This window comes from Ipomoea nil, unplaced genomic scaffold (genome assembly GCF_001879475.1).
Source record: "Ipomoea nil cultivar Tokyo-kokei standard unplaced genomic scaffold, Asagao_1.1 scaffold1770, whole genome shotgun sequence".
In the NCBI taxonomy this organism is placed as follows: domain Eukaryota; kingdom Viridiplantae; phylum Streptophyta; class Magnoliopsida; order Solanales; family Convolvulaceae; genus Ipomoea; species Ipomoea nil.
In genome coordinates, this window is record NW_017618198.1 from 1,408,046 (window position 1) to 1,474,052 (window position 66,007).

Consider the following 66,007-nt stretch of genomic DNA (forward strand, 5'->3'; position numbering starts at 1 on the left):
ATGGGAGAAGTAGATCAGAGACATTAAACATTATATTATAGTATAATAATCATAACACTTTACAATAATAAGCTTGAGCATTACGAAATGGATCGACTATTATCATTATAATAAGATTGAAGAAGAAAGAGGAGGTCAAAGAAGTTTCTAATGCACTTTTATTTGCTTGTCTAATTGGCTTTCTACATTTTCCCTTTGACAAGAAGCAATAACTAACCCACGATGCACTGCACCATCATTCCTTCTCCATCAAATTCATTTCTTTCATGTCTGAATACCAATCACTCTTTTAAAAATTAATAATTGTATATAATAATGGCTTATTTTCCGTTCAAATTGAGTATATATATGATATTGAATCTGAGATCTATCTAATGTTATAATAGTTATTTAACTATTTTTCTTTGCAGAGACATATTTCTTTGCAAGTAGTGCGTACTCGTACTCGAATTCATTTATTTATATCGTGATCATCATAATATGTATAGGTATCACATCAGGTGCGAATTGCCACTTAGATGTGAACATGTGAACGTGAAAGACTACAAAATGCGTCCACGATATGTAAAAGTGCACTAAGGACATGTGTGAACTCTAAAAGTACGTATATATCCCACAAAACTATAGATTAAGTGCATTACATGTATGTTCTTGAGTTGTTTGTTTACATATCATTGAGTACACTTTGTAATTTTGTCACGTTCGCACTTGGGCGGGCAATTTTATTTGATGAGACTCTTATATACATGTATGTGTGGTGGAGATGGAGGGCGGAGGGAGATAACTTCTATAATAATGCAAATAGTATCACTATATATATTGTACAAAATACTATCAAGGTAACATATGTGTTGATTGACACCATAGAAGTTTTGGATGACTTTTTTGTCGTAAAATGTACAATTATTGTAGTTGCATGCTATGACATTGTCACAGCATAAATAATCTAGATTGTTTAATCACTCGATCAAGACAGCCCATGTTATTTCTCTCTCTCTTTTCCGTCAACAAGTTAAAATTCTTTAATTAAGATACAGTAACACATTATTCAATTATTGCACCTATATATATGTATATTCATGGTATGGGACACATAGGATACCTTGTGAGAAAGAGCCTTGAATACACCTACCCACCAGATCTCTGTGCAGTGTGTTGTATATATATATATAATATGATAATGGTCTATATATGTATGTATGTATGTATGTATATATGTATGTATAGATTGAAAGAGAAGTAGACAAGAGATTACTTAGTAGGAGTCCTTTGATTGAGAGCTTTCCTACCAAATGCCCAACACCTTCATCTAATATAATGAATTGAATCTTTTCACGTGAAATGTCCCTTTCATATACACTACCGTCTCCGTTATCTATTCTTACTTGCTCCTTCCTTCCTTCTTGTTTTCGTTACAAGCAACGTAACAAACCCAAAAATTTCGTACCTTTAATTAACACATTATGTACCTACAATTAATAATTTATGTACATGTAAACAAATAACTTGATAATTGGTGACACATAATATGATAGCTACAAGTACAAAAACTATCAATGCAGGTACAAGGAATGTGTCAACTATAGATACAGAATTTGACTTGATAATTGCTTACACGTAATATGATAGCTACATGTACAGAAACTATTAACTGCATGTACAGAATTTGTCTGGCCAAATATGAATTACTTTTACAATAGTAGACATTGAATATTGTACCCAAAAAGATTTAAAAAAAAAAAAAAAAAAAGGAATACAATTAATACCTACTATCAAGGTTAGTTGATCTGATGAACCACTCCAACTTTATTCCTTGTGTCAACTGTCAAAGTTTGCTCAAGAAGCCTAAAACCCTTTTTCCCCTCTTTGGGTTAATTTAAATATTCTTCATGCTTTTCTGATCTTTGCCTATCTATCTACACAATAATCTGGATAACAAACCACATTGCAATCTTAGAAAAAGGGATATATGGCCAGAGGAATCCATGCCATCATATCACAACCTTAATTGATGAAATCTTGTAAGACTAAAGGTGTAGTGTCTGTTTTCCTATGGCATTGTCACAAAAGTTTGGAACAAAAAAGGAGGGGAATAAAAGAACAGTTTTTAATTCCCTCTTTCTTTGACTAGGAGCAATTTTACAAGTGTTTCAGTGCCCTTTCCAGATTGTGTTGCAGCATTTAACATGTGAAAGAGTTTAGATTATCCTTCAATTCACTCTATTTTTGTAAAAGTAATGGTAATAACTAACTTTAAATATCATGTAGTTGATTAATAGTGATGGACAATGTCACAATGGTAATATAATTTTTTTTTTTTTTTACATACAATGAACAAGACAAATAAGAGTAAATGTATTTTATAAATTTAAGCCAACAAGACCCGTGAACACATCGGAAAAACACTAATTTCAACTACAGAGTAGTCGAAAACATAAGTTTTCGGTTAAAAAAATTGTTTTCAACCATCTTTAGGGTGTTGATTATTGCCCATTAATATTACCGACCTCCCATCAAAGCAGTTGGTAATATTGATCACTTTTTCTAGTTAAAATTTTAGTCAGTTATGTTACCGACGTATTAACCTAATTTTCAACCACCTATTATAAAAAAAGTTAACGATAATTGTCAGAAAACTTTTTAGCACAGTTTCTGCAAGAATATATATATATATATATATATATATATATATACACACACACACACACACACACAAAAACAAAGATATAAATATCCTATGTTGGATTGTCAAAACATGTAAATCCTAATATGAATGACCATAGTGAGTAAATATCCCATTAGCGGTTAAACACAGAATCGAGAGCCACAGTTTAGGAGTTTCACCCAATGTGGTGAACTTCTTGTGAGCATTATGCACTAATCTTCCTAAGTCCTACCTAACAAACTAATGGCTCAATAATTTATCCTTCGACTATCCTTTCGAACCAAGGTATAGAGCCTTGGATTGAGAAAATACGATGCCACATCTTTACCATTTTAAATGGGTGGTCATAGGATTGAACCTGGTGGTGAGGACATTGATTCTTCGAGCTGAAAAAGATTGAGAAAGTATAAAACAGATACTACATTGTAAAGAATCATGACTGTTTCAAAAGAATCCCCACAAAAAAAAAAAAAAAAATGAATAAATAAATGGAAGAGAATGCAAGACATTATATTAATGAGATACGGCTGTCTTGAAATGGTGAGATGACAATTAATAATAGTGAGGGAAAGGGATAAGCACAAGAAATGGTAGTGTTCCTTCTTGGGATCCATGTGCTGTTTGTTTGAAGGACAATCCACATTTTTGGAGCATAGAATCCTATGTTCTTCTTTCATCTCTAGTGGAATAAAGTAGGATTTGTTCATTTGTGGTAAGAGCATGGCACAACCCATCTTCTCTCAATCTTCATCACAATTAAATAGTAAATACATCTTTCACATGCACTGCACTCTGCAAACCCAGAATCAAACAAATAAACAAACCTCCCTACCTTCACATTCTTCATCATTTCACAGGGAACTAAGTCAACTACTGCATATTTTTTAACACAAAAGCGACACCCTTTGTCCTGCCAGGCTGCCAGTGGGTAAAGAGTAAGTCAGCTGTGAAAAACGACGGTTAAACTGTCTGTTTTCGAGAGAAATAGAAAATAGTTTGGGTCATTCTTCGGTCCAGAATTTCACGAAAGCAGTCACGAAGGCCTTGAATAAGGCCAGTAGAGGATTGGTTTCGGGTTTGTTGGGTTTCCGTGTTTCACTGTGAATTCACGAAGAAAGACTTGATTAGTCGTGGAGAAAAGAATAAAACGTCATAACAAAGTTCAATTAGACGTAGGATTTAGCAAGCAATCCTCAAAGGTACTTACGGATTTGGTCTACTGACTGGAGGATTGTGTCCTTTCTGGTGGATACTATTTCGTTGAACACTAGGTGGATTGTTGATTGCAAGGGACTCCTCCTCGGCAACCAATGTTGTCTGGGAACTGTTGGTACTATCATTTGACGTCTGCAAATAAGATAACATTAGAAGCTTCATAGTAATTCAAGTCACGCCATTATCACTCGTCTAGGAAAGTAATGTGAAGTTTCAAATTTGTACCACACGAGACAACCTAAAAAACATTATTACCTCTAAAATGAAAACTTTGTGGTGCCTAATTCTTTGAATGTACAACAAAATGAATGATGAGAATATAACTATTTGAAGAAATGGCATTCGTTGTTCACTTGTTTTTTGGTCAGACCACGAGGTGTACTGAGCAGGCCTTAACTATAGGAGGCACCTTTAAGCCCATACCATACTCAGACTGACTAATCCCCGTTTGCATGGTTTTTCCATAGGGGTTCGAACTCCCGACCACTCTTAAGGGACAAGAGTGCACGGCCACTCACGCCAACCAAGCTGGTTAGCTTTTCACTTGTTTTTTTTTACCAGCAACCTAAAGTTGCTCGCTTGCTTAGTTTACACAAAAGCATACCTTAATTATAGCAGATGAATCATCAGCTTTGGATTCAGTATCACTTGCTATTTCGTTTGAAGAGGAAGTTGAAATTTGCAAAGACGACTCTCCAGATTCCAGCAGGGTTTCCCTTTTCGCCACATCAGTATTTCCTTCGGACACTGGACCTACTAGCGTAACATCAACCTGCACACTCATCAAACCAGTGGCATCTTGTTGATGAAGAGATGAATTATTGACTGTACCAGATTTACTCGAATTCTCATCTTTATCAAATGTTTCTCCATTGTGAAACTTCTGATCATATGACACAGGGAATTCCCGATTAGAGTGCAAAAGCTGTTCTTGGATGTTTCCATTATAATCATGTATAAAATCAGCTGGTTCTTCGCATCCTTCGTTCCCTTTGCTTCTTCCACTTCTAGCACTGACAGTTTTCCCATTATCTAAACTGTTATCCGCTCCATGAAAATGACTGCTGGAATCTAAAACATCGTTTCCAATTGTGCCCGTTATAACATGAATCTCACCTGTTGATGACAAAGAAGGATGAGATTCAGTACAGAGGGATCCTAATGGATGTTGTTCCAGAAAGATTTGGTCAGTCTGCTCTTCCGAATTTAACTTAGAGGGGCCCAAAACTCTGTTTTCTTGAATTATTTCTCGAACAATTTCTCGTACTGTGTAGAATGAGCCACCGACTTCCTTGTGTGTAAGACGAAGTGAAGGAAAATTCCCATCATTCGACTTCTGATATCTGCCAGCAGTAACCCAGAAAAATTAATATTTCAAAATAAAATGTTTTAAAAATTAATATTCATATTACAGCTTGATACAAGTATTTAGAAGACAAATTCAACAGAATCAAAGATTAATATTCTTTTCCTAAATTCTTATAACAAAAATTTGTCTTTAAAGATTTTATTTATGATTAATGCAAGTCCATGAAGCAGAAACGAAGAAAAAGAAAGGTGAGAAACCTACAATGAAGCAAACTTGCAAAGTCAAAAAGAAAAAAGAAAAAGAAAAAGCAAGCACGAGTTTACGTCTTTATAAAAGTCTCAACCATAGATTTTCTCTCCTCCTTTGAGCGCCTAATCCTCGTCTTCTTTCCCCTAGAGTCCTTGCAAGTAGCAAGTGCGATTGTTGGCATAGACCATGCACCCTTAATTATGTGCATTTTGTGCTAAATGTTTACGACGAAGGATGAATCCTACAAGCATAAAAGCAAGGATAAAATCATTCATCATTAGCTTCTCACAACACATTACTAATACGAGTATCTCAATAATTAGGATTCGAGGGCCCTGTGCTCAAAGATAATTTAAATAAACGCTAAGCAAAAAAAAAAATACCAAAACTGAAATGTCAAAACAAACTCTGCAGCCAAGCAACTAAACCTCATACTTATGGCAATCTAGTAACAGAACTGAACCCCAAGGCCCAAACACAATTCACTAACTTAAACCGTAAATCTAGTTTCTGTATCATAGTACACCAAAAGGGGGAAAAGTTTCAGCAATGACTAATTACATAGCATAGTCTTGCTAAAGGCCATGTATATTGGCCAGTGAAAATAGTTTAAGATTAACTCAAATGGCAATAATATATGCCCATTACACAACATTTGATTACTTCTCTGCAAATTCAAGTCCAAAGAGGTACCCTGTAATAAAATACCAAATGAAGAACCCAATGTGCCTAGATGGAAGGACTAAATATACAGATATCTAGGTTCCAAGCATTTTAACAGTACTCAAAATAAAGCAATCAAGAAAAATGTTTTTAAGAAAAACAAACTTACAACCCTTTCTTTCCCATAAAGGAGAAAACTTTAGAGCTGAGAATACTTTCCCAGTTCTAGAAGTTCACTGAAGATTACAAAAACAATCAAGCAAGCATTTTTTGGGCTGTTTTGCAGGTTCAAGCTGAAATCCCATTTTCACAGAACAGCATAAACAATTTAAATTGGAGGTCAGTGGGTGATTATACGGGAGAAGGGTTTCAACTTTTCGTATAAACCCTAGCTAAACCCATGAATTCTGGAGAAATGGGTGAAGCCACATTTGGTTTAAACGGCAGTTTCATGCATAACAAAGCTAGTTTCCATGGCTAAACAGTGAACAGTGGAGAAGAGAAGTGTACCTGGGTTGATAGTGCTAAAAACCCTACTTCAGGAATTCAGGTAAGCGTCCAAAAATTCTCATTACCAGGGAGGGACCAAGCACTGACCACTCCAGCAGAGTTATGGTATTATCATTGCTTTCTTTAATTTAATTCTCCTTTTTTTTTTTTCGTTTACCTTAGCAGAAATCTTACTGAGAATATTGAGGGGAAAAAAAAATAATCCATTAATTCATATCAAAGTTGGTAGAAGAAATTGTAATTTTATTCTTACCAAACTCTATGAAATTGTAATTTCACGGTTTTGTTGAAGAGAATTACGATTTCCTCACTTTGCGAAATTGTAATTTTATGATAAATTATCATTTTATTTGATTATTATTCTCCCAAAAGGTTAAACCACAAGTCCACAACCCTAAGAACCTTCACACACACCCCGACCTGATAGAGATTATTATTATTATTATACATTGACATTTTAGTAGTCTTTATTTACTCTTTTCTTAAAATTTTCAAGCATTTTATTCCTTTTCTATCAAACAATATAATTTAAATTCTCACTTTATTCCTTTTTCATGGGATTATAATTCATTTTCTTCCCGAATTCTTTCATCACAACCAAACGTTATGTTAAAGAGAGAGTTTAAAACATTAAAAAAAAATGTCGTGTAACATTATTCTTTTTAAAATTGTTATCAAATTATAAATATTTCATCTCATTTTAATATTTACTGCAATGATATTTTGAATTCAAAACGTAATAATTTTTACAGCCGAAAATATAATATGACAAAACATAAAAGTTGTAAATTACGACCTCTGTATTTTTTTAATTAGACCACAAAATGTTCAACATCTGTAATAATTTAAAACAGTTAATAAGTAAACTAGGCGTGCTTTAAATAAAGATCAAACTTTTGGATATCGTATGCAATAATGCAAACGAAAATTACCATTACATTCAAAAAACACAAGTACAAATCAGGCAAATTATTCCGTAGACCGGGTCTACATTGTAAGGTGAATCTGAATTTAAAGATACACAATTTACATATTAAATGTTCACAATTTATTTTTTAGAAATTTATAATTTATGATGATCATGTATTGTATTCATAAAATTCCAAAACTTAAAAATATAATTTATATTATATAAGTTTACAATTCTAATATTAAAAATACATAGTTTAGGACCAGGGTCCATCTGCAACTGTAAGGTAAATCCTGGTCCGTGGGAAAACAACTGTACAAACCAGTATTGGGCCCAATAATAAATACAATTTGTTTTGGTTCTTTTCGTTTAGGTCGAAGATTTTCAGTAAAATATCATTGAAATACCCAATGGGCTTTTACAATAATGTGGACCTCCCTAAGGTCCTATATTCGCAATTCTGTCCATAATAATAATAATAACTACAATAATAATATTTTTTTAAAAAAATATTATGTAAAAGAAAATTCTATACAACAATTCAACCAAACATATGAGATATAAATTACACTAAAAATACCACATATAACTTGCTCGATTCAAAGGGGGTCAATAATAATCAAACACATAACTTTCCGGTAAGAGAGTCATACTCCACGCACTCACCTAAGCTATTTATTTCCGGGGCGATCAAATGCTTATTGACTAATCAACTAGGAAGATCAAATAACATTATCCTTATACACGATATTCGTAGATAGGTTGACAGTGCTACAAACTTACAATACTTGTTCTCCATTTTCTTACAATTAATTAAAAATAATAAACTAAATACGTCTATATGGACAACTCAGTTGGTACTCAAGTGATAAATTATAGGCAACAATGCATGATCGAGACATGACAATTGCACTGTTAAAGTAACATTCTTATGAGCATTATGCACTAGTCCTCCTACCTAAAAAAGCGTTAAGTCACCGTATTTTATCAATTTACCATCTTGGAGACCCTTAGGTGAGAAATTTCGTTTTTTTTTTTTTGAAAAAAAAATAAATTAAATAATTTAGCATGATTAAAAAAAATAATTACTTAATCACATGACAACCGTCAGCTAAAGCTAAGAAACCATATAGTGCATGCATGGCATGAACATAACCAATCATGAATGAACACAATTATACAATCCAAATCACACATTTAATTAAGTAATTAATTATGTAGAACCCACTCAACAACCTTAATTAACCTACTATATGACGATCCAAAGCATTATATATATTGCCATGTGGCAACTTAACTGATCTATCGCACTGAAAATCTAACGTACGATATCCGATCCAATATGATATCCTTCCATGGATATATTATTCAAAACAATATAATGTTACATTACGACAACTCAATAGGGTAATTCAAGTGGCAAATGAGTTCTTTTTGTGGGGGAGAATTCCGGGATAACCCGGGTTCGATTCTCACAAGTGACGATTCCCTTTGGGCCAGCTTCTGTGCCTCTCGGAGCGAACCGGGTGGACCTGTCCGTTAAACGGACAGAGAAAGACCCGGACCACAATGTGTGGTTGACACCCAAAAAAAAATAATGTTACATTACGACAATTAAGATTAAGATCTGATTGGCATCGAAAATTAAAGATTAATTAGTTAGTTGAATAAAGATGGTAAGTAGTTGTTAATGAGTTGGAATAATGAAAATATTATATTCGGAGCGTGAAACGTGTACGTTAGTGACGACGATGCTTTTGAGGAGATTCTCGTATCGTTGCCAGCTAGCCGCACTACCACACTAGTCTTTTTTTTGTTTTTACTTTCTAAATAATTGTTTTAATAAACACCGTTAATTATTTAAATATGTTTGAATTATTGTTTTTAAAGTGCACTCATGTGACCAACTAAACTGTCTATGCGGACAAATATATTTGAATCGTGTTTAGATTGATTGTGATATCAGTGAACAAATGGCATTGGCCTTCTTCTTTTAGTTTATTATTTTTTGAATGAGGTGGATAATTTATCGTCATTATATAAAAATGTGTATAGTATACTTCAATCATATATAATAGTTTGCAAATTACATAATAGAAGTAAACCATAATATGAAGATCATGTGTAACGAATTTGACTAAGAAAATGTTATTAAAAATCAAATTTGTGATTTGTTAGGTACTTGGATAGGTACGACACTTTTATTATTGTGTAACTTTAATTAGTTTAAATTTGAGTTATAGTTAATTAGATGGGATAATACACCTTTTTGTATTTATTCTTCCAAAAGACTAAACCCCAACCCTAAGGGCCCCTCACACCCCGACCCGACAGAGCATTTGGGAGGATGTAAATCATGGTAACTCAACTGAACATGAACCACAAAGGCTAGATGAGACTCGATCTCTGGTCACAAGGAACCCCCCTCACTTTGAGAGGTTGCTCCCGCACTGCCGCTAGTGAGACTCGATCCTTGGTCATTCTTCCAAAGTTTCACCTTTTTGTATTTATTGATTATGTGTGAGTTGGTTGACTCCATCATATGTTAAAATGAATTATTTATTAATCAAATACAAATTAAACCAATTATACATTACTACGTAAAGACATAAATAAAGAAAAAAATGTAACATCATGCCCTCTTTTTATATATTAAAGCCTTGTATAACCTATGTTTAGGTTTATTAGGTTGTTGGTTAAAATTAAGATAATGTTATGTGCGCAACGAATATTATACCATTTAATATGTTTTATCTTATTAAGTTGTATTCACTAAACTGTGAAAAACTCATGATCAAATTATTGTGCATATTGGATAAGGACACATTGCCTCTATTTACTGTATAATAATGAGCTTAATCAAGATTTCGACAAAGTGTGTATAAAAATTGAACTTGTAATTTTTAAATATAAAAAATACGTTTCACACATTCAACTATTTTTAATTTTTTTTTCAAAACTATTAATTCATTTGTTTTGGATAATAAGAGATATTCGCAGTCACTACTCGAGAATGTATACTGGATAAACTCAATCTTATGATTATAGTTGGCAAATAAACATAAGGACTAACAAATAACATTAATAATTATGAGAATTTTGAGAGTTGAGACATGCATTGTAGTATTATCCTTAATTAAGAATGTTCACTATCGCTACTCAAAGTTACACATGTGTGAAGTTCGTATTGTAACATTAGTCAACAAAGAATCACAGTAAAGTAAACTAGTATATATTATATATATTTGACTGACTAAAACTCAAAAGATCAATAAATAATTCTTACATAAAATCAAACTTAAACCTTATAATTACTATTACGAACTTGGTTAGCATGGATACATATATAAACTAAAATTTCAGAGCCTTTATGGGTAGGGAGGCATAAAGCAGTGAATGCAATATAATAGATGATTTATTGAATTATTGTCGGTCCAAGAAGGGCTGGCACCAATCTAACTGTGTAGCTTTGGAATTTTCATATCTGTGATGAATTGTACAGAATATTAATCCATTTAATTGGAGAATCATAAAGCGGTCGTCACTCGTCGCATTATCCTATACATATATTGGTTTTCATGTTTCTTCATTCTTATGGCTATTTGGCTATTGTCCTAATGACATATTCCTTGGAATAAATGGTTTAAAAAAAAAAAAAAAAGAAAGTCAAAGCAATATTAATACAGAAATATTTACTTGTGACACGCTTAAATAATGATAAATTAATGGGATATAAAATTAAAATTGGTCTTATCAATAGTTTTACAACTAAATTTTAAAAATTGAATTATACCAGCTTGCAGTTCGAGTTCAAATAACTTCTTTTTTTTTTTCAATTCAATTTTCAAATTTCAAAATTTCATACTTTCAACATTTGAGGTTGTAATTTGAAATTCCAAATGTAGTGTATGTGTGTATATGTTTGTGCGCGCCATAGGAGTGAGATAAGATGAAATGAGATAAATCATGTTTAACTATCACAAAAAAAAAAAAAAAAAAAAAAAGATTACATATATGCTTTAGCTATAAAAAAAATAAAAATTTGCAGTGATATTTTTGTAAGTAAAAATTTTGAATGTATCAAAAATGTTGATTAACTCCAAAATATGCATATTTATGGAAAACGATGCATATTCAATGTGTCTTAATTGAAAAAATATGCGTTTCGACAATATATTTAATTACATATTTACAAAACTATCACCATTTTTTAAATTTAATTTTAAATCTCATTTGTCTATTATTTTATGATGATGATATATGATATAGATTTATTCACAAGTTCCACCTGAATAGTTATTATTACATACACATGCACTCGCTCACTCTATATCGTTTCATGTGTTGAATTTAGTTAACCATGATTAACAAAAATTATTTATATTTTTTTTGGCAATATTTAACTATGTTGTGTATAAATTTAATATATTTGAAAACTAAATCAATAAGTATCATTGAATGCAAAATGCAAAAATTTTAAAATTATTATGAAATGTTTAAAGAAAGTTTGTTTTTTTTTTGTTTTTTTTTTTTGTTTTTTTGTTTTTTTTTTTTTTGTTTTTTTTTTCTTAAGTCAATTTGACTGAATAGCATGCATAATGCATGACAAGTATAACAAGACCAAAAAATATTAATTTCTTAGTTTCACATCGAAATTATATATACTGATTCAGTTATACTATACTTTATCATCATATTGAAGCACAAAAAGTCAATACAGTCTGACTTAAACTCGAATTCATTATATTCTAAATAATAAAGTCACTTCATGCCAATAGATCACAATGTTATTAGTTATATATATATATTTTTTATCATAGTATGCTAATAAAATAAAATTGATGAATTTATTTTAAATTGAATAATCAGTTGAATTGTGTGTTTATAGTTGGGTAAAATTATATATATAATTGTGTGTATACAGATAGGTAGCGTCAGTTGCGTAACAGGCTGTACAATTCAACGTTGTTGTCTCTGAGAGTGCTTTTCCGAAATCATTAAACAACAAACGGCAAAACCATTGTTATATGTCCGACGCAATCCGCCTCCCCAATTCCCAAACCCCACCGCCGGATTCCTGTTCTTCCACTCTCTCCTCTTTTTCTTTCCCACTATTCTCAATTCCTAAGCACAATTTCACATTAAAGAGAACTACCCAGATCATAGATAGATTAACACGCATTTAACAATATAATGCCGGCTTTAATCGGCGTTTCTGGAACCGCAACCCCACCGCTGCGCCGCCGCGACAGATCTCTCTAAGGCGACACCCTCCGCATCTTTCTTTACCGATGGGTTCAAACCCAGTTGCGATCTCCGCCTCTTCCGGCGCCGGCGGGTGGTGGTGCCGGAGAAATAGTTCCGGGAACGGCGGGAAGAGCAACGGTGGCGATCTCTGTGTTGTCTCGTCGGCTTTCACTTTCTTCCTCGTCTCATTTCTGTTGTTGGGCTCTGTAGCGGCCCTCTATGCTCGCCTCATGCTCACGCCTAATGTCCATGCCGGCCTGCCCACCTTGGGGTGTCGCGAAGACAATGAGGGCTCCTGGGCAATTGGGGTTTTCTATGGCGACTCTCCTTTCTCCCTCAAACCAATCGACGACGTGAGCTTCTTCTTCTTCTACTTCTATTTACACTAATTTTAAGGATAAAGTTCTTGTTTTTATAAATTAGTTCATCTTTTGGAATGCTTAAAGATTGGATTTTTTTTTTTTTAAAGTAAGATTATAGGTCTGGGATTTGAGTTTCTTCTGGGGGATTTTGAACTGGGTAAATCTTGGTTTTGGACTGAAGCTGAATGGATGCTAGTTTATCCTCTATTATTTCTTATTTTGATGTTTCAAGGGCTTAGTTTTTATATGTGTTTTTGAGTTCTTGGAATGGATTGCAGATGAATTTGCAGAGGGACAAGAGTGCAGCATGGCCTGTGGCCAATCCAGTTGTAACTTGTGCTTCAGCTTCTCAGGCTGGAATTCCCAGTAATTTTGTAGCTGACCCCTTTCTTTATGTTAAGGTAAAAACTTCATTGTTCTTTTGCTTCGTTTTGGATAAGTATTGCCATCTTTAGGATCAATGTGTGGTTTACGATTTTAATGTGTATGGATGAGAATAGGCTTTAATCCTGTATTGTAGTATTCGTTTGTAGTCATTTGATGTGACATTGTGGGATTTGTCAAAGTTAAAATGAGCTGCTTGACCGCTATTTTGGAAAAAATTGATTTATAATCTACGACTTATTGGTATTGCCATTATTTAAATAAGCAGATGGTTGTTATCCATCTACATCATATCATGTTGGTGAGAGATAATTGCAATAATCTGGAAATAAGATTTGAAGTCTAGTAGTAGCTGGAAATAGAACTTTTTGCTATGATAATTTTATTTTTGAGGATTTGGTAAACATGGATTTGATGTTTCTAGTGAATTAGCGTGGGTTGCTAGAAAGTTCTTTGCTCTATTAAAAGTCATTCTGCATTATCGTTAGAACTTTGAGGTTTGAATGAAAAGAGTATAGGATGAACTCGGGCTTCTGATGAGTAAAAAATGTCTTGGGACTTGAAACTTACTAGGGAATAGCCTAAAGTTTTACTTAAAATAGCATGGATAATGGTTGTCTTTACATTTTGTTGAATGTTCTATTTCGTGAAATGGAATTCAGGAGTCTTAATACCTTATGCTTTTACTCTGGATTTTCCCTTTCCTTATATCTCTCCGAAAATCACCTGCTAGTAACAAAAGAACATCACGAACGCGCATAATTATACTTTTTATGTTCTGTATCTCTTTTTGGTCGTTATTTCAACTTTGAACAGTTAAGAAGGTTACTTTCGTGTGATTTCAGGGAGACAATCTTTACGTGTTCTTTGAAACGAAGAATCCAATCACACGGCAAGGGGATATTGGAGTTGCTAAAAGTATCGATAAAGGAGTAACGTGGGAGCAATTGGGCATTGCGTTGGATGAACCTTGGCATCTCTCGTATCCATATGTCTTTGACTATGATGGGAATGTAAGATCTCGATTCATAAACTCGTGCCTCTTGTTAACATGACGTTCATAGATATTTATGCGGGTTTTGATTTTATCCCATGCAGCATGTAAGAATGAGAAAATTTTAAGAAAAAATCGTGGGGTGGGGAAGGGAAGCAAAGCAAATATTGGATACCAACTACAATGTGAAGAAGTCCACTAGGTAGGATTTACAAGAAAAATCCGTTCTTTCTCATTAGGGTTCTAGCTGCCCAAATTATTATTAGGGTCCATTACCCCCAAAACAAAATGCAAACAACGAGATTTACCAATTGTTATACAAGGGAATGCAAGGTGGACCCTGGTCCAAAATGACATTTTGATTAATTATGTGTCTGTAAATAAATAGAAGTCATATAATATGTTAACTACAGACATATAATATATTAACTGCAACTCTGCAAGCACATAATATGTTGTGTCTGTAGTTAACATATTATGTGCCTTCACAATGCAATGTGGACCCTGGTCTATGGTATAATTTGTCAAGATTTACTATCCATCGTTTGAAAAATAAAATGAAACTCGGTGTTGAGATTATTTGTTGCGTCTTTCAGGAAATAATACGATAATACCGTGCATTTCTACTCATTATCTCTCTCTCTTATTGATCTCATATTTTTAGAAACGTAATTTCTGCAGATATATATGTTGCCTGAGGGCAGTGAAAAGGGGGATCTCCGTCTGTACCGAGCGGTAGATTTTCCGACAAAGTGGGTGCTGGAGAAGGTGATAATGAAAAAGCCCATTATAGACCCGTTTATAATTCCACATGACGGGAAGTACTGGCTGTTTGGTTCTGATCACAGCGGCATTGGGACCCAGAGTAACGGACAATTAGAGATCTGGTATGCTACATCCCCTCTCGGTCCTTGGAGGCCGCACAAGAAGAATCCTATTTACAACACGGATGCGAGCAAAGGAGCTCGAAACGGAGGCCGACCATTTGTCTATAATGGAAATATTTATCGTGTTGGTCAAGACTGCGGGGAGACGTATGGGCGGCGGATACGTACCTTCAGAGTAGAAAATCTCACAACCCGTTATTTCAAAGAGGTTGAAGTTTCCTCGGGCATCAAAGAGTCTATTAAGGGGCAAAATGCGTGGAATGGGGCCCGCAACCATCACTTTGATGCGCAACAACTGAGCTCGGGAGAGTGGATTGCGGTTTTGGACGGAGACCGTGTGCATTCGGGAGATGCAATGCATCGGTTTGTTCTCGGGACGGCTTCTATTCTCGGTGTTGCGGCATTGGTTATGTTGTTGGGGCTTTTACTCGGGGCTGTGAGTTTTACGGTGCCGTTAAGTTGGCGTTCCCACAATCTTGGAAAGAAGAGCGATGCTTTTTCGTCTTGGGAGAAATCGAACTCGTTCTCTTTGAAATTCAGATTGTTTTGCTGCCAGTTGAACCGTCTGAGCTCATTTCTCCGTGCTAATATAAAACCAAACACTTGTGCCGGGGCTTCAATTCTTGTCGTTACGTTTTTAATGGCAGCGGTTTTAACGTGTGCCGGCGTCAATTACATCTATGGAGGTAGTGGTGCTCAAGAACCGTACGCTTTGAACGGTCACTATTCTCAATTCACGTTATTGACAATGACCTACGATGCCCGGATGTGGAACCTGAAAATGTACATCAAGCATTACTCGAGATGTTCTTCGGTGCGTGAAATCGTCGTGGTGTGGAACAAAGGAAAACCCCCGCAGTTGAGCGAATTCGACTCTGCGGTGCCGGTGAGGATACGGGTGGAGGAAAAGAACTCGTTAAACAACCGATTCAAGGTGGATCCGTTGATAAAGACCCGAGCTGTCCTCGAGCTCGACGACGACATTATGATGACGTGCAACGACATTGAACGAGGGTTTTTCATATGGCGTGAGCATCCGGATAGGATCGTCGGGTACTACCCCCGCCTCGCTAACGGGAGCCCGTTGAAGTACCGGGCCGAGAGACACGCTCGCAAGCACAACGGATACAACATGATACTGACGGGGGCGGCGTTCATGGACGCCCAAACGGCTTTCGAGAGGTACTGGAGCAAGGAAGCTGCAGGCGGGAGGGAAGCCGTGGACAAGTTCTTTAACTGCGAGGACGTGCTACTGAACTACCTATACGCAAACGCGAGCTCTTCTTCTTCTTCTTCCAACACGGTCGAATACGTGAAACCTGCGTGGGCGATCGACATGTCGAAGTTCTCCGGTGTTGCAATCAGCGGCAACACGCAAGCACACTACAAAGTGAGGAGCAAATGCCTCCGGAAGTTCTCGGAGATGTACGGGAGCATAGCGGGCCGGAAATCGGAGTTTGGCAGCCGGATGGACGGCTGGGATGTATAGCTTGTAAAACACCTTCTAACATCAGGTAGTAGCCAGTGGTTGTTAGTAGTATTATTATTGTTTTCTTGATATTCTTTGTTTTTGGTGGTATAAGTTTTTATGGTCTTTTAGCCTCTTTGTAGACTCTGCAATTCAATTTGACCTCCTGTTGTGAATTGTGTATTTGTGTGTATGGGAGGAAGAGTTCAGATGTGGTTGTTGTGCTTCACCAAATATGCATTCCTTAGTCTTCTTTTTAAAAATTATTCGAGGATGGAAACTTGCAACCACTATCTGATGGTGAATTTGTGATCTTGTGTTATACCATGTGGAATCGAATAGGAGAAGTAAATTACACTAGAAGATCTTATGTGATGGACTTGATCTAGAAGGTGTTGGTAATAATTAAATTTGTGACTTTCTTGTACGAAAATCAACATTTATCTACTCAGCCACTCATTTTGGCATGAGATTGGGATGTAACACAAGGACTTCTCAGGATCTCAAGGGTATATTTCTCCCTTTATTTTTACCAACACGAAAAATTGATCTCGAAACCTCTTTAGAAAATAGTATTCCAAAAATTGACCTAGGCGCCTCTAGGCCAATGCATATTTTAATGTACGTAGGTGCCCGTTTAGACGGCCGATTGACAAATCGTTAAAGTTTCAATCTTTTTTTCTTTTATGCGCTACCACTACCTTCATCAGAGCTCACACCCTCAGTTGCCCATCATAGTCGTAGGCTGGTAGTTCCTTGCCTCACCCATCACCTTCGTAGAGTCCTTCACCTTATCAAACAATTAGATTTTCTTCGCGCGTCAAAGCTTATTGTTGTTGCTCGCTATCGCCGCTTGGAAGTCATCTCTTCCACTCATTGCCATTGTTGAAGTTGAAGATAGATGGTAATGCTTCATAAATGAAAATATGAAAATTTGGAACTTGAAATTATGATTTTTTTTTTTTTAGTCTATCTTTTGAGAGTTTGAGATTGAACTAAACTTCTAAATTTTGAGCTAGGTTAACCTTTACTACTTTATTGTTTTATCAAACGTAATGAAAACAAAAGTATTGAGGAACCTATGCACACGCCCATCCAACACTAGACAATAACTAGGCGTTAAGCGTCCATCCACTGCCCGATGAGTGCCTAGCACGCACTTTTTACAATCCTAATAAAAAATTGTAAACATAATTGATCTCGAAATTTTTTATTCTTTTTTCTAAAAAGTCTTGCACTTATATCATTATACTATACACACAACGAGCCAACCCATATGGGAGTCTAACTCACAATTTCCCATATGAGAGTCAAACCCGAGTGCCATCTATGCACAAGGTGCTTGACATATCTTCTGATATTTATAATCACATAAACACAAATTTTTCACTTATTGGCTACTAAATATTTCACTTTTGTTTATTCATTCTTCATTGAAGTGTAGAGTAATGAGTTGAACAGGGAGTTGATGTGTTGAGGAATGATATGATGGGACATAGGGCAACATGGTTTTGCAATAATACTTAGTGAAATATTTTTATTTCAATGTAAAAAATGACATCTAAAAATAATATTTTTATTTTTTACATAGGGCAACATAGGGCAACATGGTTTTAGTTGTTGGGTTCACATCTTTAATATCATCCACATATTGTTCATGTATTAAAAAATAAATAAAAATAAAAATGTTGTGATCATGGTGGTATAGAACTATAGATTTAATATAGATTCTAGTGTAGTATATCTTCTTTGTTTTCATTTCTTCAAAATTTCTTTTCTTTAATTCTTCTTTGTTTTCATTTCTTCAAAATTTCTTTTCTTTAATTCGCAACAGTTTTTCTAAGAAACTAATATGAATTTAGTACATATTACGTTGCATTTGCAGAGTTTGACTCTTATTAAAGGAAAATTTAACCTAAAACTCTTTAACATGACATATCATTAACAAAACTCAAACTTATGAGTTTGCAATTGCCACAAGATAATCCAGGAATCGTTTTTCAACATACCCTGAGAGGAGGGGAATAAACATGCCGATCATCTTGCTAACGTTGGTCAGGTTGGGGAATAAGGGACTACCATTTTGGAATCGCCACCCGAGCATTTAGATACACTCCTTGCGCTAACGCCTTTGATGTCATTTCTCATAGACTATGGTAGCATTTTTTCACGACTTTGACAGGACAATTCTCACAAAATAATAATAATAATAATAAATCTAAAATGTGTATTCTTTATTTTTTTTTTTATAAAAATTTAAGTGCACTAACTATTATCATGTTTAGTTCTTAACTTATTTATTTATTTTCTAAATTTAGTTAAAGAGCTTTATATACGATAATGATGTTGGCAATAATTGAACATGTAACATTCAAGTACAATAATCATTATTTATCTACTTGGCTACTCCTTTTGAGATGTTTAGATGTCATTTTTTACATTGATATATAATAACCGCTAAATGATCAGTAATGATTAGAGATGATAATTACCATGATATGTGGTAGTGTGAGAGCAATCTCTCAAAGTGAGGAGGATTTTTTGTGCGCAGTGAACAAATGTCTAGCCTCTGTGGTTCATGTTCAATTTAGTTACCATGATTTCCATTTTTTCAAATGCTCTGTCGGGTCGGAATATCGGGAATCCTTAGAGTTGGGGTTCAACCTTTGAAAGAATGATTAGAGATGATAATTTGAATACGATAACAAATGTGACGAAACTATTTATTAATAACTTAAACTATATAACTAAATATGTATTAACTCCTATTAAATTTTTACACGAAGCTCTTATCCATGACTCCATGTTTTCTTATGCCGGCATGGACCTTGTCGGCAGCTTACGTGTCACAACTAATCACCAGCTATTTTCTGATTTCATACTATTTTTTTAACCAATTGTTCTCATAGGTTTTCACAATTTTTGTTATAAAGAAAATATTTCCACTTGCTTTCAAAAATAAATTTTAACCAATGTTTTGTAGTTGATTTTATCACACCACAAGTTTTCTTAGGCAGAATACATTAGGGCCGAGACTAATTATGTTTATTTATATAAGATAAGATTTTAAAGGGTGACAAAATATTTTATGAGTTTAAGGTAGAATCTTTTGTTAAAGGAATCCGTATCATATCACGCAAGTTATACCATCAGAGTTCATCAATATTTGATGATTTTAATAAAAAAAATACCAAATCAATTTTATTATTGTTATAAACTTTCAATTGAGTAAATACTCAAAATGGTCCCTCGACTATAACTAAATTCACAAATTAGTCCTCGACTTTCAATTTCAACCAATTAAGTCTTTAACTATGTGGTCTAATGGTATCCGGGTTGGACTTCCATTTGGAAGATTATGAGTTCAAGCCTCAGTGGAGGCGTTATTGGTTCTTTGTGTTTCAGTAGGTTGAGAAAGTATATGAACAGATACTACAATGTAATAGAACCAGTAACTTTCAAAAAAAAAAAAAAAAAAAAAAGTCCTTAACTTTGCAATTTTGACACGATTTGATATTCCATCTATTTGACCGTTTGTTGACCGCGATCTTTGAGGATATATATGTAGTTTCACGTGCAAAGCTCAAGAGAACGCTCTTGGAGGTGACATCGTTATTTCGGAGGGGGAAGTGCTTCTCCGTTGCTGCTTGGAGATCACGAGCCGGTTCAGCTTAGAGAACGCTCTTGGAGGTGACAGCGCCGTTTCGGAGGGGGGAAGTGTTTCTCCGCTTGCTACTTGGGGATCCCAAGCCAATTCAGCTTGCCTACATCGCTTGGAGTCACGGCTTTCTCGAAGAGCCACTCCAGGGACTTCGGCGATCTATCTATCAAAAGCTATAATCTCTCCAGCATGGGGTGCAGCGCCGGCATGGATTCAAATGTAACAGTGCGGTCTAGAAATACAACCGGAACTTTAAAAAACCGACGATGGACCATGAAATTACATATATATCCTAAAAAAGCGTAGTCAACAAACGGTCAAATAGACAAAGGACCAAATTGTGTTAAAATTGCAAAGTTAAGGACTTAATTGGTTAAAATTAAAAGTCGATGACCAATTTATAAATTTAGCAATAGTCGAGAGACCATTTTGGGTATTTACTCCTTTCAATTTTACAATATTTATAAAATTGCCACCATTCACTTTCTCCTTGTTTGTTGAGCAACCCTTGGTGTATTTAAATGGACTATATGTTCTTACTTGAACCCATCATATATATATATATATATATGTATGTGTGTGTGTGTGTGTGAGAAAAAGTTCAAATGCGGTGGGTCTTCCCGTGCGACGGTACAACGGAATTTCAGAATACGCCAACAGTGTTAACAATATACACCAACAATGTGTGGAAAACATACCACAATGAAATGCAATAAAACATCAAAAAATACACAACAGACCCAAAAAAATACACCATATAACTCACCACTCCCAATGATGTATTTCCGAACACTGTATGGTGTTTTTACTCACACCTAATGGTGTGTGTTTGGTGATGCGTACCTAATATTTCTCTGTTTTCTGTGGTGTATTTCCTAACGTTGATGGTGTATATTTGTTGAACTATTGGTGATGCCGCGATGCCGCACCGCCGCACCTGAACACGCCTATATATATATATATATATATATATATATATTGACACTCTAAAGTGATGATTGGATTTATTGCAGATTGCAATGATGGAGCTTGAAGCTTTCGCTTGCAGCTGCAACCCACGATATGAAGAAGGCTGCATTGTTAGTTGTTACGTTGATGAAGACGGATTATTATTACTTACAAAAATGTTACATCAACTCAATTTCAAAATAATAGTCAATCCAAGCATATATAATTAATTAATATGAGCTTTTGTCCTTTCTTATTATAGAAATTCAACCAATAAAAGAATGAGAGGATTGTATAATTAAAAGAAGAAGAAGTTAAATTTAGAGTTTATTTAATATTTATTTCTTTTATTTAAAATTAATAAATATATATCATTAAGAAAAAAATATTACTCTTTCTTTACTAGAATCCTTACATAACATTCATTTTTGCATGTTCTTAAAAGCTATTCGAGAATTCAAGAGTAAGAATTGCATGTCTTATATTAATTAGATTCACCAAGAAACGAATTGTTATCTTGATTGACTCACCTCAAGTTATAATGATTCAACGGTGTGCGGGGTTTCATTTTTGGGAGGACGCTTCAAATGTCCATTGTTGATTTTTGATCTTATGAAAGACCCATATTTAATTATGTAGTATCTCTCTATCCACACACACAAACACACAGACACATCACACACACACACATTCTTGTTGTTTTTTTTTTTTTTTTTTTACTTTGATGGACTACTTGTAAATTAGTGATTTAGGTATAAGTTTCAGGCATTGTGTTTATTAAATTGAATTATGTATTTCATCTTAATTATAAATTTATAATATAGATATTTTTGTCTTATATATTATATGATCAACAGACCTCTTGATATGTAGGTTGATTTCTTCTTGATGATCTTGTGAAGTGAATATTAATTATTTATTAAACTTGTATATAAACCCGATACCAAATAGGTGAACAATATATTTATATTTGATATATTATTATATGAATTAATTTTACTTTCGGTCTCACGACTTTTGAGGTTTTATCACTTTTGGTGCATAATTTTAAATTTTTTCAATTTTAATTTTGTTATTTTTATCAATTTTGATATTTCGGCCAAATTGACGGTGAAATATTGCCGAATTTTATATTTTTAGAGATAAAATCGTCATCCCAAGGAAACATCTTCAATATCTAAACAAAATCACTGTAAAATCATATCTATAGGTGTTTAATCGATGAGAATGATGGGAAAGACAAACAGAAACTATACACTGATCTATGTGATTTATAGCGTTGACGATTGACAAACTCTTTTTTTTCTCTTAATATGAATTTTCATTTGTTTAAATATTGAAGATCTTTCTTTGGAATGACAATTTTACCCCTAAAATATAAAATTCGGCAACATTTCACAGGGTCAATTTGTTCAGAAGGATCAAAATTGATAAAAATAACAAAATTAGACATCAAAATTAAAAAAATTTAAAGTTGTGCATCAAAAGTGATAAGATCTCAAAAAACTTGAGACCAAAAGTGAATTTTATTTCAAAAAAGAATTAAGAAAAAAAAAAAAAAGAGAAGAAAAACTCAATATACTAAAGATACTAGGGAGAAATAAAATAGGGAGAATAAGAATATTAATGGAAAGAGAAAGAAAGAGGTTGAGTTTGAAGGAAGAAGCAAAGGAACCAAACAATCACGACGTGTTTAACGTCCGTCGCTTTCTCCGAGAATTCATCCATTCTTATTCTTCATCCCTCGATCGTCGGTCACCGTCCGAATTCCTCCATAGCCGAACCTTCTACACATTCCTTACCATTTTACCCCTCCCCTCCCACGTCTGCCTCCGCTTTCCTCCTCCGTGCTAACTGCTAACTGCCTGCCAGCCAACTCATGGCGGAGGAGTTCGCGAATGCCGTGGAGGATGGCCTCCGGCTGTCCAAGCGGATTTACTTCGGCAAGGACCGCGCCGTGGCGGCGCCGAAGCCGATAACCCCCATGGAGAAGGCGGCCAGCTCCTATCTTCCCTCCGCTCCTATGCTCTACGCCGTCATCGAGAACCCTGCCATCGTTGATAACCCCGATATCCCCAGCTACCAGCCTCACGTGCACGGCAGGTGCGATCCTCCCGCCCTGATTCCCCTCCAGATGAACGCCGTCTCCCTCCAGGTTGACTGCTATCTCGACACCGCTTTCGTAACCCTCACCGGCTCCTGGCGCGTGCATTGCGTCATGGGGAGCCGGAGTTGCGATTGCTGTTTAGCTATTCCGATGGGCGAACAGGTACATAATTATATAACCAAACTTTTTATTTACTTTACCTTCACTTACATTATTATTACGTCTAATTTAATTTAATTTCTATTTTTATTTTTGGTCTGTTAAAACTGGTTTGAGGAATAAAGTTATTATTATTATATTCATTGCTTTCGTCGGAATAAATTGCTGTGATATTAAGGAAATGGAAAAAAATTCAGTTTCGGGATTGACTTGTTGGGATCAAAATAGTATTTGTGTTCCCCTTCTATATATAGAATGTTGAAATATTCTACTTTCATATATTATAGAATGGGTGCACATATGAGGTTAATTTCACCTTTCATGCTAACAAGGGACATGCTTATATAACTTATGGTGTCTGTTCTGTTGAACTCAGACCAGCTCCTTCTTGGTGTGACAAACTTATAGATAGTAATTGAAGATTGTTTCAATAATGCAAAAGTTACATGTCTTTATCTTCTCAGTTATGGTCACCTTGATAATCTGTAATGGAAAATCAAGCACCCTAACGAGGTGATATTTAGGGGGTTGGGTTTTATGTTTTATACAAATAAGGATAGTTTGATGACCTTCTCCCCTGTTGCCTGCTATCTGATAGTTATCACCTCATGATCACTAGCTGTATATAATAATGTTCATGTTTTTCTGTATTAGATAATGGGCACTTTATTATGCTTCCCTTGTTTCACTTTTGTGAAACACCACTAGTTGTTTGTTCTCAAGTGATAAATTATTTGGCTAACAGGGTTCAATTCTAGGTGTTGAGGTTGAAGTACCAAGGGAACTTTATTGTACTGAAATCATTGCCTTTGAGGATCAAAAAGATTCAGGGAAGGTGGCTGCAAAGGTTGATGATGGAAACTATTTGAAGCCCAATATTTTTACCCTCAAAATTCCACAGGTAGGACTTCTGCTACCATAACATACTTATTCCCTAAAGTTTGTCCGTGATAATTATCTTTTTTTTTTTTTTAATAAATACATTAGACTTAATCTTCAGATTGATGGGGGAACAAATCTGTCAGTCACTATTAGATGGTCTCAGAAGTTACTATACCATGATGGGCAATTCACCCTGAACATCCCTTTCAATTTCCCAGAATATGTGACTCCAGCTGGAAAGAAAATTTCAAAAAAGGAAAAGATAAGTCTGAATGCAAACTCGTGTCCTGGAGCAGAAGTTTTGTGTAAGACAGCTAGTCATCCTATAAAGGTGTTGCTTGTGTTAAATTTTAAACATTTCCTGATTCAATAGTTAATTATGATTGTAATCACAGATAAGTTGTGGTTTTTTAGGAACTACGACGCCATAGTGGGAAGCAGACCTTCTTGTATGAAGCAGACGTTCTCAACTGGTCCAGTAATGATTTTGTCTTTGCTTACACTGTAAGGCCATTTCTAATTTCCTATAAAACTACTGTGGTTACTGATATGGTTTCCAATAGGAAAGTCACCTGTTTCCATGTTGACTACTAATTTGATAATTTTAAATTTTGGTATATTATTTCTCATGTTGCATTCTAATGAACTTTCATTCGCATCCTTGGTTACCTTCATGTATTCAGATTTCAACAGGCCAAACCTATGGCGGTGTGCTTTTGCAATCTCCTGGAGCACTTGACATTGACCAAAGAGAGATGTTCTGCTGCTATCTTTTTCCAGTAAATGAGCAGAGCAGAAAGGTCGTTCCTTTATTTCTATGTTTACTTATGAATGCTAAATAATCTATTGGGCATAACTGATCACTCTTTGGCTTTCCCAGTGGCTGTATTGGCTAGTGGATAATGTATTACTCTGTATTAGCCTATTCTGGACTTACTCTCTGTTTGAGGTTGAGGGACAATAAGGAGAAGTTGTTCCTGCACTTATATTTATATTGTTTGTTTGATAGGTATTCAGAAAGGAAGTGGTATTTGTTGTTGATATTAGTGGCAGCATGAGAGGAAAACCTATTGAGGATACAAAAGCCGCACTCTTTTCAGCACTTTTCAAGCTTGACCCTCAAGACTCATTTAATATCATAACATTTAGTGGTGAAACTTACCGATTTTCATCATCTCTTGTGCTGGCAACAAAGGAATCTATTCAAAATGCAATGGAGTGGATAAGCGCAAATTTTATTGCTGGTGGTGACACAAACATTTTGAATCCGCTAAATCAGGTTATATCCTTTTCTCAATTAGTTTCATGAAATTCCACCAGTTTATTTTGCCAATGTATTTATTGATAAACACACTACCTTTCAGTATTCAGATACGTACATATTCATACACATATACAACTGCTGACTCTTTTATGTCTCAACCTTTTTTTTTTGTCCACAACTGTTGGAGTTGATAGTGAAATGTGTTTTAATAATAGTCTACCAACTGTAAATCTGCCTTGTCTTCTCTGGGGTTGAAAATATGTCCTTTATTCATTAATGATTGTGATTTTCATGTTTAACACAATTCTTTTACTTGGTCAGGCCATTGAAATGTTGTCTGACACGAGCAAAACCATTCCGATTATTTTCCTCATCACTGATGGAGCTGTTGAAGATGAAAGACACATCTGTGATGTCATGAAAAGTCATCTAACAAAGGACAGGACTATTTGCCCACGGGTGTATACTTTGGGCGTTGGTATGTAATGTAGAAATAGGAGCAATCCCTCCCAAGTCCTAAGGCTGTTCTATTCTGTGAGAAAAAATTGTGTTTTGTCACTTGGCTGTGAACTTTCTAACTGAAGAGCTCTTATAGTTCCTCTATGGTAATTGACTGATCAAGCTTGAAAACTTTCAGGACGGTTCTGTAACCATTATTTTCTCCACATGCTTGCAATGTTGAGTCGTGGCTTTTATGATGCGGCTCATGATGGAGGTAAGTTTTCTAGGTCTGCAGTATACATTAGAAGAGATTCATTCTTGAAGTGCAATATCTGATGACAGGAATGGGCAGTGGGATTTTAAATGATACCTTGCTGTTAATGTATTAACTGGACTTGGAACATTGGATATAAAATCTGTCCTGAATTGGGTTGTTGGCAACAAGTATACTTCTGATCTCTCTGTTGTTTGTTGTTAAGATAGGTTGCCTGCATTTGTTTCTCATATAAATAAGTTGTGCCAGACTGCCAGTGAACTTGTATTATGATACGGAGTATTTGATTTATCTTAGCTATTCATTTTTGTGCGTGTTCAGAAACACTTGAGGCTCGAGTGGAAGGACTGTTTGCCAAAGCATCATCCATCTTTCTTGCAAATATTGCCATTGACTTTGGAAGTCTTGATCTTGAGGACTTTGAGGTCAGTATACATGCATATTGGTCTATAGTGCTGAAACTTGTGAAGTGGAATGTAGAAATGACAACATTAAACTCTAGGTTACTATGAAGTTTACCAATGTATAATTTTCTGATGAGTCAGTTAAAGGGCATTCCTTTAAGAATGTTTTGTGTTTAGAATTTCAATCAATTGTTTAACCTTAATTATTCTAGAAGATGTATAGGAGGGGAGTATGGTGCTTCTATCAGTTCTATGCAAATGTGCATAATTTATATAATAAAGAATCTTTAAAATTTTCATGACAGGTATATCCATCTCAAATTCCAGATCTTTCATCAGAAAGCCCACTGATTCTCTCAGGCAGATACCGTGGAGTGTTTCCTGATATCCTTACGGCTACAGGTTCCCTTGCAGACATGAGCAATTTATCTGTCGACCTAAAGGTACAAGAGGCAGAGGGCATGCCCCTTGATAAGGTAAGGTCTAGATCCTTTATTTTATTTTTCCTGGCGTCTCATTGGGACATGAACTGGAGAACAATATCATTTCAGGAAAGGCGAGCACCTAGTAGGCTCAAATCCTCCAGAACACTAAATGCATACCTTAATATAGTTAAATTTCCAACAATATTTATGCACCCTAAGAATTCTGTGGCACTCAAGAAATAGGTGTGCCAAAAATAGCCCATGCAATACACCTCACACAAATACACCATAACTGTATAATCCAAAAGGAACAGTATTAAGAGAAACAGGTAGCCAGTTTGCTTCAAATTGGCCATTTACAGAAAGGCATTATGAGAAATTTGAGCATTTGTTAGCAAAATTTGCAGATTCAAGACACTATTTAGCTTGATAGCTTTATATACTCATTGCTCAGATGTATAATGTATTGCTATTGGCATGCCACATTTGTTTCTGAAAAATTATTTCACTCGTAATAAATTGCTTATGTATTGTTTCACAGGTATTAGCACCCCAGCAAATCATGATGCTCACAGCCCAGGCATGGTTTACTGAGGACAAGGAGCTTGAGGAGAAGGTCATTCTAGTTCTCTACCTCATAGCATGACTGCCATCGAGTTACTCTGGCCATTAGATCTCAACTTCAATTGATCTCAGTAGAATTTGGATCATGATTATTAATTACCAGCTTACACATCTTACTGTGACATTTCTCTTATCTGCAGATAGCACAAATGAGTGTACAAAATTCTATTGTTTCTGAGTATACACGCATGGCACTGGTAGTGACTGAGAAAACAAAGGGAACTCCAGAGCCAACTAAGAAAACGAAGGTATATTTATCAATAAATAAAGGACAGGGTCCAATCTATGCTCAAAGCTGTATGTTGATAACTTTTGCCATTTGTCATAAATTGAGATTTCATTTTCACTTCATAAATTTGCATTCCACATAATTTTCTTGGATTGTATTTGAACCATGCCACTTACAACCAAATGCAAACCATAGCAGGGTACAGATAAACAGAAAACGGAAGATCCTAAATCACAAAGGATTAAAATATTCCAGAATCTTGGCCACGGTTTCGGCAACCTCACTGCCACAGCTGCAAACACTCCCGCAGGAGTTATCGGGGCAAAACCCGAAGCATCTGAGGTTTTCGTGAAGGCAGCATCCAACTGTTGCGGGAAGATGTGCCACAAATGCTGCTGCATGTGCTGTATCCAGGCATGTTCCAAGCTGAATGACCAGTGTGCCATTGTGCTGACACAGTGTCTCACTGCATTGGCATGCTTAAGTTGCTGTACCTGCTGTGAGCTCTGCTGTTCCACAGAAGATGGATAAGAAGAGCGCGATGCGGCCCTGCCATGATGTTTGTTGTACATTGTGTTGTTCATACGAGGTGAGTATTGTCAACATTCATTACAATTTGGGATTGTATAGTGTAGTGTAAGAAACACCTATGTCCCAATGTAGGGCTGTGATGAAAATAAGGGCGTGAGAACAATAGTAATTAATCTGTATAAACAGGAATGAAGAAACACAAGATTTGAGTGAGAAATCTTCTCTTCTGTTGTCCTTTTAGTCCCAGTCATTGAAAATACAAAAAAAAAAAAAAAAAAAAATTAATCCAGTGAAAAGTCTTGATTCAACAAAGTCTATATTTCTTTCAGTTTATCTGTCTGTCTCATCTTGATCTTTCTATACTTCTCATACCCCTCAAAACATGAAAACATCAGTGTGAGGTGAAAGCCTGCAAAAACCATGCAAACAAACCATCAATACTTGAGAATTGAAGTAAAGATAGAGAGATTAGATGACATACAGAGAAGATATTGTTGTGGCCAGGATCAGCAAGGTGGAACATGAGGTTCTCAATAGGCCCCTGTTTAGTATAAATGGCCTGGAAACAGAACCCCAGAAATGCCAGCATAGCCAGCCGGCCATTCTTGATCTCCTTGGTTCTCAGCACCATCACCGGCTCCGGCGAGCCTCTCCCCCACATAAACGGGTCAAACCACAGCCCGCCAGGGTACCCAACGTCCCGCTTCGGCTTTTTCTTGTGCGGCACCGTCGGCTCCACGTCGACGCAACCTGGCTTGATTATATCCGCCCATCGCCGCCCCTCCGCCCACCCCATCAACGCCATCTGCACCACGAATAGAGTCGTCGGGTCCGCGAAATACTCTCTGGCGCCGGCGTCGTACCATGAGTAGTTATCGATGAACCCCAGCCCCTCCAGCCACTCCGGGATCAGTATTCCGGCCACCGCTAGCATTGCCCATCTGCCGTGCATCAGCTCCGCTTGCGCAAACCATTTCAGCAGCTCTGGATCAGACCCTGCACCAATTCAATTCAAGTCTCCTTACCTTCATTGACAATCATGACTGGAAATCTTTGATTTTCCAACCACTTTACAAAATTGGAATGCTATTTCCGACCTCAGGTGGTCGGAAATAGCGACAAAAGTTTTCCTAAATACTAAAATTAGTAGTCAGAACAAGAGCTTCCGACTTGATTTAAGATCACTTTCAGGTGATCGGAAATTCCTTGATTTCCAGCCGTGAATCTATGTCACTTACAGAGTCACCTTGGATAAGTGCAAGTAGCTAGCATTGATATATGAGGTCCATATATAGTGTACCAAAGGCAACTACAACTATACTATCATCTGATCTATCTGTATATATATATATATATATATATATATATATATATATATATATATATATATATATATATATATATACCTAATCCCAGTGGGTCGAAACCAAAATCTCCAGGAAGACTGCAATATAATGAAGAAAGCAACCCAGAAAAGTAATGTTAATCAACGCAATTAAAAAATGAAGAAATTTATTCCATGAATATATATATCAGACGACCTGCCATCAAGCCATTCAGGAGGAGAACTACCAGGGAACCAAAGAGGCCTATCAGGAGGAAGAGGTTCACAAACACTTGAAACCTCTTTACCAGCATTCAAACGCCATGTTCTTGATGACAACATTATGCATGTTTTTGCCTGCCCAGAAACCCAATTTTGCTTATGTATCTGTCTGAAAAAAACAACACAAGAAAACATCATATCATAGGACAGCAAGAAATAGATGAGATTGTGTGGTTAGGAATATTGAACCTGAGGGGAATGTTTGGAAGTGCAGTGGAAGCAATGGATAGAGCCATGGAAGATGGGTGAATTGAAGTGAGGTTAATTAGTTAGGGTAGATAAAGAAGGGGGGAGTAGAGTGAAGAGTGTGTGGACATATATGGGAAGTGCAATTATTTGGGTTTGGAGCTTATCCAATATCCACCACAACACAATCTAGGAGTGGATGAATGGGTGATGTGAGTGTAGTGTTGCAGTGTACCCAACTGTCCAGTTACAGCCAAATCTGTAGGCTAATCGAGAGCTTTATAAAAAGTCTTAACACTTATGTTACTAGACATGCACTCCTTAAAACCAAAAGTTGACGTGATATTATTGTAGAAAAATTAGTTGGAACAAGGATCAAATAAGTCATCGAACTACACACTGCAATTAGATCATTGAATTCAAAAAATATGTAATTGGATCGTTAAACTAACCAATTTTATACAATTTGTTCAATTTGTAGATTTTTCAGGTTTTTAACAGGTCACCCTAAATTTAATTTTTTTAAAAAAAAACATCTGTGCTGAAACGAAGAAACTTCTTCGTTTCCGGTAGCCAAGTTTTTTTTTTTTAAATAATTATTTTAAATTTGGGGTGACCAGAAACCTGGAAAATATGTAAATTGGACTAATTGTATGAAATTGGTTAGTTTAGGAACTAATTGCATGTTCTTTTTAGTTTAATGACCGAATTGCATTTTGGTGTGTAGTTTGGTGGCCTATTTGACCCTTATTCCAAATTAGTTAAATTGCATTAAAGAGGTTATTTTAAGGTAATGTTTTGAGTGGGGCTGGGTCTACTCCCGATTTGAGTCAAATCAAATGAGCTCTATTCGTGGAGGAGAATTTCGGGATAACCCGGGTTCGATTCCCACAAGCGACGATTTCTCCTGGGCCAGCTCCCAGCATCTCGAGCGAACCGGGATTAGTTGGGTGGACCTGGACCGTTAAACCGACAGACCCGGACCACATCGTGATTTACACATCTTTAAAAAAAAAAAGTGAATTCAGATTCTTTGTGTGAGGTTTAATTTTATACATTACACATTCAAAACAGATGATGGCTGAATGAAAAATTTATTATCGAAGTGTACCCATTAATAAGTTGAAAAAAAAAACTTTGAAGAGCAGTAATTTTTGTTCCACATTAGAAAAGTATCTTCATTTGCACTTTATGCTAGTATAAAAGAAGTCTAAATTGTGTAATTAAGATACTCTCTCTTACACGTAAGTGATGCAAATCAAATCCAAAATAAACTTCAGAAGTGAATATCGTTTTAGGTACAAGACATTTTTTCTAATGTATTTACTAATATGTGATGTAAAATCAAACCCAGCTTTATCCTGGGGTAGGGGGTAAAACATTAATTAAGGGTGTGTTTGAAAACACGGAATTCATTTTCCAAGTATTTAGTGTTTGGAAGATGGTGGAGAATTAAAGTCAACGAAAAATGGTTTCCAGTTAAAGGAAAAATAGTTTGTTTTTTTATGAAAAATGACTTCTTTTTTTTTTATATCGAAAACCAGTCTGGGCAAAAAATAGATGGGCAAAATATAGTGAAATTCTTTTTGAGTCAACAGATAGTTGTTGCCAAATCTTTTTTAGTTAACAACAATTAAAATTTTAATTATACAATTCTATTTATTTTACAAAAAATAAATTAAACACACAAAAACAATTTTTTAGAATGCAACCAAACACGAGAAATGAAAATATTTTATGAAAAATAATTCATTTTTTCATAAAACATTTTATAGAAGTTATTTTTTATTCTCAAACACACCCTAAGACCCGAATCAATTTATAGAATGAAATTAACATAGAGTTTTTTCCACTTTTGGTCCCTCGACTTCACTTGTGGTGACAAATGGGATTCACGACTTTTATTCCGGACATAATAGGTGCTGAACTTCAATTTTTTTTCCACATTTAGTCCCATCCGGCCAAGAACCCGGCCAACCCACCGGAATTAGTCTCAACCCTTATTATGGTAAGGATATTCTAGTCATTTCTAACCCATGTAAAATGATTAAATATAAGATTTATTTCTTATTGACACCTCAATCTCGTCTCTCTCTGTTCGAATCGAAGGAGCTGCAAAGAAGGAAGAACAAAAACCCTAGGCGTTCGATTTGTCTTTGTTCGAAGAAGGTGTGCCGTGCAAGATGAATGCAAATTCTTCAACATCTAACTCGACCGGTATGTACTATGAATATGGTGAATGGATTCCTGTAATACATTGTCGTTGTGGGTATCAAATGAAGTTGCGAACTTCCTGGACGAATGAAAATCCTGGGAGAAGGTTTTGGCAATGCCCAATAGCTAGATGTAGCTCAATGGAATGGTTCGACCCTCCCATGTGTAAGAGATCGAAGAAAATAATCCCAGGTTTGCTAAGGAAGATAAATAAACATGAAGAAGAGATTCAAAAGTTGCAGCAGGAGAAGGTGAAAGCTGAAGAAAAAAATAAAGTTCAGTTACTCCGTGCTGAGCCAATACAGTGGAAGATTCATGTACTTATAATGTTTGTAGCTATCGTTGTAATCCTACTTATTTGTAACACTGACAGTAGTTTAGTGGATTTGAAGCAGTTAATGTAGTATGTTGGGCATTTAAGATTGATTAATGTTTGCTTTGTTGGAATTCAAGTTGTTTGTGATGAACTGAATTATAAGTGTATTAGTTTGCTGTGCAGTTAAGACTTCATTCAGTTTTTAATTTCTTTGTTAATATGTGGATGAGGTAGATGGAATGGGGACTGATGAGGGATTTGGAGTGAACACACACTTAATGAATAATACTGGCAGATGAAATTAACCAATAACTTACAAATCTGGATTGCAACACACATGACAGATTGTGGACTGTAACACACTTGACAGATAGTGGATTGCAACCAAACTGATGATTTCATTAATATTTTTGGGCAAAATACAAGTTGAATATATCATGATCATAATCAGTTTCACATACTACCAAAATGAAATACCAAAAGAGATTATATTACCAAACATTTGACCAGTTTCAATTGACATATTGTTTCAATTGCTAGCCAAAATCTAAGTTCCCAAAAAACAGTAGTTCCCAAAAAACAGTAGTTCCCATACATATAACAGTAGTTCCCAGCTTAGGTGTTTAGTCAATGGTTAATGGATCATCAGAGTTTCCAAAGAACACAGACTTGAAAGTCTTGGAAGCCCTTGTCCTTCCTGCAATACCTCTCTTCTTAAGATGTTTTTGTTTCTTGGCTTTGTCTTTTCCCTTGCCCTTGTTCTTTGGTGATTGCCCATAACAACCTTCATCTGCAACATGGTGGTCTTTAGCTGGAACAGGTTGGTCTTGATGTGGAACAGGCTGGTCTTCAAATGGTGTTGAGAAATCAAATTGATTATAGAAATCAAGATCTTCTTGAGCCATTATTTCCTGCTCATTCAGTGTAACCGGCTCAACTGGAATGTTAAATAACCCAAAGTTATTTCCCTCCTCATAAACTGGAACATAAACTGGATCTTCAAGTGGAACATCAACTTCAGTTGGATCTTCAAGTGGAACTGGAACTTCAGTTGGATCTTCAAGTGGAACTGGAACAACAGTTGGATCTTCATGACATATAACATCAACTGGATCTTCAAGAACTGTAACAGCAACATCAACTGGTTCTTCATGAACTGGAACATCAACTGGATCTTCATGAACTGGAACATCAACTGATACTGGTACAGAAGTTGGCTTGATCACTCTTTTCCTTGGCTTCATCTAAAACCAAAAAGAAAAATTAAAGAAAAAATTTAAGTTAGTTTATGGAATTCACTTGAGTAATACCTGTTTATGAAATAGAAATACCTATTTATGAATTAACTTTGTCTTTTCTGGACAACTCCTGCAATTATGACCACTCTTCCTACATATGCTACAATGCAACTGAATGTGACTCCTAGCAACGGATAACCCATCCTTGGTGAGCTGATTCTTAGCAACTGATACCCCATCCTTGGTGACCTGATTCTTAGCAACTGATTGACCATTCTTGGTGAGCTCATCAGCTGATCTTTTCCTCAATTTCTGTGGTCTACATGGTCTAGCAGTGTACAGTGGAGGAAGGGGAGGTTTTCTGTCAGTTAATGGCCAATGTGTAGCCCCTGCCATTAGATGTATGGATCCCTCATATATTTTTAGGTAAGTCTCCTTTGAATAACATTTGTCAACATATTCATGAACTACACCTTTCTTTAGCCAAATAGCACAAACAGCATGCTTACATGGGATTCCAGTTAAATCCCATTTTCTGCAAGAACATCTTTTTCTTTGCAAATCAACCTCTTGCTGGTCCCCATACATTCCTTGGATTTCAAACAGATGATAATCACTCTGAGTTGCCCTGTAACTTGCAGCTTGTTTTTCTATCACAGCTAACTTGTCCAAGATCCTAGGGCAGATACTCTGAGTCCATTTTTTTGCAGTCTCTCTCTTCTCATAAAGTTTCTTCATTAACAATTTCCTGATGCTTTCTAGGCAGCCAATAATGGGTTATTGTCTTGCTTCAGATATGACACTGTTAAAACATTCACATATGTTATTGACCAACATATCACTCTGTGATGCACATGAGAAATGTGATCTTGACCATTCTTTAGGATGTTTATCTGCTAACCACTCAAATGCATTCCCATCTAACTCATTCAAACGTCTAAACCCTCTATTGAAATCAGTGACAGTGTATGCTCTTGCACAAGACCATAATGCATCCTTAAGTGATTTACCTTGGAACCCTGCAACCTTCATATTACCATGAAGGTGTCTTACACAGAACCTGTGCTCCACTTTAGGTAAAATAGCCTTGCAAGCTTGAATTAAACCTTTCTGTTTATCTGAAATTAAAGTGAATTCATCCTCATTCCAAGCAGTAATATCCAAGTCTGTTTTCATAAAGTCTAGAAACCATGTCCAGGATTGTATAGTTTCTTTCTCAACTATAGCATAACACAATGGAAAAATGCTATCATTAGAGTCAATCCCTACAGCACTGAGCAACACACCTCCAGTAGTTGTCCTTAAGTGAGTCCCATCAATTCCAATCAGTTTCCTACAATATTTGAAGCCTTTTTTGCATGCATCCCAACACATGTAGAACCTAAGAAATCGTGTATCCCCATTCATTTCTTTCAAGTCACTCAATTGAACAAAACAACGTGACATTGGATTTGTTCTTTTAATTTCCAGCTCATAACTCCAAAGTTTATTAAAGTTCTCTTCTTCATTTCCTTTCAGAATAGTTTTAGCCTTAGCAAGCACTCTATAGGTCTGCCTCTCACTCATATTGAACTTGTCATCATCATGAACTTTTTCTTTAAACTTTAACATCTTCCAATCAGGATTATAATTGATTTCCTTGCTCCACCTCTTGGCTATTTTAGTTGAATTCATCATTCTATTATCGAAAGCCCATGAACATCCATCATGCTTTTGCTCCATCGTTAAAATCCTCCATGACAAAGAGTTTATAACTTTTCTAAGACTTATTCTGAAAGGACACCCCTCTTGTTTACATTCTACAATGAATCTATATTTGTCATTCTTCACAAACTTCATATCTTTTCCATTTTTAATGGCATAGTTATGAACAGCCTCTTTAAACTCTTGCTTAGAGGCAAATGTCATTCCTAGAGTGAATTCAGGATCATTCATATCTGTACTTGCCCTAAAGTTAGTCCATAATCCACCACTTATCTCACAATCACTATCTGATTCCATAATTGAAGCATCATCAGAAAGGTTAGGGTCAAATGTATCACTTTGCAAAGCCTTACTGCCCACCTCGTTTTCTAAGTTATTTATTAAACCACTATCTTCAACTCCATAATCTATATGTTCATCAAACTCTATGTCATCCTTATTTTGAACATTGTCATCATCACCACTTAGTTCATTATACTCACTGCCCTCAGTGTCACTGTCATATTCAACATTTTCACCTTCAAAGACAAATATTTACAATAAAAAATCAAATCAAATTGTAACACAAATTCAGAGCAGTGATATCACAAATGCAAAAAACAAAAATGGTCCCCACAGAATATGCATAAAGTGTATACAGAAATGGTATTCACATTTGCAGATGAAATAAACAAATGAAAAAAGTAAAAATGGTCCCCAAATGGTCGAGCTGGGTCCCAACTAAACCCTAATTTATACAGATATGGGTCCAAGCTAAACCCTAAAATATATACAGTCATGGGTCCCAATGAAACCCTAATATATACTAAAGTGATCAACTTTATCAATATGCTCCCCTAACTGCATAAAAGCATCCTCAACATTCCAAAAAAGCAAATAATTTAACTTTTTGCCAGTGTACTTACCATGTGATGCCCAATCCGATGAAGAACAACTTCGCTGATGAGAAGCCATATGCGGCATCAACGAACGATTTTACAGCTTGTCCGGTGGTGTTTCGCGCTAAATCCGACAGAGACACTATAGTAGTCAATTACGCTGGGGTTTTTGTTCTTCCTTCTTCGCACACCTTCGATTCGAACAGAGAGAGACGAGATTGAGGTGTCAATACGGAATAAATCTTTTATTTAATCATTTTACATTTTACATGGGTTAGAAATGACTAGAATACCCTTACCATAATAAGGGTTGAGACTAATTCCGGTGGGTTGGCCGGATGGGACTAAATGTGAAAAAAAAATTGAAGTTCAGCACCTATTATGTCCGGAATAAAAGTCGTAAATCCCATTTGTCACCACAAGGGAAGTCGAGGGACCAAAAGTGGAAAAAACTCAATTAACATATAACAGTCAAAGGTTTTGCATTGATTGGTCCTTTTAAAAGAAATACATAAAGGTAATAGCACAACCATAAGATATTAAATGAATTTAGACAATTCAACAAATAAATAAAAAGTAAGAGATGAAGTCTCTTTAGGAGAGTCATAAATGAGAAGACAATTAAGACACATATGGTTTACTTGATCCGATCGTTTAATTCTAAAGTCAAAAAGTCATATAAGTAAATTTCAATTTTGCTAATGTGACTATAGGGGTCTTGTTAATTGCAGGCCACGATTTTTAAAAGTATTAATTTAGTACTTTGGCTATGTAATTTCTATCAATTTTAGTATCAAATTACATCAAAAAATTTTAATAATTAAAATAATGGGGGTATTTTAGTCTTTTTGCATCTCTTTTCTTTCTCCCTGCAAATTTGCCGGAGAAGGTCGCCAGTAATGGTGAATTCAATAGAAATTGATTCAACAAAAGTCAAACCCTCCCCTTACTGCTTGGAGTTGGCTGCATCGACATCAACTTCTCGCCGTCGTTGATGCTGCAGCCTTGGGAAAGAATCAAAGCTTCCTTAGTTTGCTACGAGAAGTCGGCGTCGATGCAGCCAACTCCCAGCAGTAGGGCGAGAGTTTGCCTTTTATTGGATCAATTTTTTGTTGAATTCACCATTACTGATGACCTTCTCCTGCGAATTTGCGGGGGAGAAAGAAAATAGATGTAAAAAGACTAAAATACTCTCATTATTTTAACTATTAAAAATTTTCGACGATTTGACCGGAGTGATCAAAATTGATAAAAATTGTATACTCAAGGTGCTAAATTAACACTTTTAAAAGCAGTTGACTGCAATTAACAGAATCTCTGTAGTTCCAGAACCAAAATTAAAATTTAACTTAAAATATATCTGTTAGTTTTATGACTGAATAATTGAATGAACGTCAAACGTAACATAAACTCTCGAAAAATAATTTGTGTGTTGAGAAATCTTTAGCAGAATACAAGAGGACCGTGTGTAAGTTTTATAATAATTTTTCAACCCTCTAGTTTATACAAGTCATATATACCCAAAGTTCGAATCCCGGTGACAACAATGTGGTGATTATATTCTAAGTGGACAAATCTCTTATGTGCACCGGCATTTGGTCGTATATGAGACATTGAGTCACCGTGATTTACATATTTTCAAATGTTCTGTTGAGCTGATCAGTGTGTGAACCCTTGAGGTTGAGGATTCAACTTTTGGGAGAAATTTATACAAGTCATGCAATAAATGCTTATTGCCAATCAAATTGGCCGCATCCCTACACATCAACAGTTTTTACTACACGATGATTACACAAATATGATAAGACTAAACACAATAAGTCAATAACTACACAAATATGATATATAAGGATAAACACATACACGTTCCGTTAAGGTTCACGGATTAGGGTTCTAAGCACGAACATGATTTCTTAACGAGTTAACACGATATACACGTTTAAAAGCTAATAGATTCTGAGTCTACATGACAAAATAACCCGTTAAACATGTTACTATATATATAATCTTCTTTTCTGAAAATACAACTTTAGAGAACTTTGAATAAGTCTTGTGCTAGATGGTCTCACCATAAGATGTGTAATACTTTTTAGTTAAAACATATTACTTTTTTTTTTTTTTTTTTTTTTTGTGGCGAAAGAGAGGCTAAGCCTCGGATTATCTAATTCTATGGAAAAGAGCCTCCCGCGTCGTGAGCCAGGTGCATGTCTAGCCCCTCTATTGGTTCTGTAAAGACCCAGGTGTCCCAAGTATTAGCTTGTGCCCCTCTAATTCTACTTTTTATGATTGTATAGAAAAGTATTACATTTTAACTAAAAATTACTACACGTCTCACACCAACCGATTTTACACAAGATTTACTGATTTTTTTTATTTAAAAAACAATTAAACCAACAAAATAGTAAAAATATTTAATCCATAACATACCATAGTATTCATAAAATGATAAAATTATATTTAAAAATCACAACTAATGCTAATATTAAGGTGTTAAATGTGTTCTTAACCGAATTAAAAAGATTAACTTGTTAAGATATAAATTTTGACAAAGTTCTTAATTAATTAATTAATTAATTCAATAATGACCCAAAACACGTTTATCTTCCGCCAAATCTCCTATGCCCCCAAGCATACCCGTCAGTATATATGCTACATATTGTAACACAAACATTAATTAGTTGTTATTTGAAGCACACACATAATGCTTTTTTATATATGGTCCCCTACCACTTACAACTCGTTTGGTTCGCGGAAAATATTTTGAGGGAAGTGGAATTGAAATTTCCTAGAAAAACAATTACTAGGAATATGAATTTCATTGTTTGGTTGGTAAAAAAGAATTACTGGAAATACTAATTATATTGTTTGGTTAGATTTGGAATTGTATGGAATAACGAGTATAAAGACATATATGTCCTTACAAATTAATAAGAAGTAATATAATTTTTAAAAAAATAAGGGTAAAATAGGTAATCTATATCACTTTTTCTTCCCATCTCCCATGGAAAACAAAATCCTTGGTCCAACAACGATTTTGTTTTCCTCAAATTTAAGGAATTCATTTTCCAATGAAAAAATGTATTCCATGAACCAAACACCAGAAAACAACATTTTCCTCCACTTTAAGGAAATATTTTCATTTGGAAAACATTTTCCATGAACCAAACATCCCCTTAGTGTATGCTGACCGTTGGGACGGAGGATTAGTCTTCTGGCTTTCGGCTTGAGGGATATCTTTGAGGCAAATTATATTGTGGACACGAGTCCAAAACGACGTCGTTTTAAGGGAAAACGCGGCCTTTCAGTTAAAAAAAAAATGATTTTGTCTCGCCGTTAACGGCGTTATTCGTTTGTGGCATTATGAATGTACAATTATAGAATTATGAATGTACAGTTATGGAATTATGAATGTGAGTTATGGAATTATGAACACAGAGCTCTGACATTATGAACTTACAATTATGAACATATAGTGATAAAATTATGAACATAAAGCTCTAAAATTGTGAATATAGAGTTCCGAAAATTATGAATTTACAGTTATTGAATTATGAATGTACAGTTACGGAATTATGAATGTACAGTTACGGAATTATAAATGTACAGTTATAGAATTATGAATACAGAGCTCTGACATTATGAACTTACAATTAAGAACATATAGTATTATGAACATGTATATACTCCTATAACAAAGTGGTCTGAATTTTTTTTTTTTTTTTTAAAAAGGTAGAAGATAACGGTGCCACTAACGACACCGTTACCGTGTCCGCAGCAAAAAAATAATAAATAATGCCCTTTTTAATTTTTATTTAGTTATTTATTTGAATATAATGCATGCTGGACACGGGTCCATAGCATAGGACAACCAAAAAAATAATGCCCTTTTTAATTTTTATTTAGTTATTTATTTGAATAAAAGTGTGAAAAATAAAATAGTGGTTTGCCGTGGGATTAGTTGGGCATGCTCAATGACTAACAACAATAATGATATTTTTGACATTTCACCTACAGAACGACGCATATATGCTACGATTCACGCTACAGCTTTCTGAGCCATGGAATAGTCCTTGTTTGGTAAAATAGTTAGTCTATAAGTCAATTTTAACTTATTTAATCACTATTAATTGTTTAATTTGATTTAAAAATTAATATAAATATTTGGTTAATTAGCTTTTTGTACTCCAAAATGCTAAAATTAAAAAAGCTCTTCAAAACAAATTTTTCAATTAGCTTTTTGAAAAAAAAAAATTATACCAAACAACTATCAGCTAACAGCCAATTTACCAAACACCTTTCTAGAATCAACTAATATTATGAACTAGTTATACATTATAATTAACCCAATCAGCTAACAGCTAACAACCATTTACCAAACAAGGCCTTAATATTTAACCTTTAAAAAAAAAACCAAAATAGCTCATTTTAATTTGAATTTCTTAAATATAATAATATTTATTTTATATTTAACCTATAACTTTCAATTTCAACATATTTGATGGTTTTATCGAGATCGGGTACAGAGATTATAGAGCAGGAATATGAAAATAATAACTTTATTGCCAGGACGTGAGGCCCAATAAGTTATGTACAAATGCCCAAGATTTATGTATATAACATATCTTGTTAAAAGGCTCTAAATGAGATGGCAAATTATGTTGTGGAACCGTGTCTACTTCGCAAGGTAGATACGATTCTAAAATTATTCATAATTATTAATATATAGTTTAAAAATTATGAACATATAGTTCTATAATTATGAACATAGAGTTGTGAACATAATTATGAATATATAATTCTGTAATTATGAATATAGAGACTCAATAATTGTGAATATGAAGTTCAAATATTATGAATATATAGCTTTATAATTATGAACATAGAGTTTTGTAATTGTGAATATAGAGTTCAATAATTATGAATATGAAATTCAAAAATTATGGATATATAGCTTTATAATTATGAACATATAGTTCAGTAATTATGAACATATCAAGTTATTACTTTTAAGTTGAGATCCTTTAAATAAAATTCATATTGATATTTGTTTTTAAATTTTTTTAAAAAATAAATCTATAAATATATCAAGTTATTACTTTTAAGTACATATATTTAGTTTATAAAAGTCAGTACTGTTAATATCATTTTTATATACATGTAAATGTACAATATTATTTTTATGTACATTTGACCTAATTTTTTCGATCACCGCCGCTAAATAATTATCCATCCAACTGGTATAAAATATAATAAAATTAAAATTAAAATTAATACATACAATAATCAATATCAGTATTGCCAGCAAAGGATGGTTCCTGGGTGGATTCTTTGTTTTATTAATTTGTTTGTTAGTGTAACACTGTGGACTACATTTAAGAATTCTGTGGCATAAACTGTGTCTCCAAATTGGCAGCTTCTTTTGATCAACTTCTTTCTATATGGGACAATGGCTATTTTTTTTTTTTTTATTAAAACAAAAACAATCAGTCAATACTTTCAGGAATTTAAAATAATTTCCAATAGACTAAATTATTAGGAAGTTCAGTAAAATAAATAGGGAGTAATAATTTGGCAAATTATATTGTGGATTAGGATTTGTAATGCGTATTGTGGACCTTAGTCGAGATTATGTATCTGCACTTAATATATTATGTTGGGGATAATCCCCAACCAAGTTGGTCCAATAATTAGCTTGGTAACAACAAGATTTCAAGTTCGACTACTCATGAGAACGATCTATTGGATTTCTTGGTTTGAGGCAGTCAACTACGACCAGTTTAAGTTGGTTAACCTCCTTGTGGTCATTTGTCAACTAGGGTCACAAGTAGGTTTCACCTAGTACATCTTTGTATAGTGATTGTGTGTTGGCTAAAGTCATAAGACATACTTCACCCAAAACATATACCTTCTGGTATCAACTGTGTGAGCTATCCTGTAAATAAATTAAATGTATATAATATGTAAACTGTATGAATATAATTTGGATAAGGTTTCACCACACAATATATAATGATTGTAATAATTATGGGTAGGCATGATGTATCATCAATGAGCATTTGTATTTATGAGTTATACCAAATTATATTTCCTGAAATGGCAAACAATGACTAGTTATTTTTATTATGTGAGTTCACATAAAAATATCAACATAAAAAATTTGTGGGATGGGGTAAATGTTGGGAGTATAAAATGAGATACCACAAAGTATTTTTTTCTAAATTTATATATAAGTGGGGTGTTTGGTAAATAGATATTAGCTGATTGGGTTGGTGAGTTTGACTAGTTGATAGCATTAACTGATTGTAGAAAAGTGTTTGGTAAATTAGATGTTAGCAAATAGCTCGGAATTAATTTCTCAAAAAGCTGATCGAAAAAACTACTTTGAGCACATTTTTAAATTTTAACATTTTGGAGCATAAGTCGTTACAAAAAGCTAATTAATCAAATTGTTTAATCAAGTCAAACAATTAATAGTGATCAAATAATTAAACTAAAAATTGATTGATAAACTAACTATGTTACCAAAGTCAAAATCTTTAGGATACACGAGTCACACTATACAATTTTATTTATTTATTTATTTTTAAACGCACACCATACAATTTTTAAAACACTATTCCTGATAATGCGCAACTCCCCTTATAATTGACCTGGATATCTAACATGTGCTTGAATTTGGTCATTGGTACTTGGTAGCTGTTTGGATAAATTATTGGCCATTATACAACTAATCAAAATAAATAAATATAAATATAAATATAATGCAGTTTGAAGTGGTGAGAGTTGCCGTGTTGGGACCACTAGTGGACAGCTAACAACGTAGCAATAATTATTAATTATACCACATTCAACATGTGATTAAGGTATCCCAGATAGATTGATAACAGATAATATTCTATTAGCTGCAGAAGTGGGGCACTTTCTGAATCGAAAACAGTGTGGATTGAGGGGCTGGGGTGCACTTAAACTGGATATGGCTAAGGCGTATGATCGAATGGAGTGGCCTTTTCTCCGTAATATGATGATGGCATTGGGTTTCCATGATAGATGGGTTGATTTGATTATGAAATGTGTGACCACAGTCTCCTATAGTATTCTGATAAATGGCTCAAGGAGTGATCCAATAATACCCACGCGTGGTTTGAGACAGGGAGACCCGCTATCCCCATATTTGTTTATTATCTGTGCAGAGGGACTCTCGTTGTTACTACAACAGGCTAACAGAGCGGGATTAATTCATGGATGTAGGGTAGCAAGAGGTGCCCCTCAGATTTCTCATTTGTTTTTTGCGGACGATAGCCTTTTATTCTTTAAGGCTAATGTGGAAGAGGCTAATGAGATAAAAAAATGCCTGACTGTATATGAGGATCTATCGGGACAGGTGGTTAACTACCACAAGTCGAGTATTTGTTATAGCAGGAATACGAGTAATGTGGATAGGGAAAATGTGGCCCAAGTTTTGGGGGTGGAGCAGGCACCAAACTTTGGCAAGTATTTGGGTCTACCTTCGTTTGTGGGTAGGAATAAAAAGGCAGCTTTTGCATATATTGAGGATAAAATACGCCAAAGAATTGGGTCGTGGAATAAAAGGCTATTGTCTCAGGCAGGGAAAGAAATATTGTTGAAAAGTGTGGCACAATCTATGCCTACCTTCTCAATGAGTGTTTTTTTGCTACCCATATCAGTATGCACGGCTATAGAAAGAACGATGAATAGATATTGGTGGGGTTCTGGGACGGACAACCGAGTTCACTGGAAGGCTTGGGACAAGCTATGTGTTCCTAAGAAGTATGGTGGATTGGGTTTTAAGGACCTACGTGCATTTAATCTAGCTATGTTGGGGAAACAGGCATGGCGAATGCTCACTAAGCCTGATTCCTTAGTAGCTCGTGTTTACAAAAGCCGATATTTTCCCAGGGATACTTTCTTTGATGCGCAGGTAGGAAATAATCCCAGTTTTTGTTGGCGGAGTATAATGGCATCAAAGAGCATAATTTGTAGTGGGGTCAGACGAAGAATTGGGAATGGGGAAACTACATCTATATGGACCCATCCATGGTTACTGCATGACCAGGACCCTATGATACAAACAGAGATGCCTATACAGTTACGAGAGGCCAGAGTAGTGGGGCTAATAGATCAACAAACTGGTACATGGGATAATGAAATTTTATCAGATTTATTTCAACCTACGGATGTCGAGAGAATTATGAGAGTACCTGTATCCCGGGATTATAATGATGCATGGTATTGGTACGGGGACCCGAGAGGATTATATTCTGTGAAAAGCGGGTACAGACGATTGGTGGGAGATTATGAGAATAATCAAGGCCCCTTTACTAATTGGTTAGCTTTATGGAGACTAAAAATTCCACCAAAGTGGAAAATGTTCCTCTGGAGAGCTATTTGTGATATTTTGCCTACAACTACGAACTTGCTTTTAAAGAGGGTGGAGGTGAACCCATATTGTGCTATGTGTGGGATATCACATGAGAATACAATGCATGCATTAGTCTTGTGTGATTTTGCAAGAAACATTTGGGATCAATCCAACCTTACAATCCCCAATATTGTCACGGATATTTTTCATGTTTGGTTTGGGGAACTTCTAAATATTTTAGATTCTGATGGAATGTTATATGCAGCATCAATTCTATACAATATTTGGAAAGCTCGAAATGGTGCAGTTTGGGAGGCATTTTTACCACGCCGGGGTCCCTACTCAGAGCCGCAGCGGCAGCCAAGACCGCATGGACTCAGTCCCGCCCAGCCGTGGCTGCCACTGCCACTGCTACGCTGCCGACAGAAAACCGCCACGCTGCCCAGGCGAGTCCCACCGCCGGCCGCGGTGCTGCCGACGCCGCCGGATCCTCTGTGCCGCCAGTGAGAAGATGCAGGGTCGATGCGGGATATCTACACGAGACAGGGAATGCAACTGTAGGGGCCGTTTTATTAGATGGAGATGGAGCCTATATCTCGGCACTAACCGCGCCGCTACCGGCCTGTACGTCACCACTTATGGCTGAGGCTTTGGCGTGTAAGGAAGTTTTATCATGGCTAAAGGATCGAGGTGAACAGAATATTGAGATCTACACGGATTGTTTGACACTACAACGCTACCTTACATCATCAACCACTACGTTTCGCTCTTACGTTGGCTATGCCATTGATAGCTGCAGGCAAATTGCCGTTTATTTTCACTCATGTTCTTTTAATTATATTTCTAGATCGGACAATTATTTAGCTCATGCTTTAGCCACTACGGCTTATCAGCAACCTGATACTATGTACTGGGATACTCACCCACCAGACATTATTTCAGCATTTTTCTAATGAAGCACCGCAGAAAATTTTCAAAAAAAAAACATGTGATTAAGGTTGCCTAAAAAGAAAAAATTTTCCTTTTTGTTGTAATGTTGTGTCCATTAGCCCCCGTTAGCTCCTAACTGGTAAATAGCAAACAGTATGTAATAAAGATAGAAAGTAGAAATAAGGTGGGGAGCTCTTACGATTGAAGATTCAACATTATGGGAGAAGAAAGTAGAAATAAGGTAATAGGGAAAAGACTCATAATTATATATATAATAATAAACTATAACGGAAAGTATAAATGAAGACATAAATATGTCTGTTACATAATAATGTTCATTAAGTATATATTTTTATAACACACACCCTTGAACATTATTTGACTATGATCTTGCCTCGTTAAAAAACTTGATAGGAAAACCATGTGGGAAAAAACTAAACAAGAAAAGAGTACAAGGTATACCGATAGTATATTTAAATACATTCCTACCTCGTTAAAAATTTCACTAGGAAAACCACGTGGGAAAAACTTAGTTGAAGAAAAGAGTACATGATACTTGTAAACTCATATATTGTACTGATTGCCTCGTTAAAAACCTTAACTTAAGAAAACCTCGTGTGGAAAACTTAGTTAAAGAAAAAAGAGTACAACCATCAATGCATAATCTTCAAGATTTTGAGGTTTTTTAGTGATAGCAACACATTGTAGTCCGGGTCTTTCTCTATCCGTTTAACGATCCAAGTCCACCCGGTTCACTTCAAGAGGCACAGAAGCTGGCCCAAAAGGAATTGTCACTTTGGGAATCAAACCCGAGTTATCCCGGAATTCTCCCCCACAAAGAAAGCTCATTTACCACTTGAGCTACCCTGTTGGGTTGAGGTTTGTGTATTTAAGTATTTGCCTTCAAGGCATAATCTTCAAGATTTATATATAGGAGTAGATATATAGATAGGCGAGTGGGAGGTGTAGAAAACTCTTGTGTACTAAAAATGGTAATTATTTATTGAAATTATGTGTAGTTTTTACCTTTGGAAAATGACAGGAAAAAATAAGTGATTTCCATTTCCTAGTAAATGAAAAATAGTCACTTACCGCTTTACCGGGTGTTTGGTTTGAATGAAGGAATTAAGGGGGAAATGAATTATAATTTGGTGGAAAAAGAATAAAGTGAAAATAAAGTAGGAATTACAATTACATTGTTTGGTAGGGAGAAATAATGGAAATCGAAGAAGTGATATAAATACTAAAATACCCTTATGTAATCATATTAATAATAACATGCAAAAGGCAAATATGTCATTTCCTTCATTTTCTCTTTTCATTGTATGGATGAATTCATTGAATTGCAATTTCCTCCAACCAAACAATGTAATTTATCATTTTATTGAATTGCAATTCAATACCAATGCAATTCATGCCAACCAAACACCTCATTAGTTTTCAAAATGGAAAGTTACACAAATAGACATATTTTTATATATACCACTTTTTTGATCCCTCAACTATTGATGACGTGTGCATGTTAAGGTCACAAGGTGATGTTTACGTCATGCGCACAAAGAGTCAAGTCTCTATTGGATTCAAAATTGTGACATCTCATTTAAAAAAATTACACAAATGTCATTGAGTCACATGCTACTTAACATACTCTTTTAATTGTTAAACGAATTACATATTCATTCAATCGACTAATTAGGATGTTGAATTTTGTTTGTATATGAGATTTTATGAATGCATATTTGTAACTTGTAATAAATTTTCTCCATTTTTTTCATAAACTCTTTTATACAAATAGAGTTCGATGTCTCAATTAATTGAGAAACTAAATTTCCAACTATTAAATAATCAAATTCATTGGTATTCCTATATTGCGCCAATTGAACATGTAACTTTGGGTGTTCCCCTTCCACTTGTTCAAAAAAAAATAATCAGATTTATATTAATTAAACTTTAGAATTTGTATTAAAAAAAATTAAGAGATAATTTTCCTCTTTATATGAGTAATGCTAAATATTCTTCCTAAAATCTTCCTTTCCAATTTCCCATCCTTATGTGACAACATGTAATTGGATAATTTAATAGTCCGCATCTGCAACTCAATTGATAATAGGGGTAGAATCGAGTCTCACTAATGGTAGTGTGGGAACAACATCTCAAAGTGAGGAGCTCCTTGTGTGCAGTAAGTAAAGATCTAGCCTTTGTGGTTCAGCTGAGTTATCATGATTTACATCATTCTAGATATTCTATCGGATCGGGTGTGGAGGGCCATTGACTCAACCAATTCATGACTCCCAATGAATATAATGAGACGTTTGGTTGGAAGGAAGGAATTAGGGGGAAATGAATTGTAATTCAGTGAAAAATGAATAAGGTAGAAATAAAGTAGAAATTCAAATTACGTTGTTTGGTGGGAGAAATAGAATTATTGGAATTGAGATGGAAATAAGTGGTATAAAGACTAAAATGTCCTTGTGTAATAATAATAGTAAGGAATAAGGGTCAAATAGGCCATTGAACTGCACACAATAATGCAATTAAGCCACTGAACTGAAAAATCCAACAATTAGGTCCCTAAACTAATCAATTTCAAACAATTTTTCTAATTTGAAGATTTCCAACAGGTCAACAGGTCATCCTCCCCAATTAATTATTTTTCAAAAAATAAATTTTAAAAATTAATTATTTTTAAATATATTAAAAAAAAACTGGACTACGGCCGGAGACTGTCGTCTCCTGTCGATTTCTTCGTCTCCATGGCCGGAGACGAAGAAACTCTTCGTCTCCGGCCGTGGAGACGAAGAAACCGGCCGGAGACGGTCGACTCAGGCCGGAGTCCTGTTTTTTTTTTTTTTAATAATTAATTGTTAAAATTTATTTTTTAAAAAATAATTAATTTGGAAGACCTGTTGACCTATTAGAAACCTTCAAATTGAAAAAATGGTTTGAAATTGGTTAGTTTAGGGATCTAATCGTTGTTTTTTTAGGTTCAGTGGCCTAATTGAATTATGCTGTGCAGTTCGATGACCTATTTGACCCTTATTCCTAATAGTAATAACAACCAAGGGTAGTAATGTCATTTCATATGTTTTTCCTTTCTCAAATTTACTGAATTGCAATTCATAGGGATACCCCATGAATTGCAATTTCCTCCAATCAAACAATGTAATTGAGGCATCCACTGAATTGCAATTCAACTACAGCTAAATTACAGTGAACCAAACGCTCTGTAAGTTACAGAAAATATTAGGAGAAATTTAGGAGGGGTAGGGATGTCAATTGAACCTGCACCCGACGGGGAACTCGATTTCCCGCCCCTACGGGGACGGGGATGGGGACAGAAATAGGGGATCGGGGATGGGGATGGGGCAATTTTGAATTCCCCGGCGGGGATGGGGATTACTCTCCCCGCCCCGCTCCCCCCCCCCCGCCGATATATATATATATATATATATATATATATATATATATATATATATATATATATATATATATATATTGCTACACAACACACACAAATGTTGTACTTTGTATACAATATATATATAATTTTAGAAGTATTCTTATCATTGTATGTCATGCATATTTAAATAAAATATTTAATTGTAAAACATTGAATACAACTTTGAGTTGGGGATGAATATATATGCGTTATTTATTTAAATGTTTTTAACGATTAATTTTAATTTTTTTTTTATAACTTATTAACGGGTGGGGATTCCCCGTCCCCGAACAATCTCCGTGGGGATGGGGGGAATTTTTCATTCCCCGGTGGGGATGGAGATGGGGAAGGGGAATGGGAAGAAAGTTGGGGACGGAGATGGGGGTATGTCCTCCGCCCTCACCCTGCCCCGTTGACATCCCTAAGGAGGGGTAAATATTATTATTATTATTAATAAAGAGTTTGATGAAGTTTTTTATTTTATTATTTTTTTTCAATTTTAAAGGTTGATTATTATTTCCGCTATGATTTGAAAGTACATCTCACCATATTCTTATAAAAAAATAAAAATTTATGCTTATCTCGATCGACGACACGGCACGTGAAAACGAATCAACACCTCTCGTTAGAAACGAAACGGACAAACGTAGAAAAGTAGAAGAGGTTAAGAAAACAAAAGAAACCGACACAAACGTCAGGCGTAACGGCGACAGAGTGGCAAACGCCGTAAATTGTCGTGAAAACCAAGGCCAGTTTCCCCTAGCAGCTTCGCCTGGGAACGAGTAACACGTGTTTAAAATGCCTCTTTTCAAATGTGTGTTAATGCTTACAGCGTCCAATGAAAATTAAAAGAAAAAAATATAAAAAAAAATCTGTCAAGTGGGCGAATAAATCAGACATTGGAGGCCGCAAGCTCCACCATATCTTCCTCGTGCACAATCACATATATTTATTTGCTCTGCAGAAACCCAGAAACCCAGAAAGCATCTTCAGGAAGAAGAAGAAGACAAGCCATTATTGCAGATAAGTTCTGAATTTTCCGGTTAAAAGTTGGGAAAAACAGCTTTTTTTGTTTGTTTGAAGATATGGGTTCATCGGAAACTATGGATTCCGGGAGATTTTCCGGCCAGAGGTCCAACTTCTCCCACACGTGTGCGCTTTTGAGCCAGTACTTGAAGGAGAAGGGCTCTTTTGGAGATCTCAGCCTCGGTATTTACCCAAATCTCACAGATTATATTCTATCTTTACTCTTAGTTCTTGTAATCTTTACTCTCAGTTCTTCTTTGAATTTAATGATGTTTTCTTGATGATATGCATCTTTGGGGAACAGTTCTTTGAAAATCTCCTCTTTTTTGTCGTGAAACAGGGACACCCACGATGAATCTGCTCCCAACGTTTGAGAAACCGGCCCAGAATTCGGATCTCAAACCCCTGAACTTGTTTCCTACCCAGAACAAGATTGATTCCAGGTTTGTAAATTTACAAGTTCTTATGACTTCACAGCTTACCTTAGCTGCTGTTGTCTGTAAAGATTCGAACTTTACCTTAAAATTGTCAATACAGTTTGGGAAAGGCAGATCCAGAAAGGGCACCAATGACAATCTTCTATAATGGTCAAATGATCATGTTCAATGAGTTTCCAGTTGAGAAGGCTAAGGAGCTGATTGCTATGGCTACCAACACCCAAACCCCCAACATCTTACCTTGTGCTGATGTCAATTCTGTGGTTCCAAGACCAGCTGTTTCTAAGGTTGTCCCCAGTTTTGGGAACCAAAGAGCCTATTCTGGTAAGTTCCTGTTCTCTCTTATCAAGAATGAAAAATATAGGCCTAATCCAACTAAGACGGTCAGACTCTTGATTTAGTAATCATAAAGAATTAAGTTTGACTTTAGCGTATTGACAATCTAAACTGGTTTATTTCCTGATCTTTTGTTAGTCAGAATCACAAAACAGAGTTAATCTAAACTGGTTTATCTCTTGATCCTTTGTCAGTCAGGATCACAAATCAGAGTTTAGCTGTTCAAACTCTTAGATAGTGCCCTTAACCCAAAAAAAATGAAAAACAAAATTCCATAAATTAAGGATTTTGTTTGTTCTGGGAAAACAAATTCTAAAGTATTTTGGTGCTGTTTTGTTGTGTAGACTTGCCTATTGCTAGGAGGAGTTCCCTTGCCAGGTTCTTGGAGAAGAGAAAGGATAGGTATGCATTATCTCACACTTGAAGTCTAAGATTTGAATGCAAAGAAAATTGTTTAAAAAGAATTTGAGTTTGGAAATGTGTGATGGAATTGCAGGATTACTTCCAAGGCAGCACCATACCAGAAGGGGAAGAATGAGGAAGAAGAGAACAAGGCATGGCTGGGATTGACTGCCCAATTTCCAGTGAAAATTGAACCTGAATTATAGGGTTTTTGATGGATGTATATGTTCTAGGAGCTAATATATTCAAAATGTTATTTAGGGTATTTTAATTATCTTAAGACATTTTATTCTATTATTATATTAAAATTTAAATGACTTGGGCTTTTTAATTGTATTATGACATTTTATTAATTATTATTATTATTATTATTATTATTATTATTATTATTAATTATTCCATCTGTCCAATTTTATTTGTTATATTTATTATTCATTAGTCAAATTAATTTTTTTTTTTGTTTATTTTCTTTAGTATTTTTAACTTATTTTTAAATTTGATTTTTTTTGTGTTTAATAGTACTTTTAGTGTAATTTCTAAATATATAAATTTTGTATAATAATATTAAACTTAATATTATGAAAAATTGTATTAAAAATAACACCAGTCAAACCTTGTTAATCAAATCAGACACATAAAATGAATAGAAAGAGTAATTTTTTTTTTAAGTTGACTTATTATTGTTAAGAGTTTTGAATTAGTATGACTTGAATTGGAATTATTTACTATGAATATGCATTACAAGGTATTCCTAGTATAAACTTTAATTGGCATTAGAGTTATAAAAGGAATTGCATATTTGCATAGTGCCTGACTTTGTTAACTTTAATAATTTTTAATACTCCGTACAATATATTATGTATGACCGTATATGATTGTCCTTTATATTATTATAATAGTATAATTATTTACATTTTATTTTATTTGTTTTATTTACTTTCATTTATCAAATTAACTCTTTTTTTAGTAATTAATTTTTTTTGTATTTAATCTTACTTTTAATGTAACTTTAAATATATAATTTTTATATACTAATATTAAACTTAATATTATGAAAAATTAAATAAAAAATAATTTCAATTATGTCTCGTTAACCTAGACATATAAAATGAGACATAGAACTATTATTTATAGTACTTAATACAACATATGATTATACTGATAATTTTGAATAACCATTACCTATTATAATATTAAATACAATACATGATCGTATTGTGTACATATTAATCATCCATTTAATAAGAAAATAATACTCGTACAATTATACATAATAGTATTGCGAAAAAGTAAGAGATTAACCTTAAGACTTATCTTCTTTTATTTATTGTCAATCAATTGTGCACGAAAGTATGACTTTAGCTTCATATGATTAATATATATAATCAGATAATGGCATGACAATAATTTCAAGCAAAGATCCAATGATGCATGTGACTTCATGGTAATAAATGTGATCTTTATGTATATTTGGTTGGGTTGAAAATTCAACATGTGACTAGATAATGTTAAAATTAGGATAAACTAAATTACAAGATGTATATCTTAAAATGCAAAATTTGTTCTTGAAAATTGAAGAATGGAAGGAACAATATAATGATTAAACCAAAACGAAGATTAACAAAGTTATCATTTATATTAAATAGCCATGTCTCATCCATCTTTTTTTTTTTTCAATTATTATTATTATTATTATTATTATTATTATTATTATTATTATGGCATCCCCATTTGTAAGTTTTTACAAGATTTTGAAACAGTAAAGTTTAAAGCTTAAGTTTTTTGACAAATGTGAGCCAAGGATTTTGATTAACTTTTTCTCCTGCAAGAATTGTTCTTGCAGGAGATTGAAAAAAAAAAAAAAAAAAAAAAAAAAAAAAAAACAAAGCGCAAATGGCGCGCTTGGAACGCACATGGCGCCCCAGTGGGCGCGTGGGAAGGGCTGGCGGCCACCCTGAACAAAATTATATATATATATTTTTTTCAGTTTTGTCAGCTTTTACAATTTTGTTTATCTTTTTTACTTTTCCTTTTTTTTTTTTTTTTTTTTTTAATTTCCCTCCTCATTTTCTCTTTCCTAATCACACCCGAAAAATTCCTAAAAAACAACGCCAAAATCCTCACTATTGAGGATGCCCTTATTATTTTTGCACACATTATCTAATTACTAGTTATCACACGCGCATTAAACGAATAATCTGATGCCCAATGTGTATTTTTAAATTAATATTTTAGAATTTATCAAAGTATCATTCGGTATCCTGGCGTATATCAATGCAATATTATCTATCAAAAAATTTATAAAAGTAAATATTTCGAGAATGCATAACTATAACCGTGGCATAAATGTTAGATTAACTGGTGCAATAACAATTTTATAGGGAAGCACCCTCACTCGATAGTACCACAAGCATAGTTTTTACAACAGAAAATCCTTTTAATTTGCGTGATTCATGCTTCATCTTGTTGCTACTCCCGCCAGAAATAAAGCATTGATTTGATCTAGTCGCCTAGTGTGCTTCACTGCAATTTTAGTGCATGCACCTTAAAAAGACATAACCAAATAATCCTTCCTAAAAAAGACAATGATAATAGGTATAGTTTCTAATCTGTGTTGAATATATACTGTAAATTAGGTGTACCGTTTCATCAATACCAATGCGTGATTATAATTAATTGATCAAAGTTTATGTTAAATTTTATATTATATTTTTTAAACACACTCTAACATTTTCATAGCATATGTTTAACAATTATGTCAATTTTGTTTGGGATGGAGTCCGAATCTAAGACCTTCCATTCATTATGAAAATCAATGAGTAAGTTATGAATAATAAATAGTTAACGGAATATTTCATTATCAAAGTTTACACTGACGGAATACAAGTGTATTTAGGAAAAGCAAATAATATAATAAATGGTAAAATAGTAAAAAAAAAATACTAAAATCAAAATAATATGAACTATTTATTTCAACAAACAATTACACTAAGGGGGGTGTATTCAATCATGACTTTTGTAGAGTTTTAAAGACTTTTAAAATGATAGATTTTAATAAACTTTGATTGACTTTCATAGAATCGTTCAAAACTTTTTAAAATTTTATAAGACTCTAAAAAAGTCTATATAAAAAACATTCATAGACTTTTATCAACTTTTTTATTTTAAAAAGTCTACAAAAGTCATTGAAATTCTAAATTTAATATATCCTTACCAACTTTCAATGATTTTGATTCTTATCATTTATAATTTTCTTACAAAACATTTATAATATATCATAAAATTCTTCTTATTATATAGTTCTTCACCCACATCAACATTCTCAACATTATTATTTTTATCCATAATATGCTGAAATTTATATGTTAATTACTTATATATATTATTAATAAACATCAACAAAAAAAAAAAAAAAACTATTTCATTAGAAATTCATAACTGGTAGGGAATATCCCGACCGACATAGCTTCACCACGACCGAGAAGCCTTTGTCTGTTTCTCTTTGTCTTTGCAGGTAACAGGTCGGGCTCCTTGAGAGGAACCCGGTCGGGAGTTGCCCGAGCGACGGTGTCGACTGCCGAGTGGTAGCCCTTTGGCGAGGGAGCTGACGAAAGACACGTGGCGATTCTCTACGACGACAGACAGGGCACCCGGGAGGGCAACACGTGGTGGCTACGTGGAGGGCATGCCGAACGGCTGGAATCCTGTCCCCGGCATAGCGGCTATAAATACCCACAGTAGCTACAGTGTAAGGGACTTTTGGACGATCGATAGGTTGTTGTTAGAGAATCCCGACCGCAGTCAGTCGGTACTCAGAGCAACCAAGTAGATTGTACTTAGGGCCTTTACCGTGATCAATAAAGATATTTACTTGCTTTAATTGATCTCGTGTTGTTATATATTGCTTACGTGTAATTAGCAGTATCATTTTGGCGCCGTCTGTGGGGACCCGTGCAAGAAACCAACGTCTTGACGAGCACCCGATCACTATATCGACATGTATCCGTGGGCACACAACAACTTTGCCGACGACCAGGCGGATGCGGCGAGCTCCTCCGACCACTATGCCACCCAACAGCAGGGTCAGACGATGGACCTCAACCTCAACCTCTCACCACAGCATCCATCAAATGCATACCCGGCCACCCAGCAGCCGGTGAACTACATACAACCGGGATACCCACCACCCGGTCTGCCATACCAGCAGCAGCCCATGATGTATCCCGCCCAGTATCCGTACCCGGTCCCACCTCCACCATATGGGTATTGGCTAGGCCAACCGATGTGCTACACTTCCCCGGTTGGTTATCCACCGTATACACCAGCTTATACAGCTCCAGCCGCCGCCCCTCCAGTACAACCGACCGCCCAAGTGGAGCCGCAGCGTCAGTCCGCATCCCGGGCTCGACGCTCGGCTCATTCGCGGTTGGGGTCGGGGGGTGCTGATGCGATGGAAGCACCAGCTCAGGCCATTCAAGCGGAGGACCCTGAAGAAGTTGCCCGAGCGGTAGCTTTTGATCGTCTTCGACCAGAGATGCGCCAGCGTTTGGGACCCCAAGACCCGAACCGCGGGCAAGAAGACGTACAAATGCAGGAAGCTAGCCACGAGGCTTCATCCGGGTATAGCGGGTCGAGATCTCACCGACGGCGACGCGCTCGGGATACAGCCCAAGCCGCCGAGCTCAATGAAACCCGAGGATTACTATATAACCTCCAGGCGGAAGTTGCGCAGCTCAGGAATGCGTACCCTGGAACACCCCCGGTCAACCAATCGACCCTGCATCAGACGCCTTTCACAGCAGCGGTAATGGCCCAGCCCTACCCGCTTGACTTAAAGGTCTCTGGGGAGAAGAGTTACGATGGACGGGCAGATCCTGAGGCCCACGTGAATGATTTTTTCAGCAACATGATGCTGAAGGGCGTTTCGGACGCCGTGATGTGCAGGGCCTTCTATTCGACCCTCACCGGTCGGGCGGCGGAGTGGTTCCGTACCCTGCCACCGGGGTCGATCGATAAATTTGAGACCCTGGCGATCAAATTTGTGCGGAAGTTCATCACTTCCAAAGTGGTGAGGAAGTCCTACATGTATCTCGAGAAGGCCAAGCAGCTAGAAGGGGAAAGCTTGACCGATTTCCTCATCAAATGGAAAGCAGCGGTCGGGGAGGTCGAGCCTATGGACGATGCGACCGCCACCCATATGCTTCACATCTCTCTCCGGGCGGGACATTTGTATCAGGACATCATCCTACACCCCCCGACCAGTTACGAGGAGGCCCTTCGGAGGGTCACAGACTATGCCAACGCCGGCGAGGCGAATGCCGTCAAGCGCTTGCAGGAGGTCGGCTCTTCGTCCCGTAAACCGGCCGGCCGGGCGGAACATAGGTCGGGAGACGACAATCCCCGATCCCGCACCAGGCCTGGAGAATTTACGGCCTTGAACCGATCCGCAGCGGAGGCCATGCAATACGCCCAGTCCTGCAATCTCATTAAACTCCCCCATCCCGATCGAGACGGCCCTGACAAGAGTAAGCACTGTGCTTACCATCGATGTGCTGGGCATGACACGGAGGAGTGTACCCACTTGCGCCAATTGTTGGAAGATCTGCTTAACAGGGGAAAATTGGACAAGTGTGTGGGGAAGAGAGAGGAAAACAAGAGGAACACCGATCGGAGGGATCATAGACGTTCCCATCACCGCTCTGATCGATCTGGGCAAGACAGAAGGGATGATCGTCATGATGACCGACGGGACCCCGACCCTCCGTCCGGTAGCCGCCCGTCCGGAAAGCCTACCATCCACGTCATTTTTGGTGGGCTGGAAGATGCTTCCCGACCGCGGGCTAATTGCCCGGTCGCAGTAGTGGATTCCCGGGGAACCGGGAAGAGGCAGAAGATGGAACTCATAACCTTCACCCTTGAGGACCAACCTACCAGCAGTGATCACGGCATGGAGGCGCTCGTGGTCACGATTGACGTTAAGGGGACAGACGTCCAGAGGGTTATGGTTGACACGGGCAGCAGTGTGAACGTCCTGTACTTGGACGTGTTTGAGAAGCTTGGCCTCGACAGGAAGGAGCTGACTCCGGTTGGCGTACCACTGTCAGGATTTACCGGGGCTCTTATTTACCCCGAGGGAAAAATAACGCTCCCGGTCGAGATCGGCACGCCTCCAAAGTCGATCCAAACGGAGCTGGAATTTGTTGTGGTCAACCTCCATTGCGTCCACAACATTATCTTGGGCCGACCCGCCATCATGAAGATCGGTGGGATAATTTCTATGCCCCACCTGTGCATGAAATTCCCCACCCCCAACGGGGTCGGCGTGGTCCGCGGCGATGTCCAATCCGCCCGGAAGTGTTACACCCGAGCGGTCAATAGACGTGACTCCGGTCCATCTTCCCGGGTGAACACCATAGCCAAAGAGGAGGCTAAGGATCGGAAGGAACAGCCCGAGCCTTCCGAAGAAATTGAAGAAGTTCCCCTGTCCGAGGACCGCCCGGACAGGAAGATAAAGATCGGTCGAGCCCTCACCCCCGAGATCCGAGCGGAGGTTCTGGCCGTGCTCCGGGAGTATGCTGATATCTTTGCATGGGGGCCTGAAGATATGCCCGGGATCGATCGGTCGGTCATCTGTCACAAATTGGCCGTCGATCCCACAGCTAAGCCGGTCGTGCAAAAAACACGACACCTTTCCTCCGATCGTCGCGAGTTTGTAAGAGAAGAAGTCAAAAAGATGGCGGCGATCGAGCACATCCGTCCGGTGGTTTATCCCGAGTGGGTGGCAAATATCGTTCTTGTTCCTAAGCCCCCATCATGGAGGATGTGCATCGATTTCACGGACCTCAACAAGGCCTGTCCGCTTGACCCGTACCCTCTTCCGAGCATTCACCAGATGGTCGACGAGACGGCCGGGCCGAGCTAATGAGCTTCATGGATGCTTTTAAGGGATATCACCAAATTATGATGCACCATGAAGACGAAAGCAAGACAGCCTTCGTAACACCGGATGGGCTGTATTGTTACCGAGTGATGCCGTTCGGCCTCCGAAACGCAGGAGCGACCTACCAAAGGATGGTCAACATGCTCTTTGCTGATCTACTGGGCCGAACGATGGAAGCTTACATCGATGATATGCTGGTCAAGAGTCAGGTCCGATCCGACCACACTCGGGACCTTCGGGAGTGCTTCCAGATCATGAGGAAGTACCAGTTGCGGCTGAACCCGACCAAGTGCACATTCGCGGTTCAGACCGGCAAGTTCCTCGGCTATATGATGACCAAGAGAGGAATCGAGCCTAACCCGGCCAAAGTAAAAGCGATTCTGGACATGCAGCCACCTTCCACCGTTCGGGAAGTCCAGCAATTGACCGGTCGGTTGGCAGCCCTCAGCCGGTTCCTCTCCAAGCTAGCCGAGCGCGCTTTACCTTTTTTTAAGGTATTGCGGAAGGTTAATGGATTCGTCTGGGACGAAGAATGCCGAGCGGCTTTTGACGAGCTGAAGGAGTATCTCATGTCACCAATTGTGCTCTCAAAGCCCGAGCCAGGAGAAGAGCTAGACGTGTACCTCGCCGTCTCCGATCGTGCAGTAAGCACAGTACTGTGCCGAACCGATCCGGAAGGGGTCCAGCGACCGGTGTATTATGTAAGCCACGCGCTACATGGTCCCGAGCTCCGGTACTCCCGGTTAGAGAAGGTCGTCTATGCCTTATACATTGCCGCGAAGAAGTTGGCTCCCTACTTCCAAGGTCGAGCAATTCGCGTGTTGACCGATCAGCCGATCGGGCCAGTCCTCCGAACTGCTTCATCATCAGGCCGCCTAGTCAAATGGGCGTTAATGTTGACCCAGTACGCGATCGAATACCGACCAAGACCGGCTATTAAAGGTCAAGCTCTTGCGGACTTCTTGGTTGAATGCACCGCCCGGGATACCCGGCCTCCTGAGGTTGCGGATCCCGAGGCTGAGTGGTGGTCACTAGCTACTGATGGGTCGAGTAGCAAGAAAGGGGCAGGAGGAGGAGTGGTGGTCACGAGCCCGGAAGGATTCAAGGTCTACTTTGCTCTCATGTACCAGTTCCACCCGACCAACAACGAAGCCGAGTACGAAGCGTTCGTTAACGGCTTACAGTGCGCTCGGGACTTGGGGGCTGAGTACATACGAGCTCAGACAGATTCCGCGCTCGTGGTCGGGCAAGTTCTCGGGGATTATGAAATCAATGGAGAACGTCTGCAGCTTTACCGAGATCTTGCCATGGAGAAGCTTGCTCAGTTCCGGGGATATACCGTCCGGCACATACCCCGATTGGATAACGCCGATGTAGATATCTTATCCAAATTAGCTCAAGACGCCCCGGAACACATGTCGAAGATAGCTCGGATCTTGGTGATCCCGAGGCATAGTATTCACCGGCTACCGGTCAATCCCATCCAACCAGCGGATGACAGTTGGATCACCGATCTGAAAGAGTACCTCGAGCACGGTCGCCTCCCAGACAACCCACAGCGTGCTCGGAAGGCCAAGCTTAGAGCCCCAAGGTTCCAAGTCTTGGACGGTCGTCTATATCGGCGATCGTATGGAGGCCCCCTCATGCGTTGCTTGACCGCATTTGAGGCCGATCTAGTTATGAAGGAACTGCACTCGGGAATTTGCTCTTCACATCAAGGAGGCCGATCCCTGGCCCGTCATATCATGCTGATAGGCTACTATTGGCCGTCCCTCCAGCTAGACTGTGAAAAGTTAGCTCGGGAATGTGAGACGTGCCAGCTGTACGCCCGGATGCCTGGACGACCGGCAACCTTCTATCAACTGGTCACGACCGCAATTCCTTTCGCGAGGTGGGGGGTAGACATCTTGGGCCCTTTCCCTCAGCTCTCTGGCCGGAGAAAGTTTGTGATCGTCGCCATTGATTACTTCTCCAAGTGGATAGAAGCCGAGCCCTTAGCCACGATTACCTCTCAGCAATGTGCTCGCTTCCTATGGCGCAACGTGGTTTCCCGCTTTGGTGTGCCCGTGCATCTCATCAGCGACAACGGCCGCCAATTCGTAAGCCAGTATTTCCAGAACTTCTTGGCCACGATCGGGACGACTCACGTCCGGTCGTCGGTGGCTTACCCTCAGGGAAACGGTCAAGTGGAGAATGCGAACCGGACGATTTTGGAAGGTCTGAAAAAGAAGTTACACTCGGCTGGTCGTAGTTGGGCCGATGAGTTGCCATATGTCTTATGGACTTATCGGACGACCCCGAGGGAAGCTACTTTGGAGACCCCTTTAGCCCTGGTTTACGGAGCTGAAGCCCGACTCCCTACCGAGGCTTGGATCCCGACTGATCGAGAGAGAACCTACAATGCCGAGAAGAATGAACATGCTATGGCGGTGGATCTCGATGGGGTCGAAGAAAAAAGAGAGCTAGCCGCCCGGCGTATAGCCGAGTATCAGAAGCGCGTCAAGAGTTCTAAAGATGTTCGGGTCAACCCTCGTTATTTTCAGGTCGGGGACTACGTTCTACGACGAAGGGAGGCCAGTCAACCTCTAGAGGGCGGAAAGCTAGCTCAGAACTGGGAGGGGCCGTATATCATCAGTGCGGTTGTACGCCCGGGTACATACCGATTGGAGACGACAACTGGTCGGGTAATCGAGGGGACCTGGAATTCCGAGCACCTCGTTATGTTTAGGCATTAAGCCTCTTTTTTGTAATTTTTGGACGAAGAGGGGGCTTGACCTGCGTGTGGGTCCCGGTCGTCGTTTGTAATTAAATTCCTATGTTTGTAAATATTTACTAAACCGCCTGCGAGCGGGAAGGATTAATGTATATACGATCGGTGATTGCTCGACCGTTTGCATACGGCGGCTCGATCGGTTGTTTCCTATATCTCCATTGCATGCAGGTCAGCTTATCTTCCAAGCTACACCGACCGGGCGAATCTATCGACCGGTCAGATGCGCTCCACATCGGCGGACATTCGAGTCACGCCATTGATCGGGGAAGCCAGGAGCTCTCAGCACAATTCCCCGATCCGTTCAACTTCTGTCCACTATTGCACCCACTCGTGCCTCGAGGGCACAATAGTGTGGGGGCTGGGACAAATGAAGTGTTGTTAGGCCCATATCGCTCGGTATATCCTGACCGTGGGGCTTGTTTTTCCGAAAAATTCGTCAAGACCTGGAGACCGGGTAAACTTGGTCGGGTAGGTCAATATTAGGACGAATCTATTTTCAAGAATTTTTGACAAGGCCTGAAGATCGGATAAACCTGATCAGGTTGGCCAGTTTGATGTCGAAATCTCGGACGCACGACCGGGCTACAAAGCCATAAGGTCGGATGTCGAACGGATCGAGCAGTGCAAGGCCGGGCCAAAGGGCCACGAGGTCGAGCAATAAGGGTCGGCGTTTACACAACTAAGGATAAAAAGGCGAAAAGAAAGAACGAACAGTAGGAGTTTAACAAAAATAAGTTTCATTGATATAATGGAGTGCCCGGTACAAATCGGGACCGGGCTCCCGATCAGTGGTCCTTTACAAAAAGAAGAAGAAGAAAAGAAGCCTACTCTACTTCTTCATCTCCCGAGCTCCAGCAGCCGTCTCCTTCCCGCTCGGGTGGCCGCAGATGTTCCACCGGGCTCAGCTGCTCTTTCTTTCGGAGCAAAGGGAGAGGGGCCAGGGTCAGCTAGGTCGGGAGGAAGGGCAGACAGTACGAGTTGGAGGTCGTCGCCTTCGAGGGCTTCCCCCAACCGTTTCTGGGCCTTTTCTAACATCTTCCTTTGGCCGGCCTTGAAGGCCCACCGACCAAAGGAGAGAATCAGGTCCTCCCCGACCTTGGTCCTCCGAGCAGCGGTGAGGAAGGCCGACCCGATCTGATCGTCCTTGAAGGCCGAATGGGCCAACTCCTCCGGGTTCTCCAGGCGGGTCTTCAACTCCTTGTTCTCGCCGATCGCCCGCTGGGCAACCTTCTCTGCAAGAGCCCAGTCTTCCTCGCTCTTCTTTAAGGCCTTCTGGCCTTCTCGAGCTCGGCTTGGAGCTCTTTAACCTCCAGAAGGCGACGGGCGGCCGTCTTCTTGTGGTGGTCGGCCTCCTCGGCCAGCATGGCCCGACCCTGCAGTAGTTGGGCCGCTCGGGAGATCTGCAAAGACAAAACAGTCGGGGTTGCCCGGTCGAAGGCACTTGCATAAAAATGGATGGCTAAAAAGGCTTACCTCGGCCAGATCATAGCCGATCCTCTCGGCTACCTGTGTGGGGGTCATCTTCCCCAGGTCTTCCTTGGCCCGCCCCGCATTGCCAATCCGGGCCAATATGGACGAAGCGTCCTTATCTCGCCCGGCCGGAGGGCTCGGGCTGCGTTGTTCACGGCGGCGTTTTATGCCGCCCACCTCCTTCACGCCCTGCTCGGGCACCTTCTCCTTTCCCCGGGCGACTTCCACCCGGGTGACCAGGACGTCGGAGGGCTCGACGATAAAGCCCTCGCCCGTCGTCACGGTCGAGGTACTTAATGGTCGGGCCGAGGGGATCTCCTTCTCCCCGGCTGGCTTCGCCTTGGTCTTCTTCTTGCCGCCAAGGGAGATCTTGGCGGGCGGGGGAAGGGGGGCCTCTTCATCACCAAAGTCTGCCATAGCTGCAAAACAAAGAGATCGTTAGTGTGATCGAGGCATAAAGATAAGTCGGGAGGGTTAGCTCGAGTTAAAACCTTTCTTCGTTCGCCTCGATGGTTTGGCGACCGTCACGCCCATCGGCACGGGCAGATATTTCTCCTGTAGCTCGTATGTGGGGGGCGGGAGTTTAGCCGCCTCGAGACTTTCAGCCGCCCGGAAGATTGTGTATTCGTGCAGCTCGCTTGAGATCCGGCTGACCGTCTCCCTGAGCGCTTGCGTCTCGACCGGCACCACTTGTTTCCGAAAATGGGTGCTCCAAGCGCGGTCAACCGGGAGGATCCAGGGGTCGTATTTGAGGGAGAAAATCCTGTTCTTCCACCCCCTGTTGTTCCCGGGCAAGCCTTTGATTGCGCACATATCGGCTCGGGATTGCAGCATTAGGAACCCGCCCCCATAGTTGCCCGGGAGAACTTTGACCTGGTAGATGAAGTTGAACAGCTCCATCGTGCAGGCGGCTTCATGCCGAGCGCATATCTGCGGAAAGCAGGCGATGATCCGGTGCGCATTGGGGCAGATCTGGGCCGGGACGACCCGGTAATAGGCCAAGAAGGCATTCAGGAGGGGGGTGAAGGGAATGGCGATCGGGGCCATCAGGGAGTCGTAATGCATCCCGATCCATTTGCCCCGATGCCGATCGATGACATTCCCTAACTGCCGGCTCGTGTCAAATTCTACCCGACCCACGAGCCTTTCGGCAATCCTAGCCGCCTCGCCCTTGGTTAACTGACTCATTTGTTGTTCGACATTCTCGCTGTTCAAGAATTCGAACTCCGCTGCGGCTGGGGCGGCCGGCCCGGCCGTGTCTTCTTCGGCCGGCTCGGGAGCAGGACTCGGGTGGTCCCCAACCACCCGGGTGGGCGTTTCCCTAACGCCTTCGGTCGGAGATCCTTGTCTCCCCGATGTGGTTCCTTCTTCTTCTTCTTCGCCGGAGCTCCCCGATCCGCTTGAGCTAGAGCTCGACGACCCGGATGAGCTGGACGACGTGTCTTGTGCGGCGGCCTGCTCGGGGGCTGGCGCCGGTCGATAGGTAGCTTCGGGGGAGTAGGACATGATGTCCACCTCCTCATCGCTGAGATGCTCGACCTCTTCGTCATAATCCGCGATCGAGGCGTTCTGACTGTCAGAGTCCGTCATTTCGATCTACTTAAAGGTCGGTCGGGGTTAGTAGAGGACGTAGAATGTCCGGGACAGTTAGTTGACCTAGGAGTTCTACCTAAGATGGAAGCATAAAGAAAAGAGAAGGGTTAGGAGCTTACCGAGTGAAGAAACTTGGAAGAGGATCTGAAGTTTTGCTTTGCTTGATCGGACTGCTGATCTGCTGCTCGGGACTCTCTGAGGGTACCGATTGTTTCAGAAGATTGAGGAAAGTTCAAATGGGGGCCCCAAGGGCCTATTTATAGGAGGGCATTTAGGCGGGAAAGTCGCCCACTTGCGTGACACGACTAGCGCTGACTCCGAGGCGACGGTTGCAATCGCAGAGGCCGGCAGTGGCCGACACGTGGCGGAGAAGGGAATGACAGCTGGCCGGTCGGTTTAGCGGCCGGCGGTTGGGTTTCTTCATCCCGGCCCATTTTTCCCGGACGATCAAAAAGGCCCGGGCTGGGGGGCTCTTGGTAGGGAATATCCCGACCGACATAGCTTCACCACGACCGAGAAGCCTTTGTCTGTTTCTCTTTGTCTTTGCAGGTAACAGGTCGGGCTCCTTGAGAGGAACCCGGTCGGGAGTTGCCCGAGCGACGGTGTCGACTGCCGAGTGGTAGCCCTTTGGCGAGGGAGCTGACGAAAGACACGTGGCGATTCTCTACGACGACAGACAGGGCACCCGGGAGGGCGACACGTGGTGGCTACGTGGAGGGCATGCCGAACGGCTGGAATCCTGTCCCCGGCATAGCGACTATAAATACCCACAGTAGCTACAGTGTAAGGGACTTTTGGACGATCGATAGGTTGTTGTTAGAGAATCCCGACCGCAGTCAGTCGGTACTCAGAGCAACCAAGTAGATTGTACTTAGGGCCTTTACCGTGATCAATAAAGATATTTACTTGCTTTAATTGATCTCGTGTTGTTATATATTGCTTACGTGTAATTAGCAGTATCAATAACAATATTGAACAATAAAATTTATAATAAAAGAATTGATCAAATAAAATATTTAAAAATATAATTACAAGTTGCATAAAATAGAAAAATAAAAATCTAATATTAATAATATATATAAAAAATTATACTTTATATATTGCTAGGCATCACGCAAAGAACTATTATTTGCAATAGCAATTTGAAACTGCGAACAACAACAAGGTGCTATTATTTGCAACCCCAAATTATTGTTGCGAACAGTAGTTCGCTATTCGTAATAACCGGTTGTTAAAATATATATATATATATATATATATATATATATATATATATTACGAATATAAACAAAAAGAATAAAAATCAAAATATATAAGTATTTATATG

General features: G+C 37.8%; 6 protein-coding genes across 9 annotated transcripts; 3 read left to right on the top strand and 3 right to left on the bottom strand.

The window, feature by feature from the left end:
- Positions 1-3,152: 3,152 nt before the first annotated feature.
- LOC109192432 lies at positions 3,153-6,733 on the bottom strand. Of its 2 annotated transcripts, none has more exons than XM_019343071.1 (5): positions 6,612-6,733; positions 5,513-5,679; positions 4,485-5,223; positions 3,873-4,012; positions 3,153-3,763 (listed from the first exon to the last, which is right to left on the bottom strand). In XM_019343071.1, exons 2-5 carry the CDS (start codon positions 5,644-5,646, stop codon positions 3,667-3,669), a joined length of 1,110 nt encoding a protein of 369 aa, XP_019198616.1. In that variant the 5' UTR covers positions 5,647-5,679; positions 6,612-6,733; the 3' UTR covers positions 3,153-3,666. The 2 variants fall into 2 exon arrangements, with proteins under 2 accessions (XP_019198616.1, XP_019198617.1); XM_019343072.1 differs by lacking the exon at positions 6,612-6,733 and adding an exon at positions 6,271-6,597.
- A 5,724-nt stretch (positions 6,734-12,457) lies between these two features.
- LOC109192430 (glycosyltransferase family protein 64 protein C5-like) lies at positions 12,458-17,097 on the top strand. The gene is made up of 4 exons (XM_019343067.1): positions 12,458-13,121; positions 13,409-13,531; positions 14,360-14,527; positions 15,190-17,097. The coding sequence occupies exons 1-4, from the start codon at positions 12,813-12,815 to the stop codon at positions 16,882-16,884; spliced, it is 2,295 nt and encodes a 764-aa protein (XP_019198612.1). The 5' UTR covers positions 12,458-12,812; the 3' UTR covers positions 16,885-17,097.
- A 6,005-nt stretch (positions 17,098-23,102) lies between these two features.
- LOC109192431 (inter-alpha-trypsin inhibitor heavy chain H3-like) lies at positions 23,103-29,029 on the top strand. Of its 2 annotated transcripts, none has more exons than XM_019343069.1 (13): positions 23,103-23,741; positions 24,484-24,639; positions 24,739-24,951; positions 25,035-25,124; positions 25,304-25,420; positions 25,630-25,899; positions 26,206-26,362; positions 26,522-26,599; positions 26,921-27,024; positions 27,309-27,479; positions 27,970-28,044; positions 28,193-28,300; positions 28,477-29,029. In XM_019343069.1, exons 1-13 carry the CDS (start codon positions 23,352-23,354, stop codon positions 28,810-28,812), a joined length of 2,265 nt encoding a protein of 754 aa, XP_019198614.1. In that variant the 5' UTR covers positions 23,103-23,351; the 3' UTR covers positions 28,813-29,029. The 2 variants fall into 2 exon arrangements, with proteins under 2 accessions (XP_019198614.1, XP_019198615.1); XM_019343070.1 differs by having other exon boundaries at positions 28,480-29,029.
- Positions 29,002-30,869, bottom strand: LOC109192433 (photosystem I chlorophyll a/b-binding protein 6, chloroplastic). 2 transcript variants are annotated; one of them, XM_019343074.1, is made up of 7 exons: positions 30,711-30,869; positions 30,608-30,670; positions 30,354-30,527; positions 30,219-30,256; positions 29,294-29,808; positions 29,197-29,221; positions 29,002-29,116 (listed from the first exon to the last, which is right to left on the bottom strand). In XM_019343074.1, the coding sequence occupies exons 2-6, from the start codon at positions 30,652-30,654 to the stop codon at positions 29,204-29,206; spliced, it is 792 nt and encodes a 263-aa protein (XP_019198619.1). In that variant the 5' UTR covers positions 30,655-30,670; positions 30,711-30,869; the 3' UTR covers positions 29,002-29,116; positions 29,197-29,203. The 2 variants fall into 2 exon arrangements, with proteins under 2 accessions (XP_019198619.1, XP_019198618.1); XM_019343073.1 differs by having other exon boundaries at positions 29,002-29,221.
- A 4,280-nt stretch (positions 30,870-35,149) lies between these two features.
- LOC109192291 lies at positions 35,150-37,030 on the bottom strand. Its single transcript, XM_019342866.1, has 2 exons — positions 36,982-37,030; positions 35,150-36,594 (listed from the first exon to the last, which is right to left on the bottom strand). The coding sequence occupies exons 1-2, from the start codon at positions 37,028-37,030 to the stop codon at positions 35,150-35,152; spliced, it is 1,494 nt and encodes a 497-aa protein (XP_019198411.1).
- A 13,547-nt stretch (positions 37,031-50,577) lies between these two features.
- Positions 50,578-52,257, top strand: LOC109192205 (protein TIFY 10A-like). The gene is made up of 5 exons (XM_019342772.1): positions 50,578-50,912; positions 51,070-51,172; positions 51,267-51,490; positions 51,847-51,904; positions 51,999-52,257. The coding sequence occupies exons 1-5, from the start codon at positions 50,789-50,791 to the stop codon at positions 52,108-52,110; spliced, it is 621 nt and encodes a 206-aa protein (XP_019198317.1). The 5' UTR covers positions 50,578-50,788; the 3' UTR covers positions 52,111-52,257.
- Positions 52,258-66,007: the final 13,750 nt, after the last annotated feature.

What these genes read in the sequence shown, in the direction of transcription:
- LOC109192432 (XM_019343071.1), bottom strand. Translation starts at nt 5,646, where the DNA reads ATGCACATAATTAAGGGTGCATGGTCTATGCCAACAATCGCACTTGCT. An exon ending in GTTGAGACTTTTATAAAGAC is followed by an intron (nt 5,224 to 5,512) that starts GTAAACTCGTGC and finishes TACTGCTGGCAG; the next exon opens with ATATCAGAAGTCGAATGATG. An exon ending in ATTCATCTGCTATAATTAAG is followed by an intron (nt 4,013 to 4,484) that starts GTATGCTTTTGT and finishes TCTTATTTGCAG; the next exon opens with ACGTCAAATGATAGTACCAA.
- LOC109192430 (XM_019343067.1), top strand. Translation starts at nt 12,813, where the DNA reads ATGGGTTCAAACCCAGTTGCGATCTCCGCCTCTTCCGGCGCCGGCGGG. An exon ending in CCCTCAAACCAATCGACGAC is followed by an intron (nt 13,122 to 13,408) that starts GTGAGCTTCTTC and finishes AATGGATTGCAG; the next exon opens with ATGAATTTGCAGAGGGACAA. An exon ending in TCTTTGACTATGATGGGAAT is followed by an intron (nt 14,528 to 15,189) that starts GTAAGATCTCGA and finishes TAATTTCTGCAG; the next exon opens with ATATATATGTTGCCTGAGGG.
- LOC109192431 (XM_019343069.1), top strand. Translation starts at nt 23,352, where the DNA reads ATGGCGGAGGAGTTCGCGAATGCCGTGGAGGATGGCCTCCGGCTGTCC. An exon ending in TTTTGAATCCGCTAAATCAG is followed by an intron (nt 25,900 to 26,205) that starts GTTATATCCTTT and finishes TTACTTGGTCAG; the next exon opens with GCCATTGAAATGTTGTCTGA. An exon ending in AGCCAACTAAGAAAACGAAG is followed by an intron (nt 28,301 to 28,476) that starts GTATATTTATCA and finishes TGCAAACCATAG; the next exon opens with CAGGGTACAGATAAACAGAA.
- LOC109192433 (XM_019343074.1), bottom strand. Translation starts at nt 30,654, where the DNA reads ATGGCTCTATCCATTGCTTCCACTGCACTTCCAAACATTCCCCTCAG. An exon ending in CCTGAATGGCTTGATGGCAG is followed by an intron (nt 30,257 to 30,353) that starts GTCGTCTGATAT and finishes ATTATATTGCAG; the next exon opens with TCTTCCTGGAGATTTTGGTT. An exon ending in TTTCGACCCACTGGGATTAG is followed by an intron (nt 29,809 to 30,218) that starts GTATATATATAT and finishes GAATTGGTGCAG; the next exon opens with GGTCTGATCCAGAGCTGCTG.
- LOC109192291 (XM_019342866.1), bottom strand. Translation starts at nt 37,030, where the DNA reads ATGGCTTCTCATCAGCGAAGTTGTTCTTCATCGGATTGGGCATCACAT. An exon ending in ATCGGATTGGGCATCACATG is followed by an intron (nt 36,595 to 36,981) that starts GTAAGTACACTG and finishes TTGTCTTTGAAG; the next exon opens with GTGAAAATGTTGAATATGAC.
- LOC109192205 (XM_019342772.1), top strand. Translation starts at nt 50,789, where the DNA reads ATGGGTTCATCGGAAACTATGGATTCCGGGAGATTTTCCGGCCAGAGG. An exon ending in CAGAACAAGATTGATTCCAG is followed by an intron (nt 51,173 to 51,266) that starts GTTTGTAAATTT and finishes TTGTCAATACAG; the next exon opens with TTTGGGAAAGGCAGATCCAG. An exon ending in GAACCAAAGAGCCTATTCTG is followed by an intron (nt 51,491 to 51,846) that starts GTAAGTTCCTGT and finishes TTTGTTGTGTAG; the next exon opens with ACTTGCCTATTGCTAGGAGG.